General features: G+C 36.7%; 5 protein-coding genes and 2 non-coding genes across 9 annotated transcripts in view; 3 read left to right on the forward strand and 4 right to left on the reverse strand.

The window, feature by feature from the left end:
* The first annotated feature begins 2,713 nt into the window (after positions 1-2,713).
* On the forward strand, positions 2,714-36,970 carry LOC136810512 (uncharacterized). The gene is made up of 15 exons (XM_067067089.1): positions 2,714-2,853; positions 3,200-5,427; positions 5,658-5,888; positions 6,919-7,230; positions 9,046-10,887; positions 11,933-12,052; positions 12,486-12,578; positions 28,687-28,833; positions 29,282-29,395; positions 29,806-30,042; positions 32,267-32,392; positions 34,207-34,373; positions 34,744-35,161; positions 35,800-35,843; positions 36,352-36,970. Exons 2-15 carry the CDS (start codon positions 3,213-3,215, stop codon positions 36,379-36,381), a joined length of 6,096 nt encoding a protein of 2,031 aa, XP_066923190.1. The 5' UTR covers positions 2,714-2,853; positions 3,200-3,212; the 3' UTR covers positions 36,382-36,970.
* LOC136810511 (uncharacterized) lies at positions 18,412-20,599 on the reverse strand. Its single transcript, XM_067067088.1, has 3 exons — positions 20,501-20,599; positions 19,865-20,222; positions 18,412-19,576 (listed from the first exon to the last, which is right to left on the reverse strand). The coding sequence occupies exons 2-3, from the start codon at positions 20,151-20,153 to the stop codon at positions 18,576-18,578; spliced, it is 1,290 nt and encodes a 429-aa protein (XP_066923189.1). The 5' UTR covers positions 20,154-20,222; positions 20,501-20,599; the 3' UTR covers positions 18,412-18,575.
* LOC136810540 (uncharacterized) lies at positions 22,691-25,719 on the reverse strand. The gene is made up of 4 exons (XM_067067106.1): positions 25,467-25,719; positions 24,125-24,211; positions 23,494-23,883; positions 22,691-23,088 (listed from the first exon to the last, which is right to left on the reverse strand). Exons 1-4 carry the CDS (start codon positions 25,717-25,719, stop codon positions 22,691-22,693), a joined length of 1,128 nt encoding a protein of 375 aa, XP_066923207.1.
* On the reverse strand, positions 27,617-27,688 carry Trnad-guc (transfer RNA aspartic acid (anticodon GUC)). Its single transcript has one exon. It is a non-coding gene; the product is annotated as a tRNA-Asp (tRNA).
* Positions 32,516-32,587, reverse strand: Trnad-guc (transfer RNA aspartic acid (anticodon GUC)). The gene has a single exon. It is a non-coding gene; the product is annotated as a tRNA-Asp (tRNA).
* Positions 36,971-43,408: 6,438 nt separating the features above from the next.
* On the forward strand, positions 43,409-53,728 carry LOC136810513 (L-threonine dehydratase catabolic TdcB-like). Of its 2 annotated transcripts, none has more exons than XM_067067090.1 (2): positions 43,409-43,884; positions 50,871-53,728. In XM_067067090.1, exons 1-2 carry the CDS (start codon positions 43,760-43,762, stop codon positions 51,874-51,876), a joined length of 1,131 nt encoding a protein of 376 aa, XP_066923191.1. In that variant the 5' UTR covers positions 43,409-43,759; the 3' UTR covers positions 51,877-53,728. The 2 variants fall into 2 exon arrangements, with proteins under 2 accessions (XP_066923191.1, XP_066923193.1); XM_067067092.1 differs by having other exon boundaries at positions 43,835-43,889.
* Positions 53,729-56,411: 2,683 nt separating this feature from the next.
* LOC136810515 (leucine-zipper-like transcriptional regulator 1) overlaps positions 56,412-71,357 on the forward strand; it is a gene marked incomplete at its 3' end in the record, with an annotated part of 25,406 nt that continues 10,460 nt past the window's right edge. Inside the window, 15 exon segments of one of the 2 annotated variants that reach the window (XM_067067093.1) lie at positions 56,412-56,544; positions 57,266-57,420; positions 57,942-58,004; positions 58,500-58,648; positions 59,778-59,874; positions 60,887-61,025; positions 62,118-62,257; positions 62,842-62,988; positions 63,193-63,241; positions 64,069-64,272; positions 65,420-65,521; positions 66,930-67,107; positions 68,425-68,489; positions 69,574-69,690; positions 69,870-69,992. In XM_067067093.1, coding sequence (XP_066923194.1) covers positions 57,287-57,420; positions 57,942-58,004; positions 58,500-58,648; positions 59,778-59,874; positions 60,887-61,025; positions 62,118-62,257; positions 62,842-62,988; positions 63,193-63,241; positions 64,069-64,272; positions 65,420-65,521; positions 66,930-67,107; positions 68,425-68,489; positions 69,574-69,690; positions 69,870-69,992 — 1,707 coding nt within the window. 2 annotated transcript variants of the gene reach the window in all.

The following is a 71,357-nucleotide window of genomic DNA, read 5'->3' on the forward strand; positions in this document are numbered from 1 at the left end:
CCGAAATAAAAAGGGCGCAAAAAGACGCCTCTGTTTACTAATTCTAGCGCCCCTTTGCTTTTTTACACCTTAGATTTGGCAGTTTTCGGCCAAAAAGAGAGACAAAAACCCAAAATTTCGTGCTCGTTTCGCTCGCGTAATTTTTAAAAAGATATAAATTACTTTTTATAGGGGGTGTCAAAAACCAAAATTGCCTCCTCAATTTGGCCCCCCAGTTTGCGTGAATTTTAGTCGACCCACCACACTACTGCATAGATATAGATGTATACATCAACTATCGACTTCACTTACCGTAGTCGTCACACATGAACTCACTAATTATCCGGAGAAACAGCCTACAGAACCGGAGAAAGATGACTAACACAAGAAGTTGATATTAAAAACCAGACGTTAATCAAAATTCCGAACTTTCTTTTCTCTTTAAAATTAGATGATGCATCGAACCAAACAAAGAAACATTCCTTTATTGACGTCAGAATTTGTTTGCTGATCCAAATTTAGCATGATTCCAAGGAGAAATTCCATATTTCATTGCTATTCATTTCTATATGACTACCACCTCCGCGTCCTAATCAAAGCTAAGTGACAAGGTATGTTCATTATCATTAATTTTCACTTTTTAATCCAGACCATGGACAGCATTCCTGGTTTCACTGCGAGCTTCCTGCTGAAAGTCTTTTATAGAAAAAGGTAACGGTCCTATTTTGTAGGTTTTCCCTTACGAATCCACCTGTTTGTTCAGTACCTAGAGCAATTATTCCCCGGGAGAGGGCACTCAGGGTAAGCGACCTACCGTTGATGCAGCCCTCACAGGTGCGTTTTTAAGCTTCCTAAAGTAGGTCGTAATGAGAGAAAATGCATTCTAAAAAGTGAGAAAAAAGTTTTTTGGGCGAATCTTAGAAAATCTGACCATTTTTTGCTTTAAAGTGGATAAATATTTTCAAAAATAATGCACCTATAAAGGGTTGACTAAATTTTCTTTGCACTGTCAGGTCTGATTTTGTGCCGCACATACGGTCGTTTTTATTCCAGGGTAATCATTTTCGTTTCAAATAATTAGGTAATAATACAAGAGCTTTATATAATTATACTCATTCAAATGTCAAATTATTTCAAAATAATCTTTCCTGTGTAACCTGGGGCGCTCTATTAAAAACCCATCGCTATTTTCTGCCCACCTAAACAACTGCAAACGTTTTATTACGTAATCAAAATGGCGGAAACGGATATCATGTCCCTTAAGTAGACCTCTAAAGAAAAATCTGTGGAAATCAAAAATCTACATCCGACCTTTTGAGGTCTTTAATAGGTTGCAAATCATAAAGTAGGCGTACCCCTTGTCACTGGCTACAGATTTTTCTCTGATTCTCTTAATTGGTCGAAAATTGACAATCACTAGTTTTGATTTTTGACCGAGATGCTTTCTTCCATACATGTTTTTTATAAGAACAAACTATATAAGAACATAAGGTTTCGATGGAAAAAATCAAGTTAAGAACATTTTAAGGCTTTGCGGACTCTTAAACACCCGATTTCTTATGAAAATAGGCAAAAATACTCACAAAATGGTGAAAATAAGAACATGCTAAGAACATTTTTAGGCTTCAAATCCAAAAAGTTAGGAACATCCGAAGGCTTCAAAAATGTTGGATGTTCTTATAAAGAAAAAACGTCTAATGAAATTTTTTTAGGACACGATTTTGTTGACACAAAGTCGAAATAGGGGTATCTCTGCCTTTAAAGCTCTACATAGCTGGGTGAATCTGTAAGCCTGTTACTAAAAGAATTGACAGAATTAGAAACCTTTACTTCAATTTTCCTCTGTTTTGGTGCAGGGGTATGATGATAAATAAAGCATTTACCCGGAAACACTTCCAAATTTGCATTTCCTCTTACATTTGCGTTTCCATTTTCGAATTCACAAACCACCCCTCATTTAATTCACCATAACGGTTCCTGAGATCAAAGCCACAAACTTCCCTTCCAAAAGAGCTAATTACTCCCTTCTAATACTTCCAAATAAACTCAATATTCAGTTCTTCTTGATTGATTCATTCAGGAAACTCAGTTGATTTTAACTTTAAGATATTGTTTTATGATTAGTAATTGGTGTGTGGGGGTGGTATTCATTGCAACTACTTCCCATTACTCTTAAATTGAGGATGTGAGAGTTGAACCACAGCCAATCACTTCATTCCGCCCTGAAATTGTATTTCATTCCACCCTGAAATTGTATTTCATTCCGCCCTGAAATTGTATTTCGTTTATATATACGAATATACAGTTAACTCTCTCTAATTCGAACTTCAGTAATTCGAATCTTTCTGTTATTCGATCTAAACCATTGGTCCCCTTAGCTGAAAAATTGTATGGAATACTCTCTGTAATTCGAATCTTTCTGCTTTCACTGCCTATATAGGATAATGCTGTCACAGTCACAAGGTGCTAACAGAGTAGGAATATGGAGAGTCTTGAAGAAGATTTACGGTAGTTACGTGCTAACTCAAAAAACTAAAAAATGTTTCATAGAAAGAAAATTCTCATTATATTATGCACGGAATTGTGGATCGTTTATAATTTTCACTAGTTTGTACATTTTCAAGAAGAATCCGACATTCAAGAAAAAGCGACTTTCAAAAAATAAAAAATTAAGACGCATCTTGAGCATTTCAATACAACCTTTACGCTTCATTGCACAAAATTAATGACTTTTTGCAAAAATAGAGACCTGGCGGTTTCTTGCTGCAAAATGTTATTAATGTAATTTTATATTTAATTTGAATTTTTTACTTCATATTATAATGCTTGATTGGAATTACTTTGCTGACGTCATCATTCGGAGATAGCCAAAAGGTAAATTTTAATTATTCTTTTATTGTGACCTCGCTATCACAAAATAGTTATCCGAACAAAATTCATAGCAATCGAAAAACAAAACGGTATAATGCTATGATCTATAATTCCGCAACCATCTGTTTACCGTATTTTGAGGAGAGCAAATTTCGCAAATTTTAAACCGAGAAATCTCACAATCTTTGAAATTTTACATTTATTCTTCATGAAAACACTGAAAAGCCCTGACCTGGATTACTTTGTTAATCTAAATTAAGTTGGCTAAAAGGGAATGTACTGATTATCCGAAAATTATCGCTGAATTTCTTTTGAAGTTGTGATTTTATTTTTCCTTCTCTTTTGTCAGGCACGATGCAAAAATGTTCATCATGAAGACATACCCTTATCTTCTACCCATACTAACACTCTGTTTACACGTCACGACAACGCTAGCCCATCAACAGAAATCAGAGACCTTCAAATACTTTGTTGCTCAGAATGATGGCAAAAAAGACACTTCACCTTTAGAGAAATTGCCAGAGATCTTAGATAACAAGGATATTGATGTAGATGTTTTGAAACGTAGGGACCAAATACGCCGACATCGGCAACATATCGGCCGTCCGGTGCCAACAAAAGGGTCATTTCAAGATATCGGGGATGGAGTGTATTTTGTGAATGATAACCAGAAAGCAAAACAAAAATCAGAGCTTGGTAAAAATGGTGTCACTGGAAAAAATAATAAAGTGTTTTCAGCTCTTTCAAGTACAACCACCAGCAATCACCGAGATTTAAAACAAGAGGATTTAACATCCAAGATACATAGTATAGACCTTGATGACCGTAACATTGGATTAGATGCAGTTGGATTTAGCTCAAAGTTGGAACAGTATCCAAATGAGGATGAATATTCAAAGATTCGAGATACATCAGCTCATGAGAGTATTCAGGATAACGCAGTTGGATTTGTTGGGAATGATAATCTAGAGGGAATGTCCAATAATGAAGAATCAATGTTAAAGAAAATTGAGAAAAATTTGGGCCTTGATGATAGACTAACTGGGCTTAACATGGCTCATGAAGCAGAGATGGACCATAAAATAGAAGAGGCGAGGAAAAATACAAAAGTATTGAGTGAATTTCAAAAAGTGATGGCTGAAGGACGACAAGAACTTGACTTAGCGTCTTCAGACCCGAACGGTAAAGAGATGTATAAGAAAGATTTGATTGGTGGACAATTAGTCAATAATACTTTGAATCATGCATGGAAAAACATTTCGGACGTTGTAGAGCAACATTTGAAAAATGGCGATGTAGACATTGACAGACGATCTACTGTTAGCCCCTTGGCTAAACGTAATACTGGTGGAGATACTGTAAACTCTGAGAAAAGTGTTTTATATTCGACGAAAAGGGGTGATGTTGAATCTGCAAATAATGAGATTTTGACAGATGTGATATCTGAGGAGAAGAGGTCACGAATACATAGGCACCGATTGGTTGATTCATTGAGGAATGAAACTGGTGATGAGAATTTACGTTATGAAGATGTTGATTTTATTGATGGTGAGGGGAATGAGGACGAAACTGAATTCGTTGCCAAGGGAAACGACCCTGCTGTTGCTAAGGGTGAGACTGGATCCAGAAGACATATCAAGGAAACTATGGCTGATCGAAATCGAATTGCTAACGAATTGGAATCAGTTGAATCTGGAATATTTGATGATTCAGAAGTTGGTTACCGACGAGATATTAAGGAATCGCATAAGAAAAAACCGAGAAAAGACAGAAAGAAAAATAAGAAAAACCCTTCTAGAGTGACGCACGAGAAGGAAGATCATGATGAAAATCAGAACCAGCCTGGTGAAGCTACCAAAGAGGACGATGAGCAGTCAAATCCAACCAAAGTGACCAAAGCTGGCAGCGACGAAGAGCAAAATCAGCCTTCAAAAGCAACTCATCCTAAGGAGAAAAAGAAAAATCCTAAAAAGACCAATAAATCGAAACCGAAATTTAAGAATGAAGCAAAAGAATTAGCTGGGTTGATCAAAGTTTTGAATAAAACAGAAGGGTCAAATCCTAAATTACGTTTGAAAGCAAAACAACATAGTTTGAAAATCAGTGATTCGAAAAAGAAGAAATTTATGCAAACGCACGGCGAAGGTAGTAGCTCGACACAAATCGACGCATACATGGATAAAAACAGTGCAAAACTACAAGCAAATTTAAAAAATCATCATGAAATGCTTGAAAAACGAAAAACCAAATCTGAAGTTGAGCAAATTGTTGGGGAAAGTCAGTATATAGCTTCTCCAGCATTGCCAGCAGATAGTAGTGAGGAATACATCAATACAATGCAAACGCCCACTGAAGAAGTTGACCCAATCACCGTTGAGAATGGTCAACAAAGATCTTATTTTGCTCAACAGCCACAAGAGGAGGGCTCGAATCAAGCTCAAGAGAAATCATCATTGGAAGGTGGGCGTTCAGACCAACCGGAATTCCTTCAAGCAACGCCACCGGAAGTGCCACCTCAACAGACTTCTGAATTTGTTCAATCCTCATTCTTATCATCCTCGAAAAACCAGAAAGAGGGTAAAGCTAAAGATATTATTTGATATTTTTCCGTTTCCCACTGAAGTTGAAAACAAAAGAATTTAAATCCCCAGCCATAAAAAATATATCCCCATCGAGTTTTAGCCCGTTATTTTTACCCCCACTGACTAAAAAAATCCTACCGGGTCTTTGAGAAGGGCGTGTTTCTTTAAGAGTTTATTTTTAAGGGAATTTCCACAATACAATGTCAAATATTTATCTATTTTTAGGGTCAAATAATGATAAATTGAAGGAGGCAGATCTTGAGGATGCTATTTCAGATTTCAATAGTGCAGAAATTAAAACAGCAATGGCTGATTCAGATTTGAAAGGACTTGGTCAAATAAAGAACGCCCTTGATAACCAGAATACGAAAAATGCAGTTGAATTCTTTCATCAACCAAAGACCAACAATTTCGTTCATAAGTTTGTTGGTAACAATGTCTCCGAAATTTCTCTAGGTAAGAAAGGTTTTTTTGTGGACCGCAAATGTAAAATAATCAGTAAGTGGTCTGGTGGCTGTCGGTGGAGCCGAGATTGAGGGAGTGTATCCCCTTTTCTATTTATGCTAGACCTGGGAGGTCGAATACTGAAGTGGAGCGCCACACCTACTCTCAACTCCCAGTAACTTACCACCTAGATCAGATTACCCAATCTAAGCAACTCATTCACTGAGTTAGATATGTCAGGGGATCAAAGCCACGTCCCTTGGATTTTAAGAAGAATGCTCTACCTACTGAGCAGTCCGGTCACAAAGTATGAACTATAAGTCATAATAAATTATCTGTTCATCAGCTGTTGGGCCATGATTGGCTAGATTTCTGGTATTATGAACAGGCCTTGGAAAATCTCTTTTTTTTAATGGAAGATAGCAGCTCAGAGACAACTTTGCAAACTTTTTTCACATACAAGTTTCTCGATGTTTTTCAGTTTGAAAAGGCTTTTTTGATGCAGATTTATTGAATTCACACTGTTTCTAGTCTATTATTAGTTAGATCACTACAATAACCTTAATGTACACCAGACCAGAGTCTATTTCTAACTGAACTATGCTTTCTGATGACTTTGATGACGCTGATCAGCGCCATCTAGTCTATCAAAAAGCTATAAGTGGCCCCGGGCTACACCAGCCAATGAAGTATAAGCCCGAAGGGCTAGAATCGAATCTCTAGTTTCTCTCGGGCAAGAAAAAGTGAAGCCTTAAAGTATTTTTGACGACGGATCGAATCTAGCAATTCCTTTGTTTTCGAGTGATATTTTTTTCGAAATTCAGCGGTAAGTTTTAGTTTCAATCTGTCATTTATGTAAAGATCAGGCGGGTCGCGCTAGGTCGCGCAACTTTGGTAGGATTTGTTGGCTTCAAAGGAGATTCGACTCTAGCCCTTCGGGCTCATACTTCATTGACACCCGCTGTTTAATCTTTGATGAATAATAACGTTTTGCTGACTAAGCATTTTTGTGAACCGTATGATGTTCATCTTTTCTATCAAGGTGAACTCTCTGAAGAATTCAAAGAAGCTGAGAAAGGATATGACGAAGACCTCATCTCTAAACGCAAAACCGAAAGTGCCGACGTCCGCTCAAAATCACCGTCAGCGTCCGAAAAATTGAAAATTGTGCTCCATTTATCGGACGATTCAAGCAAGTTAAAAGATGCTGAGACAACGATGGAGACAATTAAACAAATCACTGACCATGCCGATCAGTTATTTGGTGGTTCTTCATCAACCAAAGAAATAGTTAAAGAGAAGAAAATGGAAGAAGCAGCGAAGAAAAATAAAACTGAGGCCTCCCCTCCAAACGGTAAAACATGTTCTATAGTTCTTCTTTGGGCTACTTGTTAACACATACAATTGACTCTCACTTATTCGATCTTCATAGGAAAAAATTTGTCGAATTAGAGATAATTTCGGATTATAGAGAGTAATTTAAAAACCATTTTCTTAGCTGAGGATACCAATATTTTAGTTCGTATTACAGAAAGATTCGAGTAATAGAGGTTCGAATTAGAGTGAGTTGATTGTATATGATTTAACAACTCTTCAGATAGTGATAAAAGGCTGAAATATCGCCATTTGAAGTATCCGTTTTAGCTCCGAGTTGTATGCAGTGAGGCACTTTATGAAATTATGTTTTCTTCCACTCTTTACCTTCCTTAGATCAGTTGTTGTAAAAGAGGAAATACACGTTTTTGGACCTACCCCGGTGGGGTGGAGGTCCTATAAATTAACCTCTGTCCGTTCGTCCGTCTGCCCGTCCGTTCGTTACCAACTTTTCTCGAGATTGAATCATAGGAATCTTTTGATTTTTGATACAAAGGTGTAAAATGGTGGTGGCCAAAATGTGACGGAGCCCGATTTTTGAAAAAAAAAATTGGGGGGCAAATTTGGGCCAAAAACGGCTAAAAAACGAGTTTTTTGGACTTTGTGAAAAATTGGACCATTAATTTTTTCTGATTTTTTGCATGAAAGTAGGGTACCATCATAGGTAAAAGATGGCTCAAGCAGATTTTTGCAAAAAACGCATGTTTATCTATAAGAATCACTATTAATTAGCATACATCAATGTTCTTAGTCAAATTACTCAATCTTTTAATGAGATAGATGTTTTTTTTTTGCTCATGAGGGCTTACTTTTGAAGAATATGCGTATTTAGACATGAAATTTTGGTTGCTTGGCGTGTTTTCGTAGAAAAACTGGCCAAATTTGATATTTTTTTATAAGCACATTATCAATTACTTAGGTATTAGCTTTTCTCGATATTGGCTCTTTCATTCTTTATGATTTTTTGCACAAAGATGCATAACTATAAACCCTCGAATGTGACGGAGCCCGATTATCGAAAAAAAATGTTTTTGCCCAAAAAAAACGGCTAAAAAATGGGTTTTTTGGACTTTGTGAAATATTGGATCATTGTTTTTTTCTGATTTTTTGCATGGAAGTAGGTAAAGATGGCTCAAGCAGATTTTTGTAAAAAAATAATATTTCAGCTCAAAAAACGCTCTTTATCTATAAGAATCACTGTTAATAAGCAAACATCAATGTTCTTAGCCAAATTACTCACTTTTTTGATGAGATAGATGTTTTTTTTTGCTCACGAAGTCTTGAATATAAAATAATATTTCAAGAGCATGAAATTTTGGTTTCTAAACGTTTTTTATATAAAAAACAAACGACTAATTTTAATAGATCGTCAGTATTTGTGTTCTGAATGATTGTTTAACGGTCATGCTCGCATAGATATCAATTATATATGTGTTAAATGCATAACCAGGTAGGTCCATAAAAATATCACTTGTTATAAGAACAAACTATTAAAAAACATAATGCTTCAATGGCCGAAATGTTAAGAACAAGTTAAGAATATTTTAAAGCTTTATATACTCTAAAACACCCGATTTCTTAGGAAAATAGACAAAAAATGGTATTGTTAAGCGCTATTCAATTGGTTAGAAATGAGGCGGTGTTCTAAGGACAAACAGATTGAGTCACCGCGTTTGGCTTGCTAGGCAAGCTACAAAACGGACCAATGGAACAGCTTTATTTCACTGCCTCATGTGAAGATCTCCTAATGAAGAAGATTTATTTTAACACTGATGGTCTCATTTTCTTTTTATAGATTTTGGTTTGAAATCAGAAGATGAAGTTATGCGAGCAGCTTCTATTATTCAAAGTCTAATCAAACATGACGATGTCCTTGTCAACGATGTCAGTCCTTCAAGAACCTCTGATGTCTCATCTTCAGAAAGTCACCAGGAAGAAAGATTCTTTGCTAAACCAAAGGAAAACAGCGATAATGAAGTCAAACACCCGTTGAATGATAACATGATTGAAGATATTTTGAAATCTAAAGCGTTCCAAAAATATTTTGCTAAACCAACTGAATCTCAGACAGGAACAACTAGATCATGGATGGAGGTAGGATCCTCTTTTCTAACTCCTGATATCAAACCAAATGTTGAAGATAAGAAACCTCATGAACAGGAAGGGACGTACAAAGCCTTCGTGAAAACAGTACATGAGCAAGCTTTGAATGGTGAGAAATTCCAGGGTGCTGAAGGAACTTTAGAGAGCTTTACTAATGGAAAGAATAATAAGCTACGGATTAATGGCGGGAAGGTTTTGGGCGGTAGTGTTCGTGGTGGAAATATTCTTGGTGGTGAGATATCCGGAGGCGATGTTTCAGGTGGTGAAGTCAAAGGAGGGAAGATTTACGGTGGTACCTTCAAAGGTGGCCAGTTGGTGGGCGGAGATATACGGAATGGTATCATTGAAGGTGGGAAGATTAGAGGAGGTCATATAGAAGGTGGATTGCTCAAGTCTGGCTTGGTAGACGGTGGTGTGGTCCGTGGAGGCATCGTGGAGGGAGGGCATCTGGTTAATGGAACTATAGAAGGAGGTGACTTCAAAGGTGGAGAGATGCTTGGAGGGAAGCTGGAAGCAGGTGAAATTGATGGTGGAGTCTTGAAAGGAGGTGTCATTGCGGGAGGTACTTTAAAAGGTGGTGTTATTGAGAGTGGGCGGTTGGAGGGCGGTACCATGTTGTCTGGTCTGTTACGTGGTGGTGTAGTCAAGTCTGGTATCATTAAAGGTGGGATCATAGATGAAGGGGTAGTGGTCCAAGATAATGCGGAGATTGGGCCAGGTGTAGAGATACATGAGGGTATAGTAAAAGGAGGGAGGATAACTGTTTCCCGTACGGATGCATCAGCTGATAATGACCATAAAGAAGGGAAGCGTACCCAGACACCTACCCTGAATAACCACACACCAATCTTGAATCGGTCCACTATCTACCAGATCGAATTAGATGATTCTGACGATCCGGCAACGGTAGTCAAAGCTGACAAAAAAGACGTCACCATAAAGCCAGTTGAGAAAATTCACCAAGAGAAACCAGTCATTACTGCATTATCCAAGACAGACAAAGTCCAATATTTTCATCCAACAAAATCGCCTTCAGCAGCTCTGGCGAAGCACAACATTCCTATTCAGAAGCAGCCTTTACAAGCACCAGTCAGACATAATCTTCCAAAAGAACGAGCATCGAAAATCCATGCAAAACCCATTATACAATATCCTCCAATATCCAGGAATACTGTTCAAAAGCAACTACTTGCACGAACAAAGCCTCAACAGTTAAGAATCAAGCAACACTTACCAATAGATAGACATAATATTCAACTCCATAAGAATCAATTGACACAAAGATTCCATATAGGTCTAATTCCCCTTCCAAGACATTTCCCAGAACACATCATGGCTGGAATCAAAAGTATTCACAAAATGCCGCCAAAACACTTGGTCGGTGTTCGAAGGCAGTTACCAGGAAACCAACCTCATCCTCAATTCACAGGGAACCGTGTGGCTCCACAAGTTCAGTCTCAACAGTTCGCAGGGAATCCTGTGGCTCCGCAACAGCAAATGGTACAACAGTATGCACAGCCGAATGAGGAGTACGGTATGATAATTTTGTTTTTATAATTGACTCTCTCTAATTCGATCTTCAAGGGACCAAAAATTTTCTTCGAAATAGAGAAAGATTTGAATTACCTTAAGGGCAGAAATTTTCGCGAGAAGAAATTTCCGCGGAATTGAATTTCGCGAATCAGAGTTTCAAAATGGCAAATTTCGCGGAATTTATTTCGCGAATGAGCCGATTTTAAAAGTTTCACGGAATTTAATTTCGCGATTGAGAAGAATTTATCAACTTAGATTAACTTTTAAGCAACACGGAGTTTATATTCGTTTATATTTGATAAAAAATACACGTTATAATGCTTAAACATCAATTGTGTCCATCTTTTTTGGTAATACCTGGTCAAAAACAACAAAATAAAAGAAGAAGAAAAAAAATCGAATTTGGTGGAATTTAATTTCGCGATTTAACAATTTTGGTTTGTTTCGCGGAATTTAATTTCGCGAATTACGCCCAAATTCGCGAAATTAAATTCCGCGAAAATTTCTTCCCTTAAGAGTAATTTACAGCACTTCCCTGTTAAGGAGACCAATGTTTTGGTTCGAATTTCAGAAAAATTCCAATAAAGAAAGTTCGAATTAGAGAACTAGCATTTTGAATTGGACAGCGATACTTTACTTTACTAAGTTTAATAAACCTATACTTTGGTATTTAAGTAATCGTCCTAACCTACCACTACCTACCACTGCCTTTACTGGAGGTCTTTTCAAATAGTAAAAATAATTAGACAATGAATATAATTTGATTATTTTCATTTGGGCGAAACCGTGAAAATTAGAACCCGCGAAACTTACAAATTTGGCCATTTTTCATCAAGAAAATTGAAAAATTCCAGATAAATGAAAGAAATTTGGCTAGAATAGGCCAAAACTGCGAAAATTAATTCCCTCAATATGCTAGTTTTTCGAATTTTTTTTTCGACCTTGAAAATTAGTTCCCGCTAAGATTAGTTCTCTTTAGTATCCCCTTTCCCCAACTTGATACAGTTATAAGCCTATTGAATATGTTTTCTTTTGGTAAATCATAGGAGGAACAGGAACGACAGTTTCACCATTCAAAGGCCATCCTATACACTGGGCATTAACCGAAGCTAATAGAGGTGTTATTGCAGCTGATAATGGAAAACTACCAAAGCTTCATCTATCAGGTTTGATTTGGTTTGTTTATATTGATGTTTAAGTCCGGAGTGCAAAAGTTTGGCAATAGATTATGGCTTGCTTTTTCGAGCTGTATGTTTTTCAATATCAGGCGTTGAGTTTCACTTTGTTTTGCGTCAAAACGCGGAATACCGTCTAGGCTGCATGCATCCCCTCTGATATGTTTCGATTAAGGGGATGCTCATCGTGTATAAAATTCCCGCAATGTTGACATGTCACCAAAATCGCCGTCCACTTTGCCCGACGACGGTAAAAACACCAAAATACCGTCGTCAGTTTAGATGAGCAAAGGCGATATAAAGCCATACATCAACTATCAACTTTGTTTTGCATCGACTTCGCTTACCGTCGCCTTCGGTATCCTCCCATACGTAGATTCGCTAGCTCTAGACCTGGTGTATTTTTATAGTGTTTTTCTTCCAGGTGACGGGGTGACGTTTCGTAACGGACACGCCATTTTGGATGGTGAAAGTGGATTCTTAGATGCTGGTGATTATCGCGGAGAATGCTTCAGTGGTGAGTTGTTATCACATATTCTTATACACACTAGATAGGCTACTACTAGACGATGTTATCGCCCGTTACAATGATAGTAAAGGCGGGAAAATATGGCGGTATGGCGTTATGGCGGTATACGGGAAAAAATCGGCGGGAGAGTTTCGAAGACTGACAACTCTACCGACTGTAAACTCTTTTCGCCAAAAAAAAACCCGTTTACGAATTCTCTTCGGCTTTGGGCCTTTTTCTTAGATAGTGATTCGTCTTAGACTAAAACATAGTCTAGGCTACTACTCGTTGGTTTTCCGTGAAAGATTGTCTAGTTTTGAAGTCGACTTGTCCGCAATGTTGTTTTTAAAATTAACTTAGATTTTCGAACGCTCGAATTTCGAAACATTTGAATCGAGTAGTTAAGGAGCAGAATTGAAAATAAGATGGCAGGCAAGTCACAGAGCTCTAAATTTGGACACGGTTCTTTTTATACCTTTATATGGGAAGCCAAATCCAGTCAAGTAGTTAGAGATCAATGCAACGGGGCAACAACGATTTTTCAAGGAAGATAACTTCCGGTTAATGTCGGCGGTTGGAGGTGGAATAATTTTTAAAATCTTACCATTTGAAATATTAGCATATGATGTTTAAGGACAAAAAGCTTCGCGAAATTTCGTTGTTTCGTAACATTTAAGTTTCACAAATTTCTCTTTTGAGAAGAATCTTGCGGACAAGAATAAAATTATTTGACAGACCACGGTTTAGGGAGTTGTCAGAAAGTATCTACTAGGGGGAGTGGGGGATATTTCAAAAAAAAAAAAGATTTTGCACCCATATCCCTAACATTGAAAATTTGTTCGAACCCCCTCCTCAAATGGGTTAAAAATATTTCGCACCCTTCCTCCCACATTTTCGAACCCCCCCGAAATCCTCTACCCCACCCTAGTAGATACTTTCTGACCACTCCCTTATAAGGTAGACACCAGCAAAGTATTGTGAATAAATGAAATAAAATGACATACCTTGTCCAAGGCTTTCGACCAGAGAGGTTAAAAGCTAACTGCTAATTCTTCGAAAATTCCATAATTTACTCAAACAAATCACAAAAAAATCACAAACTATACAAAATGCATTTTTCGATTCTAACTTTCTACTTTAATGGGATAAAATTTCAAATTTTGGTGTCATCTGCATAATTAAGTCCCAATGGAAATTTGGAAAGGCCTTATCCGCGAAATATAGTCAAACATCGTAAAATTTCGCGGATGAGCCCGACCGCGAAGTTTCATACCCGCGAAGATTCCCATCCCAAAATTCCTATCCCATTAAAGTATGCTTGGAAATCAATGATAACATGCTCAAATGTAATCTACACCGAAACTGAATGAAAGCTCCCCGTTTTATAATAATCTCACAATTACTTTCATAATGATTCCACAAGTTGTAAAATAAACATCTTAGGGGTCCGTTTCTCTTTTTAGTTTTTTTGATTATTTAATTATAGTTTTCTTCTTCATTCTTCATTAATTTTCACCTCATTCTTTTTCAAATATTTTCACCAATTTCTATTTTCCTTCCCTTTTTAATCCTTTTACGTAGGACTTCTTTATTCAAAGAACATCAGGACACATCCCATCTTATCTCACCTTGCTAATATATCCAGGGATCTGAAAATATTATATTCAGAACTATAAAAGTAAGATATTTCCTAAAATTCATAGCTTCTCCCTAAAATTATATTATGTCGAGCCACAGATTAACACCGTAAGTTGATCTAATGTCGACATCCCTTTTCTAATTTCGACATCCTCCTTTAGAGATAGGAATAATCGGAAAGTCGGAATCACTGATGGACTCCTCAAGTGATTGCTAAGCAAAGAAAATTAGTTTCAATCAGCGATTCCGACCTTCCTATCACTCCCATCTCTAAAGAAGGGTGACGACAATTAGAAGACATTAGACTAACTTACGGTACTATGATCAATAAGCGACTATGGACACTCCTTTCTCACAACCCCAGTCGAACTTTTTTCCTCAGTGAGGATAAAAAACTCCTATGGAAATCCGTATAGGGATAAGTCAATCTCCCAGTGGGGCTGAAATTCCAGAGTATTTTCCACCGGGAACAAAATTTTTGTCTAACTTTTCATTGGGGCTGGGGTCCCGGCGGGTCTGTGACGAAGGCGTGCCTGAGGTCTTAAAAACCTCGAGAACCTTAGTTTTTATTTGTGCAGCTCTTCAGAAATGGTTGAAATTTATTAAAATCAAAAACATCAAAATCATGAACGAAAATACCGACAAAAAGCAACAAAAACAACCATTTCAAGAAGCCAAACAAAACCAAACATGCACTCTCACCTCCTGCTAACCGTCTAAAATGCCGAAACTGCCACCGCATGGTACACTACGAGTGCACACAATTACCGCTTTACCAGCTGCAAATTTTTGCCAACACTTATAACGAACAATATCTATGTCAGAATTGCGTGCGGATAACACGATCTCTAATGAGTAAAATAGGTGAGAGCTTGTATCATATGATGCAGAGGGAGATTGAGAAGAAGAACGACGTCATTAAAAAGCTCAAAAACCAGCTAGCCAAGAACCGCAAACTTAAGAACGATATCGAAAGCATCTTAACCAATAAGATGGCTGATTTTGAAATAAAAACCAAAAAGATTATAAAAGAAGAAATAAAGCAAACGACGAAATACATAGAAAAAAACATCAGAAAGAAGAAAAAACATACGCTGAAGTAACGAAGAAACACAAGGATAATTTCAAATGAGCAGTGAGAGAACACCAACAAGAAAATAAGAATGAAGAAAGAGACATCGAATCAAGAAAACGAAAAATTATTATACATGGAATGGCGGAATAGAGGTAGATACAAAAGAGGAACAACAGGAACAAGAAAGTATACTTAAGTAACATTGGCGTCCAAGATATCAAACCGTCCCACCATCGCCCGGGGGGGCACTGGGTTTGCGGACTGATGGTATGTGCGGGCCAAAATTTGGTTTTTAAAATTGCACCCTTACAGTGCAGCAAAAATCAGTGAAAATCATACCCTTACAGTGCATTTTCCCCCAAATTTTCGATCCATTTCGTGCAAAAAAGGGTCAAAATTTTAGCATTTTTGGTCAAAATATCTAGATTTTTCTAGAATTTTCTGAAATTTCTACTCTTAAAGTGCATTTCTAGTTTTTCTGACCCTTACAGTGCATTTTAAACATATTGGAAAGGGTACCCTTAGGACCCGCACATACCCGTCGGTCCTTTTGCCCAGCTGCCCCCCCCCCCCGGGCACCATCGCATCGGACAAAACAGAAAAGGGCTACGATGGCGCCGCCCAATCAAGTTGATCTTAAAAAGTATGAAGCAAAAAGAACGGATAATGCAAAATCTGCATAAGCTGAAAACGATTCAACGAATTTGGCCTTAGCATTACAGACGACTTCACCATCAACGAAAGGAAAATTATTAAAGATATGTGCCAAAAGACGAAGAAAATGAATTTAGAAAATGGTGATTTCGTTTGTCATGTAAGAGGAAACCCTAGAACAAACCTTCACCTAGTTCGAAAACCTAGGATAAAGACCAAAACAACGTCTAGTCTGTCCATATCTTATGATGACTGGACGACAGATGAAGATTAGAAACTATTTTATAAATCTAAAATTATTTCGTAGAGGTCAATAGACCTGTGAATTATAATTCTATGAATAAAAAGAAAAGAAAAGTTGAGTCAACCATAACATCGTAAATATTGCCTCTCAAATGTTTGCAAAGATTCTCTGGAAGATGCAGTTGACTCTCCCTAATTCGAACTCAAACGGGTGAGGTTATTTGTTCGAATTAAAGAAATTACTTTAAGAGAGCTTTATCTTGGCAGGGACTGTAAACAAGTTCAGATTATAGAAAAGTAAAAAACTAAAGTACGATTTAGATTGTATATTTTTAATAATCACCCCAGAAACTATGAGTAACACGAGTTGATGTATAATGTCTGTCTTAAAGTGTCTCCTTTATTTTTAAGTATAATTATCTGTCTTAAATGTCAGTGCCCTCCCTCCCAGTGGAGTCCTTGATCACACTGCCATTTTACGACCTTTACCGGGACAAATTTGACCAAATTTCGATAATTCCGGTGTAACAAATGAGATTTTCTTATTTCTCCGACCATTTGGTGGGACTGAAATTAGACGATGCTAGCTATCGTCCGTTTAAAGGTCAGTAAACGCGGGAAAAAGTTTGGGCGTCAGGGCGGTTTACGGGAAAAAAGTGGCGGTAGAGTTTTGGAAAAAAACTGTAAACACCTCCGCAACTGTTTACTCCGCCCCGAATTAAACTCGTTTTCAAATTTATCCCGTTTCCTGAATTCTTTCCTTTTTCAGTGATAATGTGTAGACGATAGGATCGTCTAGACTGAAATTTGATTTTCTGATTTCTCCGACCCTTAGCGGGACTTTGGAAATCCAAAAAGGTACCCTCCATTTGCCTAAGTACCCCTAGGCTGCTGGCATCCACTAACGGATTCGTGCTCCTTATAGAGGATGCTTAATAAGCTATATTTCCTTTGTCCAGAGATTTGCCGCCTTTAGCCGATATACGGCTAAAGACATTTTTAGCTGGCGAGTGTCTACAGATATAACATTACGTAAAGTTTAAATTTTCTGTGAGGCACCAAATCATAGATTGGAAAATATATTTGGATTTTGAAAAAAAAGTAGGCGGAAGGAAGTTTGCTTGTTTTTCTTCCTCCTTTCTTGTTTAATGTGGAGATTTTGTAAAAAGATGAGAAATTAGATTTATTGAATTTAAGTGCCCTGATGTATCTTCTGTGTGCACCAACAAAATTTTGCTTCACAAAACTACATTTTGATGCTTTAATTTGGACTTGCATGAGTGTATAATTTTTTACCACACTGGATTCGTTGATCACTTTGGCTCCAGATAATTGTTTTGTCAGTTCTACAGATATGTTGCAGATTATTTCAAGGTATTCTAGTTATGTGTATACAGTACATTTTGGGAGTCATATTGAATATTTCTGACGTTACTTCTTTATGATTCTACAAAACTAAAAGGGAGTGTTGTTGTTCCTTCAACAAGTAAAAAGTAAAGGGCCTTTAAATGTTAAAACAAACAAAGAACTTTTCTTCAGCTTTGGCATTTCACTTTTTAATACTGTGTGGCCTTTGTCTTTGTCTTTCCAGGCACTTAGCTTCAATTCTTTGAAGAGATTGGAGTGTTTCTGGTTGTTTTCTTTCACTTTTGTGTTCATATTTGTATTTTTTGAGCTTCGACCGAAGAGCTGATGGAAAAGTTTTGATAAATTTACAGACCAGATATCTTATAAAAGCAAAAGTCAAAAATAAATCTACAGACTGTACATAATGCCCAGTTTGCAGAGTATGGCATGGCTGCACTCGAGATTTTTTCGATGCCTATTGGACAGTGCACCTGAGTAAAATTGGCCTGATTTCCAAAAATTTTTCGTGCACTTGAGGAAAAAGCGCCGTAGGCGCTTTGTTCACGCCTACGGCGTGATCCGCAAAAGCTGGGGGTTTGGGGGGCGCTTTAAGCCCCCCAACAGGTCCAGGGCTGGCCCTGGTGGGGGCTCAGGGGGCGAAGCCCCCGAAAGTTTTGAAAATTTGCTATTTTAGACCTGCGAAACACCAGAATTTCGAAATAGATTTAAAGTTTGAGCAAGTATCTGTTACTACTGTTACTAACATCACTTACAATATAAATACAATCGAATGCAGAATGTACGGGATCTTACATTGCTTTACTAAATATAAATCATAAAAGGGAGCGTAGTTATATAACTATGATTTATAAAAAAGACCTTTAGTGACCTTTATGGCCAGTGTTATTTCCAAAAGGCAATTGCAAATCTGCAATTAGAGAAAAAAAACTCTTGAAATAAATTTACCTACAAACACAAAAGACGTGGAGTGAACAAAACAAGAATGTCTCGTAAAATTGTTTAAATAAAGAATGGAAGCATAAGTTTCATTAGAGCACGTGAGGACATCTGCCCTGATCGTATGTCAAGCGGTCAACGACCTTGCTTACGTCTCTTTGAGCTCTTTGACGTGGGTCAAAAAATCCTACTTGTCGATGATGTTTCAAACCAGCTTTCTCATCACCTTCCAAGTATAATGCTGCAATTTTCTTCACTGCTTCACGACAGGCTACGGGTTGGGGTAAACACCAGTCAACGATGGCACGCTTTACTAAGTTGTCGTTGAGTTGACCACCATTTTTAAAGTGTAACCCAACAACACTATAAAAGCCCTCTACAATGGCCTCACATCCGCTGGCACCAAGGGCCACATCAATGGCGATGCAAACCTCTTGGCCAAAGCGTTTGTACGTTGCTTCGTCATTGTAGAGGGCTTCAACAAAAAGACTTTCTGAGAGCATTGCCTTTTCAAATGATCCATCCTCGAAGGACAATACGAAAATTTGGTCGAGAGAACCTTCTTCGACTGCCGTTACATTTACCAGTTTTTGCCTCCCAACATACTTTAGGGTCTCTTTCTTGTCAATTGATTTGAACAACCGTTCGGGTGATTCAAAGACAAATTTAAGTAATGCTGAGCGGTAGCGTTTGAAAACGACAGAGTGTTGATGTGGTAAAAGATTAAGTTCCTGGTTTGAGTCAAACAGAGACTTAACGTGAGGCAAATCACAAACGGCTTTAAAAAACTTCTCAAACTCTTCTGCCCCGTACGTTTCCCATTTAGTTCTCGCTGAACGAGAAGCCATTATTTTAAGACCGGAAACTTTAAAGTTCGATAAGAGAGAGATTGTCTTCTCTAAATCAAAAATTTGAACCAAGTCATGAACTTCTTTACAAACAGACTTATTGAAGCGATCTTCCAGTAATTTCTTTGCATCGCCGATGAGAACCTTTAGATCATCGATACACATATCTGAATCTCGGCTTTTCCATGTATATTTCTTGTCTTTCTTCTTTTTCTTCTTTCCTTTTGTCTTGTTTGTCGGTTGATCTAATAAAATAATGAAAAGGCCTCATCATAAAGATTTAGATTGTAATATTCTACTTTCAGGCTACAAATAGCCCCTTAGCTTCAAATTATGAAATAAAATTTTCCAATGAATGATATTGTTTTCCTATACAATTTACAGTTTAAAAAATGTTACTTCAGTATGTAAATTAAAATTTTTCAGTGGTTTTCTTCGCCATATAAAAGGTTTCGCTTTTTTTCCCACCGTCTGAAAGTTAGAGGAATGAATGGTAAGTACGGTAAGAACACAAGTTGAAAACTGGTAATTACCTGGCTCGTTTCCTTCAGGACTTATCTCTTTCTCTTCAACAATTGTTCCACCGAGTAGAAGATCCATCTGCTTGAATGTTCCTTCCTTTTCCTCTTCATCATCATCTTGTTCGTAACATGTGATATCACCCCAATGCTCTGACAAGTTTGGGAAGTTTGAGCCAAAAACGAAATCTTCTATCGCAATATTTTCCAGCTTGTTTTCCATTGATGTTAAGATTGAGATCAGCCTTTCAAACCAAACAGCGGTCTTCCAAGGAGGAAGGTCAACGGCTTGACTTCGAATCATCACCAGTATGATAGGTTTAAATATATCGATGGCACCACAAAGATCGATTATAAAGTCTTGGCCCCTCAGCTGGAATAAAACAATAGCATACATACAAATAAATTGCAGGTCTGGAGGAACAAACCTAAAAGTGGAGGGCCTGAAGGCTTAAAATGATAAATTTTCTGTAAGTGTAAAAGTATAATTTGTTAAGTGGGGAGGCTAAGTGGTATGGGGTTAAAGCCTCCCCATTTTCCTCGTTCTTTTGGGGCTGAATTGATGCAGAAAAAACAATCGATATAGAGTTGAATCAGCTTTTCTCTGAGACAATCACTGTCAAGTAAATGAATTTGCTTCCTCAAAATTACCTGGAATGTGATTTGCTCAGAATCATCATCACTGGCACGGAATCGATTGTACGTTTCAATGAGAGCTGGATAAGAAATGAAGATTTTTTCCCATTGTTCAAAGGCTGACGAAAAAAGCGTGTTGTCGAAAAGCTTACAACTTCCAATGACTTTAATCCAAGTGATTCTGATAGTCCTTGGTACTCCTCGTGTCCTTTGCCACTCCGAAAAAAAGTGTTGAAGCGATTGGATCTGCTGATGAGCCTCTTGAGAAATTCAGATGACTTTGACGACTCTCTCAAGCTTTCCATCGCCAAATCCATCCAATGAGACGTGTCCCATGGAAGGAGAACGTATTCATCTGAATCTACATTAGATTTGAACTTCCTTTGAAATGTATTTGACTGGTACTGACCATCAGCATGAAAAGCTATAAAATATAGAAAAATACAGATAAACCTTTTGTTCGGACTAATCAAACATAATTTAGCATTGAATAAAACTCCTTGTAATGAGGTTCTGTTATGATCAGGGATTAGTCTTAGCGGCCTAAACGGACATTGAGATACAGTTTTCATTGATCAAGGTTGGACAAATCTGTGTTGTCTTGAAAAGTTATCTATCAATCCATCAAACAAACTAAAATGAATACCTAATTTAGAGTTTCATGTTTCTATATTTGTCGAATGTACAATAAGAATTTCATTAATTTATTTTACAGATAATGAATGTATTCACCTCTAACATAATGAAGTTGTTTCGAATCAAAACCAAGGCGGCCTTTCAGACAGTCTACAACTTGATCTGCTAAGTCTTCTCCAGTACCTCCTTTCAATGTTTTGTTCTCATCCATTTCGTAGACAAGTGGAGCATCCAGAGGCATAGCAATCCGCTTTCCATGGAAAGGTAAAATAATCATAACTGCATGATTCGTTTTTCTGCCAGGAGTTGATTTATCTGAGGTAACAGATACATGCGGAAACAAACCAGTTGAAGGGAGAGGAGTTGTAAGATAAACTTTTGTTTTTTCCATAAGGTAGTGATAGGCTGCATTTATTATCTCAGGAAATTGATTTCTGTAGATAGAAGAAATGTAAAGTCAGTAAATCAATTAACAGTTACAAATTTATACTTTTATACAAAAATGGATTTACTTATTTACTTAATACAAAAACCAATTCCTTTGAACTACATTGGAGTCTTCATTACTCAAAAGTGCACGGGGAATGCAAATTCGTTCAAAATAAGGAGAGTTCGAGTAATCGAGACTTGTTTATAACAGCTTGTTAAATGGAGGGGCTAGGAAGCGTCCTGTACCATAAAATTTTCTTTAAGAGCTACTATAGAATATAGACATAAGACTATTGTTTATGAAAATAAGCAAGTGATCTCCTACTAGCAATAAATTGGTATGGTCTATTTTCCAATAATTGTATTAGTATTCTCCAAACCTGAATTTTCAGGCTAAAGAAATAGAAAAATCTTGATACAAAAATTTGATTTTCTACCTCCCGTGACCAATGTTTCCAATGTCTCCCCCACACATTGAAACGAGTCCTAGAAGGGCTTCGAAGGACAATGCTGCAGATTTTATTTTGCAGACAGCGATGGCAGTACTGACGATATTTTCCATGGCGTTCATTTGAATAGTTTTCTGCTTTTGATTCTTGAGGTGGAACCTCTTTGCTTTGAAGTGAAAACTTCCATCATCTTTCCCCGACGTGCATGAGAAATGTGAAATGAGATTGCTTTTAAAACTGTACCATTGTTGGCACTTTCCGGCTAGAAGCAATTTCGTCTGTTCTTGGTCATAGATTAAACCATTTCCCAAATTTGTTGAAAGAGCTGACCTATAGAGAAGAGCATAAAGTAGCTTTTAGAGTATACAGTGCTGACGAGTCCTAATAAGGACGAAATGCATACATCTGTTCTGCCACCCAAATCTCCTGATAGAAGATAGTTGGACAGAAATTCTTTGAATTTCTTCACATATATTTGGTGTTCCAGATTTGTAAATAAAACTGTAAGACGATACAAAATCAAATAAGGTAACAGTTTGGAAGTTCCTATTACAACAAAAGTCGGTTTCAGGGCAATTTTTGAAAACATAGGTAACGATTTGAAACGATGTACATCCGTGGACATTGTGAAACTCTCTTCCTCTCTCCCTCGCTGATTAACAATCATTTCAATGTCGAGTATAAAAAGTACTTACGTGACTTTTTTTAAGTAACTTGACTGTTGCAAGGCGTTACACACAAGACACTGTACCATGCAGCCATTTTCGTTGATTTCGACTTTTATATCAGGCTCCACTGACAGCTCTAAGAGGTTATTTGCTTCTTTTATTTTTGAGTCACTCGACGTAATCAATGTTTTTGTTTTGGTACTTGTGACATACATGTCTGCTAACATTTTCTTGATTTCATCTATATCAGCTTGCATTTTTGTTTGCATTGATGTTGGATCATTAGGCTGTGTCTGCTCCGATCTTTTATTAATTGTTGTATCCAGGCAAGATTGTATCAGTCGTTTCTCTGAATCATTAGATAGGTTTTGCTGTTTTGTTGAGTCAGCCAGCGTAGAGGTCCCAGCTTCTCCTTCATCTTCTTCAACATAGAAAGGAAGTACACAATTTTTGGTTACTACTATTACTCAGAAAATAGAATATAACTACATGTATGTTACTTATAAAGAAAGGAAGGATAATGTAATTTTATATAAAACAAACACAGGTTCTCGATTTCATAGAACTGAACGCAAGCAACTCGATCAAGGAGAACCAGTAATACCAAAATGAAAACAATGAATGGCTAAGTTAGGTATGCCCTTTACTAGTAAAGCATTAACGTCAATCCAGCTTTTAAATGGCAACTTTCTATTGTGAATTTTCAACTAATGGGCTGTTCAAATATTCTCAAACATAACTCAAAGTTTCTATGTCTAATACGATGGATAGATATCCAATTTTTATCCAACTTTAAAGTGTTATCGAGATTGAAATATGCACTCACCTGCTGTTCGGTCTGTCTTTTCCAAGCTGCTTATTTCCAAAATTTCTTCTACCTCTTGCTCTTTATTGTTATCAGATATCTTCTGTTTGTCAACTTTCTGTTTTGTCCTAGCAATAGCAAGCTGATGATTTGATTCAACAATGAATTCCAATGCTTCAGATTCTTTCAGATCAGGATGACTTTGGCTAAAATGTCTTTTCTTGTATGATTCACCTCCCCGCGCTAAAGTCACTCCACATTTTAGACATGTAAACTGCTTCTTAGGTTTTGATGATGTTGAGTTCTGTTTTGACGACGCAGATGTTGGTTTTGACGACGTAGAAGTCGGTAAAGAGGCTCCAGAGGCTCCTTTTCTCTCATTCTTCTTTCCATTCATGAGTTTATTCCATTCTAGAAGAAAATTTTTTTAACTTCTTGCAAAAAAGAATACATGCATTGGACATGCAGAAGAAGGAATGAATACTCCTATCAATCCTAAAAGCGCCATGAAAGGGATTGGATCAAGTTTACCTATACAGAATGGCGTCAGATATTTGTATCTCTAAAACAAGAAACAGCACTTCTTCTCGTCAATATTAAAGTTGTTCGGAGCAAGGAACTTGAATAGCAATGTTTTGATAAATTTAATTACCTTCAACTTTAACAGAATTTGATCGTCTTGCTTTCTTTTTCACGGGTTCAGTTTTTTCTTCAGCCTGTGAAGAAATGAAGTCTACGCCTTGAAGCGTAGAAAAGTCGTATAATATCTATCTAACATTTCTCATGGGGCACTTTAAGACGCATCTCAGAATTCAAAATATTGTCCTAAATGCTAGCCGAGTACTGTATAAAGTGTTAGGAATCAGGTAAATTAAGTTTTGAACCTTTTTTATTTTTTTACTTTTTGAATATTATTTATTAAAGGGTTTTGAGTATCCAATTTATTTCAAGAATTATTTTTTATGAGAAACACAAGACCAAAATCGAGATACCCAGCCTAAAGTTGTGACTGATGTGACGATAAAGTCAAAAACTGCCAAATTCCTCAATACTCTGTGCTTAATTGTAGCGGGTCATTTTCCGTTTTTGGGGAAAATTGCCAAAGTTTGACCATTTTTTGACCGAAAAAGTGCTCTATTTCAAAAAATAATTGAAATAATTTGAAAGCTCAACAGTTTTAAAATACCTTCATTAAGAGCAACACTATAAGCCATTGATCCAACTACCCTAGAAAAAAAATTTTGTTCGACCCCCCCTACAATTAAGCACAGAAGAGTATTGATGATTTTGCTAGAAATTAATGGTCTGTTTTACCCCCCAGGGGGGTACTCGATCTGAGAACGACCATACGTTCAGCCCAAAATTTGCCTTCCAAAATCGGACCTTTACAGTACAGAGAATTTCCATGAAAAATCTTAAATGAAAATGAAAAAATCTTACTTTTTATACGTTTAAAAATCAGCGAAAAAATGAAATGACAAACTATGTACTTGAGTTCCCCTTTAGTAAACCCCCTCCCCTATTAAAGTTCAAATTTGTAAAAAAAAATCAAGAATCGCAAGGGTGAATGATCATGCTCATCTCGATTTATACAATTTACATGTATTTATTAAAACTGTGTAGATTTTGCAGAAATCTTTTAAGAAAATGAAAGTTTTGGCACTCACAGGAAAATTTCATTATAATCATATAATGGGGGGGATGAAAAGCAGTGAAATGAAATGCTACTCCAAAATAATTGCAAATAATGTAAAACCTTATAATCGAGGTAAAAAAAATAGCCAAGTGTTCAATTATTTTTTTGAGAAAAAGGGTGTAAAATATAACAAGCGGATCTACATATAATGAGCTTTTATTCCCTGTTTATTCCACTCACTTTCATGTTTACTCTAAAAGTGTACAGAAGTGCTATTCAGAACTCTTTTCTAAGAGTTGAAAATTGTTGAGAAGGATGCAAAAAAAGTGTTAAGAGTACAAAATGTAAGTAGACTTACCATGTTTTTCTTGTGTTTGTACTAAGTTTTCTTGGGTTTCTTCTGGTTCTGGTTCTGTGTCAAGACACAAAAAACAAATATGCTGCACTCTCTCTTCTTCATCGTGGTCAAGTGTCTCTCGAGCTGTCTCACAACAATCAAAATGAAAGAGATTTCGGCATTTTTCACATCGTTGCACCTCATCAATTAGTCCTTTAAAGCAAACTTTACATACATTTTCATCGCTTGTTTCCTTGACTTGGCTTTCCGCCATTTTAAAAATTTTTTTTTTATTTTGGTACCGAGATTGAGTTGTTTTGATGCGATTTTAGTCTGATAGAGGTGCAATGAAAGCTGGCGCCATCCAGATAGTGGGCGGTGTAGTGGAAGGGCGGCACTGATGAAATTTGGGCGGGAATGCGCGTTCAATAATATGTGATGTGTGTGTTCAGCGTCTCCATGCGCGCGCTGCGCTAGCGCTAGCGCTAGCCTGGAACTAATCTGATCATCTGTTTTCAAGTGCAGCACCCAGCAATTTTTTGAAGTCAGTGTTTCACCCGACGAAGTGCACCTGCACTTGAAGTGTCTAGTATTTCGGAATGTTGTGCACTTGACCGTTAAAAACTTGCTGCACCTGGCACTTGGTGAAGGGACTTTTTGCACTTGCACTTGACTTTCGACGGGTGCTGCACTCGAGATCTCGAGCAAAAGTGCCATGAAGTGCAAACTGGCATAATGCGCGCATCAGATTGTTTTTTATCTTTTTTCTGTTTTGTTTTTCTGGTCTGGGATTCGAATTTCAAATGTCAACATTCCATTGAAAACGTTCGAAACGATCGTTTTTGCGCGCACATCAATGTCAATCAAATTACTCGCCAAGATTTCCTTTGCGAACCGGAAAGCGGTTGGTAGATCATTAAGCAGACCTATACTACCTGGTTTTGTAGAGGTCTGCGATTCAGACTAAAGTACCCCGGGAACATAAGCCATATAAAAAACTCTGGTCTGGAAGCTTATTGTTTTAACTTTTTGTTAGCTTTTTTCCTTTGTTAATATCAAAAGATAAAAATCTATTTGCTCAGTTTTTGATCACGTTACCAAGCAAGTATTCCTCTTGGGGTTGGTTTAAGACCCGTTTAAGATTTAATCACATGATCAAAAAGCGAACAAAACAAACTAATTCCTCAAACGCAATTTCAAGTAAGAAACAATGGAAAGAAACAAAAGGCAACCAGACTGGGGTTTGCTACACGGACTATGGTGTCATTTCATAACTTTTGAACAAGATTTTATTCTTCCTTTAAAATCGAAAACATGAAAAATGGAGAAGAAAAATGAAGTTGAAAAAAATGAAAAATGAAATTGAAAAAAAAAATTTTTCAACTTCATTTTTCATTTTTCTTCTCCATTTTTCATGTTTTCGATCTTCAAACTTTTCATCACTCATCTCATCCAAAAAAAACCCCTCTTACGGTCTCCTATTAGGGGGGGGGGATGGTGTGAGGTAATGGGTATGTCAAGTCAAAAATCGACCCTTTGAGAGATCGAGTGAGAGATAAGTGTGTAATAAAGGTTCAGAATCTTGTTCTCTTTTCGTCGTTTGATTCCCCGGTAGTATAGTGGTCAGTATCCCCGCCTATCTATAGCGGGAGACCGGTGGTTCAAATCCCCGCCGGGGAAGACTTTAATTTTTTGTTTTTCGCATTATCAATCTGATGTTATGTATGTTATAAAGTTACACTACAGTGCAATGACTTCAAAATCAAAAAACAAATGAAATCTGACGTTTTGTTTTTGAATTCCGTAATCTTATACGTTCGAAAAACAGACAATGTCAGGGTGTTATCTTGCGCTATCAGGAAGCATCAAGAGCATCGAAAAGCTAACAATACGCAGAAAATTAACAAGGTTGCCAGGCTGGAGCTTTTGCGCCCAGAGCAAGGGGAGTAACGGAGATGATGACAAAGCCTACATGGTTAGGACAAAAACCCGAAAAACTAGGACACCTCTCTAGAAAATGTTTGAGGGGGCAGCATTAGAACTTCGCTCCTTTGGTTTTGGCCTTGGTCTGGACTTCTCTGTCTAGACTTCATACACCATAACCAAATTAGTTTTAGCAGTATAGAGGTAAAGAGTGCCAGATTTCCTAAAATATATTACGGAAAACTATCCTCCCCGGCGGGGAATCGAACCCCGGTCTCCCGCGTGACAGGCGGGGATACTTACCACTATACTACCGAGGATGTCGTGACCCTGTGCTTATCAAAATGGAAGGTGATAGAAATTGACCGTCAACCGAACATCCTCCCTCTGTTTTTCTACTTCCTATCTCTCTATCTCCTTTTCTATTTTCTGACTTTCTGAGACTTGTTTTCTGATTTTCTACTAACTTTTCTATGATTTCTATGAATTTCAAACTTTCTCCAAATATCGACCCGACCGGGATTCGAACCACCAAATGAAAGAGTCTATGATCAGAAACTCACCGCGCTATCCATTGAGCCACACTCGCACAGCAGAACGTAAAATTTGTAAATACTTATAGAATGACAAAAAAGACGGGGGTAATGTCATTATAATATGGGTAAAAGTACCCCTTTTTTAACCTGACTGAAATTCGAGCCGTTACTAGCAACCCTGCGGGGCCCAAGGCGCCGAGTATGCACCCGGCACAGTGACAAGCCGTTACTAGCAACCCTGACCCTACCTAACTGTTAGTTAATCAATTCTAAACAACAAAACCCCCGGAAACACAAAATCGTAGATAATAAAAAAAACCATGTTCGACTGACGGTCAATTTTTATCACCTTCCTATCAAAATATGAATAGTTATAAACTCTTTAAAAAGCAAATTAGTGGTTATTGAGACTGTCAATCAAAACCATTTTGTATTTTTTCATAAGAACATTCATAATTCTTGATAATTCAAAAGTAAAGAATATAAGATAGATTTTCGTGAATGGATTTAGTAAAAACATTAATTAAAAGACAACAATTAATCGTCCGTCGTAAAAAGCGATTTTTGTCACTTATTGCCGACAAATTTGCTACCGATTATCTCTCTATTTCGAACCTCTATTATTTCTGTAATTCGAACTAAAGCATTGATCCACTCAGCTGGAAGGTCTTATAAAAACACTCTCCTGTAATTCGAATCTTTCTCTTATTCGAAGAAAATTCTTGGTCTCTTGAAGATCGAATTAGAGAGAGACGAATTTAATTTTTTTCGTTTTCATTTAGATCCTGAAGCATGTTCAGATGGATTCACATTTCATTTCACGTTGAAGATTTATGGGAACAGTGTAAATAGTGCCAAAAAATTATACATTGTTGATTCTGGAGCTGTGTCCAAAGATTCGCGTGGTGTTAGCATCTGGGTCACTGAAGGTGATGAAATAAATATGAGTAGTTGATGAGGCTGGAATCCTTTTTAGCAGTAGCCAGTAGTTTGGTGGCAGGAACTCCCCCGCTGCCAACACAAGGACAACCTGACCACAAGGCTCCTCGGTTTGATTACATGATTTCGGCATTGTATTTTCTCAAATTTTTCAGAGCAAAATCAGAGCATATACCCGCCGCTCAATTTGCCTGACTGCCCCTCCCTGGGTACTCGCCTGGGTACATGCCAAAAACAAACAGAAGTTTAAAGTTCAAAGGGAAAAATTATGAAAAAAGTTGTTAATGCTAGGTTCCTACTTTACATTCTGACTCTCAATGAAATTACTAAATACTTAAAGAACCCGAAATTGTCGTTTGTAAGTAGAATTCAAACCAGGGTTACTTAAAAACATTTATTTGTTTAATTTTCTTCAACAAAGTAGATTTTTTTTTCCAGGAAACATCAAAGCGTTGGTATCAACGAGAAAACAAACATATTGTATCTCCAAAGATTTCCAACAATACGCTGATCATTGGCTGGTCGTCACTTTAACTTGGCGCAAAGATAAAGGTGAGTTTACATTAGGACAATGATGATAAGGGTAAGTTTACATTCCATTTTTGAAATTAAGCTTTTGTTTAGACGGTCCACTTTTTACCCTGTCTTTTCAAATATTGAATAACCATGGGCAGAAAATTGGTTTTCTAAAGTCCATACATTGGTCTCTTTGAAGTCAATGCAATGACTTCTATCGATCCTTTTCATGAAAAAGATTTTGTAAAACTGCCAACTTTCTACCCACTTTGTCTACTCCCCCCCAAAAAAAATCCCTTTATATTAGATACTTTATAACCGTTCACTTTTAATTATAGGTAGGGAGAGAGTCGGTCGTCTAAAACTAGGACCTTAAATTGACACGTCTTTTCCGAGAAGTCACGTTTTAGGTTATGGTTAGCAATTTTATCAAATTTACTTTCTAGGTGCTTCATTGTATCTTGACTGTGATCGTTTTGATGATAGTTCAAGTCATTTTACCATCGAATGTGAACCGCAGTGTCCGGATTGTCATCAAATGGATGTAGCAACACGTTTAATGATCGGACGGCCTAACAAGGGACCTCATTTCTCAGTGATTCATATGGCGGTCGGTGATATTTCACTCTACGAGAAATATCATGAACCGAACGATGTGAAAGCGTTGTGTGATAATGCTTCAGGTATTTTTCTAATTTATAACCTGTTAATATTATCGTACAACTTATTCCGAGATTCGACACAAACGAGAAATTATCTATGCAACTGACATGTAGCTATATTTTCTAAAGTTCTGTGGACGGCGGGCGTTTTTTTTTTTGAAATGCCTCGTTCACGCCTTCAATAATAATTTAATATCTTTCTTATCTACCTGGTCAAGAAATGCACGCAAAAAAGGTTGACTTTTTACTATACTATGGTCAATATGGACAATCTGCAGTCTTTGAGCAGACTTAAGCTGGGCGACGTCAAAATTATCATTTCACTGCAATGACTTCCACATTTTTATTAACCACTCTCTAACGCGGATTTTGATCATGTGATCAATGTCGAAATTTTGAAATTCACCAAAGCAGCTCGACTTCAAGGCTTTAGATCATCTATATATTAATAGCCGTAGTCTGTATGTCAGTTTGTTTTTTGTTGGTTTGTTTTTTGTTTGTTTTTTGTGTGTCACTTTCGTTTTCGCAAGCAATGTTCTTTTAAAAGATGACTTTTGCTTCTTGCTCCACAAATGTGTTAAATCAGATTCGCGCCGTTTTATGAAAACTTTGTTTTGATTGATAGATTAGACTTTTTTCTTTTTTTTTTCTTTCTTTTCTTTTGTTTTATGTTTTCGAATGTAATTAACGACCTTATTTGATTTGAGACATTCGAATTCTTTTCAAAACAAAAGAAATCTTTTAAACAGAATCTGTTAAAGAAAAGAGCAAATGTAAAATAAAACACAAGAATCACAAGGCAAGTTTGTTAGAACAACAGCAACATTAAAAATACATTCGAAAGGCGGTAAAAACTAGAATTCTTACTTCGTAAAAAGGGATCTTTAAACATGTATGTCGATTATTATTTTGCTGTAAATCCAAGTCATTGTTGAATTTGAAAAATTATTGAAGTTATGACGAAGTTATTTTATAAAAAGCAACATAAAATTGCGCTATCACGCTTTTTTCTCTGCCTGTCCTAGCTGCCTTCCGGGGAGACTATGGTTGCGAGCTGACTTTCGGCCCTGCCCCTCGGACCCTTAGCAGAATAAAGAGAAGAAAGAAGGGAAATTGTGTGAATTTTAATTCACTTTTTGGAACTAATTTGTATCTTTCTGGGGGTAAAAAGTTGAAATGTTCCTATTTTTCCAATTCTTAGTGGGACTGAAGTTTGATCTTCCGATTTTTCAAACTGCCATGTTTCAAAAAAAGCACCCTTAAGGCCGGCACATACCCATACCCATACCCTTCTCCCCCAGGCTGCCTTTTTTCGACGAATCTCGTACCATGTCTATTATTTCACTCCGCTTATCTTGACATCAAAGTTTTCCTAAACATCAAGAACTACGGCAAATGTAACGCGAGCGAAGCGAGAAAAAAAATCTAACTAATTGCAGAGCCGTCTCGGACGTCGCTGGTCGCTGGTATGGTGTAATTTGGGAATGACGCCCTTTTTCTGCTTTCTGATCATTTTTGCCACAAAAATCTTTTTCAAAATATGGCTAAAAGATACGTCACCCGGGAGGGATAGAGTCAAACTTTGAAGAGAATTTTTCTCTTTAATTTTGATTTCATCGTGTTTAAGCCACCTTCCCAACATCCAAAGGACTTTAAATGCGTTCAGCAAACAGCTAAACCGGCGTGCGACGCCGGGCACCGGCTAGTACTCTTTAATCTTTTCACTACACCTTTTTTTCTCAGACGTTTTTTATAAGAAAAAACTATATAAGAACATAAGGTTTCGATGGCAAAAATGTTAAGACTCTAAAACCGACAATTCCTTAGGAAAATAGACAAAAATATATAAAAACTCTATAAGAGCATAAGGTTTCGATGGCAAAAATGTTAAGACTCTAAAACAGACAATTCCTTAGGAAAATGGACAAAAGTATATAAAAATGGGAAATAAGAACATGTTAAGAACATTTTTAGGCTTGAAACTTAAAAAGTCTTCAAAAATTTTGGATGTTGTTATAAAAAAACGTATACGAGAACAATGAGACAAACATTGATAATTTAAGAACGCTAAGCCTGGATTACTCAATTTACGGGTCAAAATCAGAACAGGTGAGGATAAAAACAATTTGAGGTTCAAAGTGCCAAAAGAATAAGAACAGCGGAGCCTCAACAAAAATTTATTGGTGTATATGATCCCTGTATGGTTCTTTCTGATAGTCTAATCTGTGCATTGACTAATTTATAGAGAAGCCAAATGCATCGCCGCAACAAGGAGGAGAACAACAACAAGGACAACAACCAACACCCCTTCCTCAGATACAACAACCACCCAACAGCGCACAACAACAACAACAACAACAACAACAACAAGGTTTGAAATAATCCTACATCTTATACCTTTTATCAACATCCCTTAATTTGTTCGCGTAACTTTGCTCGGGCTCTGAGACATTGTAGTCTATCGTTCGGAGGCCAAATATTACGGAAAACTATCCTCCCCGGCGGGGAATCGAACCCCGGTCTCCCGCGTGACAGGCGGGGATACTTACCACTATACTACCGAGGATATTGAAACATTTTGCTTATTAAAATATCAACCGTTATAATCTCTTTTAAAAGTAAATTTGTGGTTATTAAAACTCTTAACTGTCAATCAAAATCAGTCTTTCTAGAATTATAACTAAAGGTCGGTTTCCACTGTGTGCTAACGTGTGATAGTGTGTGATAAAAAGCCTGTCACATGCTATCACGAACTATTTTTTATTATCACTGGGGAAACGTCAAAATGAAAAGTCTGAAAAGAGTTTGGGGGGGGCACTCGATTTTGAAAACGACCGTACGTTCGCCCAAAAATCAGTTCTCTAAAATCGGACCCTACAGGGCAGGAAAAATTTGGCTGAAAATTGACCCTAATAGTGCAATTTTTCGAATTTTTTTGCCCTCTTCAGGGCAAAATCTTTTAAAATTTCTCAAATTTTACCTCAAAATTTGGTATTTTCTCAAATTTTACACCCTTGTATTTTCCAAAGTCGAGATATTTAAGTTACAAGTTTTTGACTTTTAGGATGAAAACAGTAGAATTTCAACGTAAGAACCGTGTAAGAACCCATTTTCAAAAATTTTCAAATTTTGATATCTCATCGGTTTTGTAAAATTGTTACTTAAAAATACTTTGAGCTTTAACTAGGTCCACAGAGGTTTCTGTAATATAAATACTATCTCAAACCATCTGGTTATCCTTTTAATTTCAAGACGAAACAACAAGCATCGTTGTACAAAACTGGTACATATGTAACCCGGGAGTGAGTACTTAGGCAAAATGGGCGCCGGGTATGTGCGAGCCCTAGAATAAGGGTCCCTTTTTCAAATCCTGAGCAATCTGATTGGCTAAAAACGCGTACATAAATGCTGTATTTCATATTGTACTGTACAAATACAATACCGCGTTTAAAAAAGGGCTCTGGTAAGTGAGAGATCGTATTTTGAACTTTCTTGTTGTGTCTTTTACCAAAATTTATTCCCATATATTTTTCTGTTGAACAACGGGGAATTGAAAAAAAGCCTAGTTAACCAATTAAGAAAAAAACAACATAGTTGTATAGTTGCTGGGATTTCGTGGAAAGAAAAAAATTAGGAAAATTTCTTTTGAACTTTTTGAAAGTTAATTCATCCATGTCTGAAATAAGTGAAGTGCTCCAAAAAAGTTGCTAGTCCGTACCTTTCAAAACATCGTTATTAAGGGAAAAATTTAATTAAAATACAATGGAGTTTCTTTAACTCGAACCTATAAAAGTTTTCAGGTCCCTTCATTTAACAATGCCTTCTAAACCTTACTCCATAACTCGAAATTTCCTTAACTCGAACAGATATGTGTTCCACGTGAGTGTTCGAGTTATGGAGACTCCACTGTAATGCCTTTTGGGTCTCATCTTAAGTACATTGATGTAAGCTTCGAGGAATCTTCTGAAAATTTGAAAATGAAGATGAAAAAGTGATAGTGAAATTTTTACTTCGAAAAAAAGAATGAAAAGTATGTAACTTTCCAGAAAATTTATAAAAGAGGCATTTCTCAAAAAACTACTAAGGGTCGCCCTCCCCCCGCGATGGCAACGACACTGTAATAAGTTATTATTTCAAGGGTTATGTAGTCTTTAGATTTCATCAGAATTTTTTCAACTTTTACAGACTCATCATCACAAGCAGTACAACCCCAACAACAAGAAAACACAAGCAACCAACAACAACAAGATGCGCAACAGCAGGCGCCACCACAATACACCACTTCCACCACTACCACCCAACAACCGCCCTTGATCGATCCACAACTACTTAACAGGCAACAATCTCAGCAAGTGAGTAGCTTCCCCCGGGGAATTGCTGTTAGCTCAAAGGAGAGGGTTTGTAATAGGTTACCTTAGTGAGAATTTTGTCAATGACAAATATAAAGGAGGATTGGTGCAACAATTTTCCGAGTGAAAATCTTAAAAGATTGTTAGGTTACGGGGATAACACCTTTTTTTATAAAAACCTCAAAAAATTTTAAAAGCCTCCTTCTTAACTTTTTGAGTTTTAAACGTATTTTAAACGTAAATATTATTTTTTCACTATTTTTTGAGTATTTTTGTCAATTTTCCTAACTCGAGAGATGTTATGCTCTTATATAGTTTGTTCTTATAAAGAAAAACATGTACATAAAAAATCCTATCTTCAACCTCTTTTTAGGTGGCTCAACTAATACGACACGCCCAACAGCAATTCGACGCCCAAAACCTATATCCAAAACCACGCCTTGTTTCGAACCAAGCACAAGCGAACACCATACATCAACAAACACGTGCGGCAGAGAACCCTTATGACCGTAGTATTCTGCAAGCAAAACCGGCGATCGCGCAACACCGAACACGGTCGCAATACCCGTCGCCGCCGGTCACCAAATATTTCAAACCGGTTGTGCGGTTATTGAGAAATGACACTGTAGATAGTAAAAACAATAATAAGAAATATTTTACTGAAGAGAAATTGTTGTACCCAACACCTCCTGGTATTAGTGAAAGAGTTCGTATATACGCGACTGAATCGCCGCAACCATTAGTCGATTACAAGACGGATCGGAGATCAAGTTTATTTGAGATGCGTAGAAGTAAGTACGGCTAACTCTCGCTAATTCGAACTCGTTTGGGAAGTCTAATTTGTTCGAATTATAGAGAGAATCGAATTATAGAGAGTATTTACATGGGTTTTTCATCAGGGGGGAATGAATAGACGATATCGGATTTAGATAAATGCAATGCATTCTGGTTTCTAGGGACTCTCAAAGGAATTATAATAGGTCAATTATAATAGATTATAATTCCTTTGAGAGTCCCTAGAAACCAGAATGCATTGCATTTATTTAAATCCGATATCGTCTATTGGTGAGAGCCCACTTTAACATATATTTTGGATAGGAGACCCGTCCTGTATTTTTTATAACCTGATCTATACAAGACGTATGATGTATACATTTCGGATTCAGCGCTGTCTGTATACAAAAGATAGAAGAAATCACGACATGAATCTCAAGGCTACATACAGTGTGTCCCGAAAAAAAGTGGACATATTTTTATTTATTTAACATTTATTTTTAGGACACACTGTATATTCATGACTTTAAGATTCCTGCAAATTTATCTTGTATGATGCAAGTGCCTCTGCTAAATTCATTACCACTAGCTGATTTCCTATAAAGGGAAACGCAGGTTAATTGAGCTTAAACATTTTATATTTTATATTTTTTAGGAAAGACAAAGAAATCGAACTTAAAAAGCCCTGATAAGCTTCTGGTAAGTTCCTGATTTTTGCCAAACATTTACAAATCGTTTTCAGATTCTCGGGGAGGGGCACTTAAAATAGAATAGAAGTCTCGGTAATAATAGCGGTAAATTTAGTCTGAGATTTTTATTTTTTTGAAGGGGGGTCTTTCTAAGGATCCCCAAAAATATCTTTCGAACATTCTATTTAACAGGTAATTTTCGATTTTTAACCCCTTCATATCCGTCACCTCGCAAACCTAGAAACTCCCCTTTCCATATGTGGTACCCATCTTTCCATATCGGGTACCCATCTGTTAATCTTCTGAATTAATTCTCTATGTACATTTCATCTCATCACAATTCATGATATGCGCCATTGCCTCTTCTGACATTACGTCACGGACCCAACAGCTCATTGGTTGTAAGTGACGTAAAAACAGTCAATACGTCACTTTCAACCAATCAGCTGTTGAATCCGCGGAAGACACTGCAATGGTGCATATCATGAATTAAAGTAAAACTACTTTTCGTCATTTAGAAAACCGAACTGGACAGCCTAAAGCGGTGATAGCGTTCATTAACGAAGTAAAAGTGATATCAATGGAATGTTATATCCGATAACGTTGGTAGCAGAACTAGAAGTAGTCTTTCTCATTCCTACGTTGGCTACGATGTTGAATTTTGTGGTACTGTTTCCTGTACAGACTTATCTTCCAAAGAATCAGCTTTCAGTGATTCTAAAGTCGCTATATTTTACCCAGATGGCACACAGCGTTTTTTCAACGTTCATCTAACGTTATATGGACATTGTGAACGTTAGATAAACGTTGAAACAACGTTGTGTGCCATCTGGGTAAGGGAAAAAACTGTCCAAAGATCATTTTAGGTTTTGTCTTAAGCACTGATTTGTATTTTTCTTGAGGTATAGAGGTAAAGATCATTCGTCTCAATATTGAACAAAATCCTGTATCAAGCTAAAATTTGTTCTGTAAATTAATTTATCCAAAAAAATCCCGATTTTACAAAAGTTCCAATGAAAGATCACTGTTATTGGCAATTTAGTGTTAAACAAAGAATTTCGCTATGTTCATTGAGGCAGGGGTCTTACTACCCCCTGGACATAATATTCAATATATCCACCCTGGGGGGGGGGCATGTACAAGAAATATTTTATCCTTGTTTTCAGTGATATTCTGACATGTAGAAATCTCAATCAATAATCATTGCTTTCCGTTGAAAAGGGGTTTAAAATCAGGAAAAGGGGACCACTTGGAATTTGATGATATTTTTTGTAACCTTTTTATATTCAAAGATGAACAAATAAATTTTTATGTAGATAGTAATTTTAACGTATAAAGTATCATGGGGCTCCCCCAGGGGCTGGCGTGACGCGTGAATGACTCTTTTTTCTGTCGTGAATACGTGAATTGGACTTTTTCAACGCGTGAATACGTGAATTGAGATATCCGCGTGAACGTGAAAATAAGATTTTACCAGCGTGAATTCGTGAATCGAGATTTTGAGCGTGAACGTGAAAAGCAAATTATTGTCTAAAACAAAACTGAATAAACCTAAATATGTGAAATTTTCTTGCTCGCTTCGCTCGCATAATCCTTGCTATCATATTGACCTATTGCCATTGTAAAGTTATCCAAAATAATCAAAAATTGAAACAGAAACAAATATTTTTCCTAATTTTTCTAAGGGCGCATTTTGTGCGCATTTTGTGATGCAAATATTGCATCCAGCGAGAGTGTTTTGAGCCAAAACAAAAAAGTCTAAATGAGAAAATTTTCTTCGTCGGCGCTAATGATGGTCGTCTTTCTGTAATCGCTCATATTGTTACTAAATGCAGTATACACAAAATGATACCGCATGAACTCTGAGACAGTGAAGGGTATTCGATTCTTCGATAATCTACAAAAGTAGGTAGATAGTTCTAAAAAATTTTATATGATTGCATCATCGAACATTCAGAAAAAAACTCTTGTGACGCCGCACCGTGTAAGGCAGGTACGTCACTGGCCGTACCAGATTTGTACCAGTAAATGGTCAGTGCCGAAAATAATCAAAGATTCTGAATGAATTGTTTGACCAAACAAGGCATATTAGGGTACCAATAGTGTGTTAAGGCCGTTTTCTCAGCAATGAAAGAGTGAAAGTTGTCAAAAAATTTTCGCGCTCGCTTCCCTCGCTTTTTCCTTTCCACAGCATTTCTTCAGTGAGACAGGGGGTCAAACTTTGGAATTTGCGTCCTCTAGTTGTACCACCTTTTTGAAGTTCGTGACTTTCCAGACCATGAATTTGAGCCAAACCTCGATTTAAATATATTCTCAAAATAAAATAGATTTAGGGCCTGCGACGAAGAAAATTCGGGGGGAAACCTTAAAGCTAAGGCTTAACTTTGCACTTACCTCCCTTAAAAAGCAAATTCAGACAGGGTTTATACCACCATACGCCAGAGAGGTTAGTTTTTTGTAACTTTGGCGTGATAGACGTGATAGACAGACCTTAAACATTGCCCTATGAAAGCTCCAATAATTGTAAGAGGTCTTAAAAATGCGACGCTGTCGAGAATAAGGTCAAAAAACTGCAGTAAACTTTATGTTGGCCATAAAAAGGTCAAATTTAGCCCAATAAGGTCACAATCGTTTAACAAAAGAATTAAAAGCAAAATCAGCGCGTGAACATGAAAATGGTTTTTTTCGCGTGTGAATACGTGAATTGGCAAAAAAATTTGCGTGAATACGTGAATTGAGGGTCGACTGGGGGGGGCCTCTATCATGGTAACAACAGTTTAAAAAGGACAAAGTTTGTAAATAAATCAAAATTTAAAACTATTTGTTGAAGAAATGAAAAAGTAAATATGAGCTGGAACAATTTCTTTTTCATTTTTCACTTCTTGCTGCTTCTACCCCATAAAACGCCATTTAATTGGATAAATCAGGTTTTTGGACTTTCATTGGAATTATCTTCATCAATCGCAGGAATCTTTTTTGCTTCGCGTAAGTTACGTTATTATTTCTAATGAATTTATACAAATAAATTTATAGACAGGAAACCCTCAGCCCTTGCGAGCCAGAGGATTTCATAAGAAGTTGACTCTATTTATAAAACTGTCACCTGAAGAATCAAGGGATTTAATCACCTTGGCAATGATATCAAAATGAGCAGTCGTTGCACTCAAAATAATTTATGAAAAGGCTTATCCTCGCTCGCTTGCTGTATGTACTGCGAGGAGTCTGTCTTTAAGTGGATAAATTTTGGCGTGGATTTAATTTGGCGAATGACCAAAATGTGACTTTGGGTGGGGATTTAATTTGGCAAATGACCAAAATGTGATTTTGGGTGTGGATTTAATTTGGCGAAAGGGAAATTTCGAAAAATTTGGCGAGGATTTAATTTTAATTTTAAATTCGTCAAATTTATCCACTTAAGGTACTCGAACCTGGAGGACGGAATTAGGTAAGTAGATTCTCGTAAGGTCGTAAAAACACATGATCTCACATTCTGTCATCAAACTTTGGGTCGAACATATCCGTCATCTCGCACCAAGACGTTGAAGTCCAACGTTTATAACAATATGCAGGCTCAGTTTTTGGTACCTAAAGAATGCCAAACATAATGCGAGGAATGACTTTGACGGCCGACGGGGACGTGCCGCTGGAGTTTGAAAAGTGGACCCTGTCAGATAGGAATTTTCAGAAAATTCGGACTCTGTCAGAACGAAAATCAAAACTTTTCTTATTTCATTTCACCATGAAAAGTGGCAAAAATCACTGAAAAATGACTGCAAGTAGACGAAAAATTGAAAAATGTTCTTATTTCCACCCTGACCTGAAAATTGTCTAAAATAACCGCCAGAAGTCGATCCTATCAGATTCACATCTTGAAACTTAGTAAATTTGGGACCCTATCAGATATCTTCAGAGCCTAAAAAGTGGCCCTGACCAGTGGCACGTCTCCGTACGTACCTACCCAATTTCGCCTAGGTGCTCCCCCCCCCCCCGGATGCGAGAGCCAGAGAGGGGTAGACACTTGCTTATAAAAACCATGTAATGTATATAGAGCCCTACATTTCAAGTCGGGTTTAACCGTAGATAACTAAAAGAATTCACCTATTTTGTCAAGAAAAATACCTGTTGTATCGTACAGTTAGATCCGACTAGCAGTATTTCTATAATTCGATGATAGACAAAGATAGACAACGGAAAGGAGCTGTGGAGCTGTGAGATTCGGCTAATGCTTCAGATGCATCCGGCCACGCGGGACGCGCGCATATACCACGCGGAGCGCGTAGCGCGTAGCGCGTAGCATAGGGTTACGTGTGGTGGCTTCTTCGGAGTAATGGCGATCATAACAGTTAGCCTAACTCGTCAGTCAAACCTATTTATATATAGTACTAGGACTTTTGTATAAGTAACCCCAAATAACAGATTTTCGGCAGCCGGTTTGGCCTAGTGGATAGGGCATTGGTTTCGGAACCTATAGGTTCCCGGTTCGAGACCCCCTTTGGTCACTATTCAACTTGAAAAAAATTCTAAGTCCAGCCGGATGCATCTGAAGCTTTAGCCAAATGTAGCTTGTGCACAATGCACGCTGTCTAAGATTTTCTGCACTTTTCTCCTCTTTTCGGGGCAAATTGTTTCGCTGCTATTTTCCACATCTTTGCCCCAAGTGCCACCAGGTTCCAAATTGTTTCTACAAAATGTGTCTAAAAGTGGCAAAAGTGCTTACATTTTTTGCCACCTAATTCCAAATGATCGTTTATGTCCTTTGTGTTAAGGTGGTCGTTAACACTTCTGAGATAGGATCATCTTTTTCGGGTCGATTTTTCAATTTTGGGTTTAAATTAAAGTTTGAACCTTGCTAAACAATATCCCGAAGTTTTATTTCATATAAAGAAGAGGAAAGTAGAAAACTTTAGGTCTTTAGACACGTACCTGAGCAGATTTTGTGGTCCGCCCCAAACGCCCACCCCGCCGCCCGTCACGAAAATCGCAATATTAGCCCTATGATTTGTTTATTCCTGCCATCACAGAAGGACATCGTTGTAGTGAGTTGGAGAGAGAACTGCTCGCCTTACCAGTAAAAATGGGAGGTCTAGGTATTCCAATACTATCAGAAATTGCAAAACTAGAACACCAAAACTCTGAACGTTTAAGTGAAACCCTGAAAAACAATATTATTGATCAAAGAAGAGATTTGAACCAAAGTAATGAACAAAATATGAAATACAAACTTTCAAAAGAGAGAGAGGTCCGGAATAAACAGAAAAAAACTCAGATCTGAGTAAAAGGGAATTTTTTGACGCCATTTCTGTTCGTTACCGCTGGCCACTTAAGCACCTTCCAACACACTGCGCTTGTGGAAAACCATACTCAGTAGATCATGCCCTATCGTGTGCCAAAGGAGGATTCGTCTACCAGAGACACAACGAGTTACGTGATACTATTGCCAATATAGTCAGCACCGTAAAGAAAAATGTCATGATCGAACCCCCTCTCGAAGCCATCACAGGAGAGGAACTACCATCCGGAACGATCCAAGAACCAGGAGCAAGGGCTGATATAAGTGCAATGGGGTTCTGGACTAGAGGCCAACGAGCATTTTTTGACATACGGGTTTTCAACGCCTATGCTCAACGGTACTCTAGGAAGAGCCTCAGAAGCGCTTTCGAAGCCAACGAGAGAGAGAAGAAACACCATTACAACAGAAGGATCATCGAGGTTGACCAGGGATCGTTCACCCCTCTAATATTCACCATTAACGGAGGTTATGGAAGGGAAGCCAGTCATCTCATAAAAGCTCTTGCAATCCTATTATCCGACAAACGTGATGAATTACTGTCTGTCACCCTCAACTGGTTGCGGACAAAGCTAGGACTTGCCCTTATAAGATCCACCGTTCTCTGCCTGAGAGGAAGTAGAACTTTGAAAAACAAAATCACAACAAAAGACTTTGAGGATATCACAATCAGTGAGTCGATTGGGTATTTGTCATAAAGTATATTTTATAAATTTACTAATTGAATTCATTCATAGTTATGTGGAAGATTTGGATATCTCTGTAAATTTTGTTGGTTTTATAGTTTATTCGAAATAAAATTTCTTATTGTCAAATTTAAAAAAAAAATATATATTTAGTTTGAAAAAAAAAAAAAAAAAAAAAAAAATATTAGCCCTTCTGGTTCTTGGAGCGACTCCAAATTTTTACTGTCGCTACTTAGAGCCACAAAGAACATTCCCGGAAAATTTTACACCGGTACTGTTGATAGTTCCGGATTTATGACAATCAAAACAAACCCGCCATCTTGAATCTAGTCAAATTTCAAGTGTGGTTTTTTGGTAAAGGGAATGGCTGTGAAAATGGCTGTTTCATGGCTTATTTTCTTGTAGTAAGTGATGGTTTGATGCTTCCTTTTTATATAAAGAGCTTCTCAAAACTCCAAGGAACATTTTTACTTGATAAACTTTCTAAATTCCTTCCCATTGGGATCAAATTTCAGCGCCACACAATTGTGACAGGTACATGTAATGTTTCTTCTGTTTTCTCTCTCTTTTTAGTTATTTAATTGATAATTTATTGTTTAAAACGTCCATAACTTCATCTTGAAGCTATCCATACACATTTAGTTGGATTTTGATAGTGATATAGTTGATTTTGGTGTATTTCGGGGTTTTCGCAAAAGTGAAAGTGAAAGTGCTCTTTATTAGACTTGAGCGCAGCTTTTATTTCAAGTAATAGGGATAAAAATTTGCTTTATTACAGTGAAATGTTTTACTTTAGCCAATGAAAGGGTTAGGGAATACTTTTCAATCACTTTTCACCAAATTTAAGCTTTTTCGCAAGCAAAAGTAAGGTTTACGCAACTTTTTTGTATGTTTGCGGTATTTAATCTCAGGGTTCTGCGCGACACCATAAATTTGCTGAGACATGCAAAAGAAAATGGCTTTACTTTCTTTCTTAAGGTGAAAATTGGATCAGTGCATCAAGTTCAACTGAAATCTGTCAAAAATCCCATATTGAAAGCTTTTTTTCCTCTTTCTACAGCAAAAAATAGTTTTAAGGCCAGTTTGCGCAAAACAGCAAAACCGGGGGTTTTCAATCTTGTGGCGGAAGAATCTTAGGATTGGCTGGTCCGATTTACTTGGAATTTTGTACACAGCTTTCTTATAGTGCAAGGGGTGTTTTGAGTGAAACAGATTTTTCAAAAAATGTTTTGTTGATTTCAAAATTAAAAAAAACAGTTTTTTGCGTTTTTACCCCCGGTTTTTGATTTTTTTAAAAAAAATTTTCACTCAAAACACAGTAGGTCAATATTGTAACATAACTGCCAAATATCAAAATCTAACTCCATCTGGTTGTTGAGATTCTTCTGCCACAAGATTTTGATATCTATTTTTAGAAATGACATCATGACCCCCGTCTTTGAAATTTCTAACTTTTTTTTCTATTTCTAGATCAAGATAATAATGAAGTATCATCATACAAAATTTCAACAATATATCATTTATACATTTTGAGATATTTCAATTTGAATATTTTTTGACATTTTCAAAAAGTTTGTTAACGACCACCTTAAAAGTGGTAAATTCTCAATCTCCACCAAGCAAAAAACAGATTTGTTTTGTTTCGCGCAGTTTGTGTGAAAAGTGGTAAACAAAATGGCAGCTTTCGAATGCATAAATTTGATTTTAATTTTGCATTAATTATCCGTCGCTATGTAACTAGAGAATAAATTTATTCAAAGATGGCAGAAGGCATAATTTATGTTGTACCGATTGAAAATGTAATATAAAGACCTAGAATAAGGCTCTGTTGCCGTCGGAATTTTACCTAGAAGGACCACTGTTTCGGGCCCGTATTAGAAGGAACGTGGTCTCGTTTTTACACATTGCCTGACACAAGTTAGCTGAAGGAGCCACTTTTCACACTTTTTAAAAATGTTTCAACATGATGGTGGCAGAAGTTGGAACAAGGGCAAAAGTGGCAAAAGTGTAAGCGAAACAATTTGCCCCTTCTTCTGTCAACAAATCGTCAAGTTTTCGTTTTCTTCGACAACAAAAATGTAAGGTAAATCTATTGACATCTATTGGGCTAATCCATTTTTAAACCTAAACCATACAGGCAGGCAGATACTGCACTGTAGACTACTGATCATATCTTTATTTCGTTTGTGACTTAGAGTCCCCTGCCCAGTTGGCGACCGGTCCAGTTGGCGACCGAACGTCTTTGAACCCAGAAAAGTCATACAAAAACAAACCTCTGGAGAATTTCTTTTGGTAGTAATCTGCCTTGACCTATTTCCCTCCCGTACTGTGTAAAAAAAGTTCTAGAAAAGAACGAGTAGAATCCGAAAGATCCAACTTTGCACGGAAGCACATGAAAAACCCGGATTTTTCGAAAAAAATAAAAAATGGCTACCTGTGGACAAAAAAGCCTCGTAAGAAAAAACACTTCAACTCCCACTCCAAAAAATACTTGTCCAAAACGATGAATATGTTAGAAAGCATTTCTGTAAAAATCAGCTCGATACAGTTTTTTTCGTTTGAAATATTGATAAAAAAGTTGACGCAATCAGCTTCGAAATTTGACGTCCAGTCTGCGACCGACCAAACTCAAAAAATGAAAAAGAAGACTCTACATTGCGATTAAAAAATTCCAGACACGAAGAGAAAAAAACAGACATAAAAAATTCCCGCGTTTTTATCAAATGAAGACTCTCCATAGACCGCCACTTTCAAAACAAAACAAAAACAAACTTTAGAAAAAAATGGCGACTTGACGAAAAATTCTGAAAAAACATGCCGAAGGGAAATGTAAGTGAGCTATTTTAAAACAAAAGAACGAGTGTAAATAAATGTAATACGGGAAAGCTTATGAGTTTTTTTATCATCCTGATCAATTAATACGACCTTACCAGCAAGTAGAGCACTGATTTTTTCTTTCTCGCGATCGGTCGCAGACTGGTACGTCGGTCGGGAACTGGGCACTAGTACCGCTCGCTTCGAAAGTTTTTTATTCTAAGAAGATCGCCTCAAATAAAAAATCAAAACAAACACGAAGAGCATGTTAAAAGTTGTCTAACCGTTGGTCGAAAAGGATTTTCAAAAAAGTAAAAAGTAAGTGAAAAATTTGAATCAAAAAATTTCGGTCGCCAACTGGGCAGGGTACTCTATTTGTCGCAAAAATTTTAATGTTTGATTTGACAGTGTCAAATTAATTTTAGTCTTATTCCTTAACCTAGTCTTGCAAATCTGAAAAAAAACGAACTATCCATTTCCTGTCACATTATTTTGTTAATTTTTTAAGGACTAGACTAGCTAATAGACCTTTTCACCTTTCCATCCGCCATCTTGTGAATTGTATGCAAAAATACAGGAACGAAAACTAGGAACGAAAAAGCCATGGTTGGATTTAGTTGGAAAGTATGCAAAACATATATGCAAGTTTACACAAACAGTCAGGCACATCCTGGCAAATGAACGGGGTGAGCATTTGCATGGGGTATTCGTCACCCAGTGTAATTGAGATAGGACGTCTCAGGCTAGAAGCGTGAAAATGAATAAAAATGAACTTCAAACTGAAAAAGGGAAAAAAGGAAGAAAACTGGGAACTTTCAACTTTATTTTTTCATTAAAAGTTTCTTCAATCTTCGAAGACAAAATTGACCCATGGAAAAAAAATTTCATCTATGCAGTTCTTTGAAATGAAGCAAAATATTTCAAACCCGGTTCAATTAAACTGGGTATTTAGCGCTATTACGTCACTTTCGTTTTCGACCCCGTTCATTTGCCAATGGTCGCAAGTGAAAAATACCCCGTTCATTTGCCAGGATGTGCCTGACTGACAAAGATTAAAAGGTGGGTTCGGCTCAATGTTTTGATTTGATCGTTTGGCGGTTCTATTCCCAGGAGAATAATTAACTGTCAGCCGAATAAGGATCATTTTTGTACCTTCGTGGGTGATTTTTCAGCTTGAGTTTATGTCTAATGTTATGGTTTTTTGAAGTGCTTGTTTATAAGAGATGAGCAAATTTGTTACGATTTTACCAATTTTTTAGCAATTTTTGCCTCGCTAACCCAAATCTCGCAACCTCTTTATCTTAAAAGGAAGATTGAAATTAGAGTTTTTCAGCGTTCCGAAAAAAATGCATAGCAGAAACTTTTTCATCTTCACAGCAGATCGATTCTCAACAAAAAATACACCTTTTCGTCTTTGGGTTTGTTTCTGACGTTTTTCCTTCAAAGAATATCGATCACTTTCCTTTTCCCCTTTAGCGCGCGAGAAAAAAATGATTAGCTTGCGTATTCGCATCGGCGAATTATAAAGATGAGGCGGCAATCTTGCCATGAGGGTGCTACTTAGCTTCCGCCCTATTTTGCGCCCACGATAGAATGGTCCAAACACGGGGGTATTCCAAATGATAAACTATGTTGTTCTGTAAGTGTTTATTTTCTGAGATATACAAATACCGTAAGTTGTTCTAATATTGACATCCCTCGTCTAATTCCGACACCCTTCTTTAGAGAATAATATATAAGCTTGAATCACTGATTGAAAAAGGATTATTCCTCTCTGACCACTAAGCAAAAAAGAAAACAGTTTCAACCTTTCTATGAATTTCAGCTGATAAAAGGGTGTCGGAATTAGAGATTAGATTAGATTTCCTACCTGTCAACCTATATAACTCTGTAAATAGTATTAGACTAGCCGTCACCCGGCGTCACACCCGCCGAGTAGAGTGTTGTTGAACACATCAAAAGTCCTTTGGATGGTGGGGGTGGTGAGGAGCTTAATAAGCTTGAATTCTAACCTGAAGAACGAAATATTTCCACTGATCACTAATGGAAGCTCGAGAAATCGTATATTAATTGTTTGGTGACGTCATTTGGGTCCTAAATGACGTCATCGAAAGGGTAATAAATTGTTCACACTTCACTGAAATGAATTGATCATTTACCCAAAAGATTCCCTCGACGATTTCTGATGCAATGAGGGGTCATCCATTGCTTAAATCCTTCTCAAACTCCAGATATTGTATTTTTCGGGTTTTGGATGACGTCATCAGACCATAAATGCCCCAATTTGAATATATTCTTTTTCGAAAGTCTGATTAAACCCACTATTAAACCTCCCAACTTATTCGCAATTAATTTTCCGATCTAATGAGGGGTCAACCATCTCCTAACTCCTTTCCAATCTCGAGATATCGTATTTTTCCTGTTTTGATGACGTCATCAACTGAAAACGTCTGAAAATTCAGCCAAATTTAAAAGTCACTCTCAAGCCTCATAACCTCTCCCATCTTATTCTCCATAAAATTCTCGATCGAATGAGAGGTCACCGACCTCCCAACTCCTTTTCAAACTCGAGATAACGCATTTTGAAGTTTCTCCCAAATCTGTGACGTCATTGGGTCCCTTTACCCCTAATTTTGTCAACGGTCAATTCGCGAATTTTGAAATTTTTACGGTCAACAGGTAGCTTATGCCCCAAGGGTCCCAGAAAAACAAAAAACGTCAATTATTTCCATGGGAAAGTGGGTTTTTAAATTTGCGAAAGATTTGCACTGCAACGACTTCTTCAAAAAACGCTAATTTTCACACTCTTCCCTTGAACACTTTCGCTTTCAACCACCCACCCAACCATCCAACCCAAAAATCGGTCACGTAACTCTCGAACCCCCATCTCAAAAATCCATAATGGCTCCCCCACGGCTCATAGAGAATTAGACTTTTAGTATATAGAAATCAAAGAGAAAAAATTTACAATAAGCGTTAGGATTCTGAACTTAGCTGTTAGGCGCAAGCCAGTCACAGAAAGGTAAAATTTCTTTTACTATCCAGGGGATTTCTACATATTTTCAAGAATTTTTCTGGCTTGAAAAGGCTCTTCCACTCCTGTATGGATATTTAATGGAACAGTCTAGTTTGGGAAATTGCATAGATCCGCAACGTTGCCAAATTTCGCGTTTTTTGCGTTGTCATATTCTGCAGCGCTGCGAAATTCTGCAGCTTTATCGCTGCATAATTTCACAGCCCTGGCCTATGGACCAAAACCTGCATCGCAAGGCCTGGACCGGGGTCCCAAAATAATGTGCATTTTGCAGAGCAGATCAAAATTGAACTTTTCACCCTAGCATTTTAATTTCCTACCTAGCAATTATTCACAATCATTCTTGGAAGAAATGCTACATTGTTCAAATATGCCAGATTAATTGCCTAATGTATGTATGTATGTATGTATGTATGTATGTAATAGTTTATTTCAAGTTGGCGAACAGGTAGCAACAAAGGCTAATAAAAGTCAACGCTACTTTACAATTTGTAAGGTGATTACAAAAAGCCGAAACTGTCAATATAGGTCCGGCAGTTTCTACACGGGCATGATGTAGGCCTCCACTGCTTAATCTTTTCCTTAAAAATACTAAGATCGACTATATATCTCTATACTCATCCGGAATTAATTCCCAAACTTTTGGCCCTAAAAATGAAAGTGACTCTGAACCGTGAAAAACAGAGTTTATTTCTCTTGATCTGAAGTAAGGCGTTTTGCGATTTACTTTGATATTTTCATCAAGTTTGAAAATTTCTTTAGTTAGATCTGATATGTTATTTTTACATTTGAAAATGCTAACAACTGAAGATTTTTATGGTGGAATTTGATGGCACCCTCTTTCTCTAAAAGCTGCTCAAAAGTAGATGTATGATCAGAATACACTATCCTCAAACATCTTTCATGGAGGTGATTTGTTTTTTGATCTAGCCTGCGAACACGAAACATCCAGACAAGCGAACAATAATTGAATTGACTTCGAAAGAAGGCATTCATGAGCCTTTGCTTTTTCTTTTGATTCATGTACCGTGCTACCCTCGCAAGTGCACTGATTTTCTGGCTAGCTTTCTTATAAATCGTGTTAATATGTGGCTCAAAAGTCAGACAGTTGTCAAAAGTTAATCCTAGGATCTTGCCTGAGTTGCTGTTAAAGATGCGTTCATTCTGTATAGTAATGAAGATTTCTTTGCTGGTATTGTTAGCTATCAACTCAGACTTGTCTGCATTTCCTTGCATTTGATTTTGGGTTATCCTTTCAAAGATGATAGCAGCTTAATTTGAGAGCTCCTCGCCAACCCATAGTGTCCTCCCCCCCCTTTATAAAGGGGGGGAAACCAATTTTCCAATTTAGAATGGGCGAGGGGGGAAAATGAAAATTTGAATAGTAAAGGGGGGAAAAAAAAGAGGGGGGAAAACATCGATAGTTGGCAAATTTGGTGGGGGGAAGTGTGAAATCACTTCAACTTTATCTCAGCAACCAAGGTCATTCCACATGATATCATGTGATTAGATCATGATTGAAAAACTAACCAATTTTCGTTCTATTCTGTCTAGTATTCCTTTTGCAGCAAGATTTTACGTTTGTGCCAGGTTGAAATTTGAGAAATTTATATCGGTATATGGGGGGAACTGATATTTTCAGAATTTTCTGGGGGGAAAGCAAAAAAGAGGGGGGAAACTAAAAAACCGAAAGGTCATAGGGGGAAAAAAAAGAGGGGGAGATTTAAAAAAATCAAGAATTTGGTGGGGGGAACAAACCCTGGAGGACACTATGCCAACCTGTTCCCAAGAATCAGCTATCACAAAAGGTGTTGTATCATCTGCATAATTCAGTACATTTCTATTTTCAAAAAGTAGAACAAATCTCTCAAGTAGATGTTAAATAGTAGCGACCCTAGAATGGATCCTTGGGGAACACCTACTTTAACATTATGCCAGGTACTATAATGGTCGCCAATTTTCGTTCTTTGCTTTCTATCTGATAGATAGGCTGCTATGAGACCTAAGGCACTCCTTGAAAATCTGTATGCTTCAAGTTTAGCAATCAATAGTTCGTGCGAGATGCAGTCGAAAGCTTTTGATAAGTCAATGAGTAGCGCTGCAAACTTTTTCTTTTCATCTGTAGCTTCTTCCAAATTTCAGTCATAAATTTCAGACTAAAAGTGGAGTTTGTGTACTCATTCCTTTTCTATATCCAAATTGTCTATTGCTCAAAATGTTGTTAAAGTAGGTTTAGACTTGGGTATGTATGACTTTTTCATAAATTTTTGACAGTTGAAAATTTGTGTCTGTATTCCATATTCCATATTGTGGTGCTGAAACAGAGGTTGTTGTTTTTTTTGTAAAAGCTTAATAAGGTTACTAATGTTTCTGTAAGTCTAAGTGTTTCTTTTTTGGATCATGAAGTTATCTTTAAAAGTTCTAAATAAGTATAATATTTCTTCATTAGATGCTTTATTGGCTTTTCAATCTTTGTGTAAACTTCAAAAAAAATAATTTTGCCTATTTTCCAAGAATCAAAACTTCAAATCTCAAATTTTGACCTGTACACTTTATTGCAACACCGTTTGTTACTTTAACTTCTTATAATGCAGACATACCTTTTTCTAATTTCGTTGTAGCAACTATCTGGTCTTTAAAGTCTAACTACTTTGCAGACCAGATATTTGCTATGGCAAGATTAGACAAGACGTATGTCGGCATTACACAAAGTTACAGTAGTTTTAAGAAAAAGAGAAGTCACAAGAAAGAAATGGAAAATTAAAGAGAAAACCTAAGAGACTGAACTACATTGTACAGAGATATTGATGTAAACAAATCAGGCTACATAAGGATAACCAAAAGAATTTTCTTTGATTTTCTATGAAATTATATGTGCTGATTTTTCTGGATGCATTTAACACAAATTATTGTATAACGTGATATAATTCTAATTGCTGTATGTTTGAAAGAATGTCTTGTTGTAGTATACTTTTATTCCCTAGCTGATGAAAATTATAAAACCTTGTTTCAATAGTATTTACTTTACAGTTTTGACCAAAATGTCACTCTTTGGCCCATATAAGTCTTTTGCTAGGCCTCAGCAGCGTATCCCCTCAACAAAATGCTTACAACATACATTAATAAACCTTTATATTCATGTGGTTAGGTCCTAAAAAAATTTCACAGATCCTAAGGATTGGCCCCCTTTAATAAAAAGGCTTTTTTGATTATTAGTAAAATACATATGATCAAGATGTCTACATCACCAGAAGATTTCATCAAAGGAACAGCTAAAGCATATGACCGTGTTTCAAAAATAGCCTTGAAGACACCACTTTTGAAATCATTATGGCTTTCAAATTTAACAGGTTGCAATGTCTACATGAAAATGGAGTCTGAGCAAATTACAAGATCTTTCAAAATTCGAGGTGCAGTCAACAAAATGTCAAGTGTCATTGAAAGTGGGGCTGATAATGTAGTCACTGCTTCAAGTGGTAATCACGGCTTAGCGTGTGCTTATGCTGGCTCCAAGTTAGGTGTTTGTGTCACAATTTATTGCCCCTTGACAGCTTCACCTGCAAAATTGACAGCTATCCAATCTTATTCTAATGCTACTGTCACCAAACATGGAGATGAATGTGCTGAAACTGAATCTTACGCAAGATCTCAAGCAAACAATAAAAACATTCCCTACATGTCACCTTACAATGATGTTGATAACATCTTTGGTCAAGCTACGATAGCTTACGAAATCCTTGAAGATCTACCTGATGTAAATGCGGTTTTTATTCCTGTTGGTGGGGGTGGTTTAGCTTCAGGGATCAGTGGATACCTTAAAGCAACAAATAAAGATATTGTCACTATTGGGTGCCAACCTGAGGGGAACGCAGCAATGTATCATTGCATTCAAGCAGACCGTATTCTTGAAGATAATTCTTTCCTCAAAGATACTCTTGCAGATGGTGTTGCTGGCGGAGTGGAACCCGGCGCTGTTACTTTTGACTTATGTAAACAAAACATAGATAAATGGTCACTAGTGGGTGAAGATGAAATTGAAAAAGCTGTTTTTGATATGATAGATAAGGAGAAGAAATTAGTAGAAGGTGCAGCATGTCTCGCAATTGCAGCATTACTTCGAATGAAAGCAGAGTTTCAAGGGAAGAACGTTGTTTTGATTATGTGTGGGGGAAACATCAATACTTCTGTTGTAGCTTCAGTTTGTAGTAAATTTTTGTCTTAAAGTTATCTTTTACATCATTTTTGGACCAACCATGGAGGTCCTTTAAATTAACCTACGTTTGTCTGTTCGTTCGTTTGTCTGTTACCAGCTTTTCTTGAGATTGGCTCATTCAGGCTCATTAGCTTTTTTCTGATATTTTGAATAGTGGTGCAAATTGACAGTATCCAAAAAAGTTACTGCCTAAAAAAAGTGTTTTTGGACTTTGTGCAAAAATGCTCCATTGTTTTTTTTTGTATAAAGCTAGAGAAAATCATTTTTTTTGAAGTAATTTTTTTACACAGTCCGTCGTTTTAAGGCTTGGGGATACAAGAAGCTTTTTTTGCATTGGTGCAATGCAACATGCTCCATTCCATCAAAAGGCTGATTTTGGCCCTAGGACAATGGAGCAAAATTAATTCGAATCAAGTTTGTTCTATTGTCCCAGGGACAAAAATGAGAAAAACATACATAAATGTTATTAAAAGTGTTGTCGATTTCATTTTTATTGGTAGAAAGAAAAATGGGGTGTAGACATGAGAAAGCGTTTCAGGTTGGTGGGATGGAGCTTGTTGCATTGCGAAAAAAACTTCTAGTGTCCCCAAGCCTTTAGAAATAGAAACATTTTTTTATATTTCATTGAAGATAATCCATTACCAAATAATCATTGTTTTTCATTCTGCAATTGTAAATAAATAGAGGCTCAATCTCACTCAATCTTCCCTTTTTGCTATGAAGTTTCTTTTATCAAATGACTGTCTTATATCCATTCCTTGTCTCTTTATTTAGTTTGAAGAAAGAAATTTCAACATTGATCTAAACACGACAAATCGTTCATATTTAGTAGTGGTAGCTTTATTAGCCTTCTTAAGCGTCACAATGTCAAGACAACCCACTAAAGAAGAACATAAGGAATTTATTTACATTACAAAAATGCACAAATACTTAGTCAAATATCTCGGTAAAATGTTCAATGATGCAGACTATACTACTCATGATGACAGCAAGTTTGAAGAACCTGAACTAACACCGTATATCTTGAGATTTGTTGGAAAAGTATCGAAAAGTGAAAACCCTAACTGGACTTCTGCGAAAAATCATCATTTCTCTATTAATGATCATCATATTGAGTATTGGAAACACTGGAACAAAGAAATGCCTCTGGATCGTTTATCAGAAGCTGTTATTGACATGATGGCAGCAAACTTTCAATACACAATCTGTAAAGAAGTTGTGGAGTTTGCACGCATGGCAGACAACAAACATGAATTTGATGTCAACAAATTAATTGAAAAATTACATGAGTTTTTAAAGAAACCGGAAATGTATTTTTTTGAAGATCGATTTCTATCTGAGTATAATGAAGACCAAAAGAAGATTATTAATAAACAACTGCAAGCTCACAAAGCAAAATTTGATGCTATGAGTCATAACGAATTGTGAAAACCTGATATTGACTTACAATAAACTTTTTACTGATGATGGTACTGTGTTGATGCCGAAACGTTTAGAATAAAAATAAATTTCAAAATGAACCATGGAAGCAGCTTATGTTATTAAATCTTTTACTCAAGATGTATGGTAGGATTAATTTATTTAATGATATTGACTATGAATTCACTTTCTTTTTCTAAAGGTTACGTTCTTCTTTTGGGGTTTTAATTTGCTTTTTTAATTTTAGATGTTACTATCGAATAACAATCCTTAGCAGCGAGATCAGCTTTTGAGAGAACTACAAAACTAGTTGCATGGAAAATTGACATTTTATACAATATTCTCATTTTTCTTCAAGTTGATTTGTAAATTATGATTTTATATTTTTGTAAAAATTATTTTGTAGTTAATTTATAATCCATTCACAAATTTCAAAATGAAATTGATAATATCTTTGCAAGCTTTATTTGACTGTTACAACACTTATTCAAAGAGCATTTAATGGTTCTAGAAACTAAGGTATGTGTTCACCTTCCTTGACACATTCTCTTTAATTGATCATATCTTTAGAACAACAAATTTTTATACATCAAAAGTATATATTTTCTGAAAGCCAATAATATTCTCTTTCTAATGGTAAAAGTTTCAGCTGAATTTAAAAAATTGGGCAGGATATAATTAAAATCTTAAGAATTTTAACCTTACCTACTTCAAAGAAGTTAAAGTCACCCATAGCTTTTGAAATTTGAAAAAATAATTTCGATACTATGTTCCCAATAGATCGAACCAAAAAAATGTCTTAGGATTTTTTTTTGGATCGACTTTAACTCGAGAAAACTTAAAAATTGTTAAAATTTGGAAAAAAATCATTCATTTCTCGATTTTTTTCCACTTAACCTGAAATTGTGAAGCTTTTACTCGATTAGAAAAAAAATCCTAAGACATCTTTTTAGTTCAATTCTTTGCCGAAAATATAAAAAAAAAATTAAGTTCATAGCTAAATGCTATGGGTGACTTTAACCTCGTTAAAAGTAGTATGGTATGGTAAAATTTCATTTTTTTCTACATCAATTTGAAATTTTTGAGGAGATAATTACTGTTTAATTAAGTAATCAGAGTAATGTGTCAAAAATGTTACTATTCAATAGATGTGAGAATAAACATCAGCTGAATTCTCTCTTTTCTCTTTGTTGTTTCCGAAAGAGACAATTATTTGAGTAAATAATCCATCATAAGACGAACTTTGTTTTAAAATTTAAATGGTCATAACTCTGGATCAAAAAAAGATTTTAAGATCGCGATTTTACCAAAATGAAATCCAGTAACTTTGACTGAAAAAAAATTTTTTGACAAAAAATCGGAAAAAAGGTGTACACATACCTTAAGAAAAAAATTATCTATGAAAATTATCTTTGCTTCTCTAGTAAATCAATAAAAAAATAAACAAGAATACTATGAATAGAATATTTGCAAGTGTTAAACAGGTTACAAGAATAATTTCTTCATCAGTTGGCCAACAAAGTGGAGGTATTCTAAACAATCTTTTCAACAATGGCAGTGCTGTTGGTCGCCAAGGAATTCTAGGCGGATTTGAGATTCTTCAGGTAAGAATGATTTTTAACTTTTTCCAAAGTCTACATAATGATGTAATATTTTTATCTATTCATGGTATTCACCACTGGAGTCTCTTCTGAGAACTTTTAAAATTTTCCACCGAAAACGTCACTTTTTCTATTGTTTAAGTGACGTATTGGGTGGTAGATTTTAAAAGTTCTCAGAAGACTATCCAGTGGTGCATATCATGAATACCTTAAATAGTAAAAGGCTTACACGACAAAACAACAGTAACAGCAGCAACAATGAACAAACAACAATAACTACTCTCTCTAACATAATAAAAATTTTCTTGAATTAGAGAAAGATTTGGATTAGAGAGAGCAATTTTCAAACCATGCTGAGGGGACTAAGCTCTAGTTTAGACGGCCCACTTTTTGCCCTGCCTATTCTAATTGTGAATTAAAGAGGGCATAAAGTGGGCTGTCTAAAGTCGATGCATAGCCCTCTTTTGACGTCAATGCAATGTCTTCTTTCAAACCTTTCCAACTTTGTGCCCTCTTTCTGCCTACTCTAACAATTAGAATAGGCAGGGCAGAAAGTCGGCCGTCTAAACTAGAGCTAATACTTGTGTTCGAATCACAGAAAGATTCAAATAATGAGGTTCGAATTAGAGAGGGTACGGTACCACTAAAAATGTCTTCAAGGAGAGATTTAGACCACGTTCACACGCTACGGTCTTGTTTCGCTCCGAAACGAAATGAAGCCATTCTATTGGTTAATTCAAGATTTGCGTCAATTCTAACCAATAGAATGGCTTCATTTCGTTTCTTTCCTTCGTTTCATGGTCTTAATCTTTTTAGATCCGGGGTGCAAAATTTGGTAGAGAATATCAACCAAATAACTACCAGAGAAAAAAGAAGCATGGTTATTTGAAACGAAAGAAAACTGCTGCTGGTCGAGAGGTTCTTGCAAGACGTGCTGCCAAAGGAAGAAAGTGGTTGTCTCATTAAGTCTGGGAGTTGGACTGGCCTTATTATGGACTTGGAACTATTTTATATTTCAAAAAACCTTTCATTTGCTAAAACTCTTGCTTATGTGAAGTTTCAGAGCTAGAAAGTCCTCATCAACAGGCTAGTCCTCTCAAGATTTAAATAATAATAAACAATTTGAAACACTTTAGTCAGTTATACTAACAAACAGGAAAGGGATTACTACCATTTTTTCTCAGCATAGTGACTGCTATTGGAGTGAATATTATATTAACATCTTGCGACCAATGACCATACATTTTTATATTTGGTGCTTTGCTTTTGCCATCAATAAGTTTGTAAATAATATTTTTATACAACATAAATTACAGAAAATATGACTAAAGACAATTTGTGAAGCTATACAAGCTCGTGTTTTTCATTGATCAAGGTCCTATGTTGTATGGAGTTTAGTCAAGGATCTGTCTTCGACTTCAAATTTGAGTTTTCTCTATGTCTTTGTATTTTCTCTGTATAGGGTTCACTCAAAGATCTGAGAGAGAATTAGCTGTAATTTTAATGTCGTATTCGTTTCGTTTCAGATAATAAAGCAATATATTTGAATTTGAAAAATTAAAAGCATGTGAACGACTTGATGGAATGACCAATCTTACAAGGTTGTCATTTCAATTGTTGAATTTTCAATTATTGGTATCGTAGCGGATTAGTTCAGGTGAGATAAAAATGATTAAAGGTAGAAGTTGGTTTCTATCCTATAGCTATGCCACACCCCCTTCTCACAGACCCGGTGGAATTTTTTAAGCCAGTTTCCCTTTTCTGACCAATCTTGCTCCACATCCGTGTCAATCTAATGTGAAAAAGCTTTCGAATTTAAATTGATGAGTAAGCAAACGATATCACTCTTAAAAACAAAACCTTTAAACTAAAAGCAAATCTATTTCCATACCAATTTTACAGGGTTGCTATGTCTGCCAGAAATATCTAGAATTAGGTGAAGGCTGGAATTATCTGAAAAGTCTGGAATTGGCATACCTGTCTAGATAAGTCTGAAATTGACATACATGTCTGGAATTTGATTGAAATAGTTCTGAATGAGGTCTAGTTAACTTTCTGGGAAATAAGAAAGTTTTATCCCGGCATTTAAAACCCTCCAAAATTTCTTAACCCAATCTATAAATTATGTTCATTCTGAAATTTCTCATTCCTTTGTATTCATCAATCTGGCTTTTCACATTTGATTTTTTTCCTTTGAGGAAATACTGTAAACTAATAAAATGTCTGGAAAATATTGTGTATTTTGCCGAAATGTCTGGAAAATTTAGTTTGGGGACTTTGGAAAAAATGTTGCTTTTGAGACTTAACGTCTGGAATTTTCAATTTGACAAACCTGTAGCAACCCTGATTGATGATTCTTTATTTTTTCACTCCACCAGTAGGTTTTTCATTCAATCATAATGGACGAAGACTCCAGCAAGGTTGGGGATGATCTTGATGAATCCATGGACAATCTGACCATCGAGTTTGGTCCAACTGAAACTGTCCATCAATGGTGTAAAATGCCAGAGTGTGATGAAGTCGTTGGATCAAAGTAAGTGTGAAAGAAATATTCGAATTTCTTCATTCTGAGACGGAAGTTAAAAAAAGATGAATTTCCGTTTCAATTTTTGGCAAAAAAATTTATTATTTATTCAAAAACTTTGGAATTTTAATCTTGATCAATTTGCCGCAATTTGCTGTTTTAAGTACAGTTCTCACATCAGAAATCACTTTGTTTTGATCATTGAGGCCTAAATCTAAAACTACCATAAACAATATATTACCAGGGGATACTAGCAGGAAGTTTCGATCAGTAAGTTGCATGAGATTGAAAGATAACCGTTCAGTATCATGATTAAATCAAGTACTGAAGAAAGTCTCAATTCTTTTGAGAGTTTAACGTGTAAAAGCCGTTAAAGAACCTACCGTATTACTTCGAATAAAACGCTCCCTTCTTTTGGACGCCTCCTTTACTTTTATTGAATATTACCCCCCCCCCTTTTTTTTTTAACGCCCGGGGCCTTTTTTCGAAGTCTGGTTATTTTTTAAAGACATCGCACCTTTTTACCTCAGGCGAAGTAAACACACATTGGTGGCTTGGAGTGACCTCTTGTATGTTTTCGGTGGAGATAACGGGTGAGTCTGTGAGAAATATCTATCGCGTGAGATTCAAGTATAATCGTTCTCGTATTTATTGTTGTAGCAAACACGTACATTTTGCATCATTGAACAGATTTATATGATGCTGCTCTGGTCTGTCCATCGATTAACAGAGTGCTCCTAACACCCTGGCTCCCTGAAAGTTCTAACAAATTGGCATTCGGACAAAATTTTAACAAAGCTCACTTCCTTTTGTTTGAAAGATTAGAAAGAAGGCCCTTTCATGCTCCAGGTTCCAACTCGTAATCAAAACTTAAAATGAAAATATCTTCACCCAAAGCACAAGGTCAAACTTTGAAAATTATTTTGTCTCATTATCAGTAAAAGTTTGACTTATAAAAATAATATTTGTTCGTGTCGAAATATCTTCGCTTTGCGAAAACGGAACGGTCGTTCCGCAACCCCTTTTATGTTGATTCTTTTTTTTTTTGAAACACTGAGAATATATTTTGTCGAATTTCTCATCCCTAGAAAACGTATGTTGAATGACCTGTTACGTTTTGATATCAAGGAGAACACTTGGGGGCGTGTCGTCACAACGGGAACGCCTCCCGCCCCAAGGTACCACCATTCAGCAGTGGTGTACGCCAACAGCATGTTTGTCTTTGGTGGATATACAGGTATATGATAAAATGTTTGAAATATTCCTTTCAAATAGGGTAGCCCAACATTGCTCAAAACTACTTACGTTTTTCAATTTCCGAACCTTCGAACAAAACGGCAGTTCGCATATATTAATTTCATAATGTTTCCTGAATGATAATTTTAGCTAAAATCTCGGTCAAAATTTGGTTAATTTTGGTTAATTCCTCGTTTTTTTGCAATTTAAAGTTCGGGAGAGAAAGTCGCTTTTGGGCTAATTGATAAATTTATTCGAATATTTCAATTCAGGAGGGGTCTATAGACTTCCAGGCTATATTCTGAGCCCTATTGGACCATTCTTGGACTTTTGGATCCTCAGATCCTAAGATCCTAACTCAGAGTTAAAACTCTACCCTTCCAACCTAATTTAGAGCGCTTCCAAATCATTTGTGGTTGTAAGATTTCGTGGGAACTTCCCTTTTTTCTCAAATATTATGACTTATTATTATGATTGTATATCAGAATAATAATTTACTGATGAAAAAAATGCTAAGAACTGGTAGGAATTGAATCCAGAACTACTAGAACAACTTGTCTACAGAATAAAAGACAAATTTTCATCAATAGTCATTTACCTCAAGGAAGGGGAACACGTAACTTTTTCTTTCAGGATTCCTCCACTTATGCTTAATCCTTCGCTTTGTTGATCATTGAACAGAGAGATATCAAGTACAGTTGGCGCTCTCTAATTCGATTTTCGAGGGGAATTGGATTTTCATCGAATAAGGGGGCGTATCGAATGGTAGAGCGTCTTTTATGAGAGTTTCTTGTTGACGGTGATTTTCAATATTATCGAATAATGGAGCCTATCGAATAGTAAAATGTCGAATTAGAGAGCGTCGGCTGTACCATTTTTTATTAAGTGCAAAGCCCGGAAGGGGATTTAACATACAACCTTGCGCACCGTAGCTGAATGCTGTACCTTTGCACTATAGTCGCCTTTATCAAAATAACCAGACTTAAGTGCTTTAAAAAAGCTTCAAGAATAAATGATAGTGGTGAGTAAGGAAGAAAATACATTTTTTTTATTCTGCTATACTGGCAGTTTCATGCCAATTTGGTGACAATCTTCAGGCATAAAATAAACGATACACATTTTCTTTTTAGGTGATATTTATTCCAATTCAAATCTACGGAATAAGAACGATTTGTTTGAATACCGCTTCAATACTGGCCAATGGATCGAGTGGCAAGTCAACGGAAAGTGAGTTCGGTCATTTTATCAATTCTTTAAGTGCCAATGACGAGTATACTAGACATGGGCTTTATAGCTGTAATGCCCAGTTTGAGTTAGAAATCGTCATTTTTGGTCTAACTCGTAGGAATTGGATTGGGTTTCATGGTCAAGCAAAAAAAAAATCAAAAGTGAGTCTTTCCAGCGAGATTTTAAGCCAAAAAGTTAAAGAAATGCAAAAATTTGACAAAAATCCACTTTTTTTAGATTTTGACCGTTTTTTGACAATTTTTGGTCAACGAGCGATCCAAGAACCTCCAAAGTTGGCCTTGCTTTATTTGATTCTGTCCTCTAGCGAATAAATTTGAAGTTTTACTACAGGGCATCTTTCTATCATTCAGGTAGGTCCGCGCAGCGAGCTTCTAACTCCTTCTAGATCCGGAGATAATAAGCCTTTAAAGTTTGAACTAGCGATTCTCTTAAAAAAAACTAAAAAAAACTTAAAAGAAAAACTCCGATCAGAGAAGGCGGATATAGCTTGATCCTGTGGTATATAAAGGTCAGTGGTAGACTGGAGTCGTTTATAAGCCATGTAATACAAACATCGAAACGGGATATTATCAGTTTGTATAAACCAGTATAGACTAAAATTTGTCTCGTCAATTATTTTTTGCTTAATAAGTCGTCTGAACTCTATAAATATTTCATACGGAACTAGTTAGTATAAATTAATAAAGAAAATTTGAAATGCTGTCTAAAATAATTTACACGTTTTTTCTTCATAAGAACCAGTTATATAAGAACATAAGACTTCGATGGCCAAAAGGTTAGGAACAAGCTAAGAACATTTTAAGGTATTACGGACTTTAAAACATCCCATTTCTTAGGAAAATGGACAAAAATGCTTACAAAATTGTATATAAGAACATGTTAAGAACATTTTCAGGCTTAAAATTCAAAAAGTTAAGAACATTTGAAGACTTGGATGTTCTTATACTATAATCGAGGTTTTAATCATTTAAATGTTATCTTGTTATTTTAGAAAACCGGTGGCCCGTTCAGCACACGGCGCCGTAGTATACAAAAGTTCTGTGTGGATATTCGCCGGTTACGATGGCAACGCACGTCTTAATGATATGTGGATGGTGGGGCTGACCGACCCTGTACCTTTTTGGACAGAAGTAAATCTGTTCTTTCAAGATATTAAGCCTATTCTTTCAAGATATTAAGCCTATTCTTTGAAAAACACATAAGCACGATAAAAAACCTTTTAAGGGCTCTTCCAGAAAATGTTCGTACATGGTGGGTAGAGGATATAGTGTCCGGAGGGTAGTGAAAAATCTACAAAATTTGCCTTGTCCGGGGGGTAAACTTGCTCTGTTTGAGGGTAACTTTGAGTGTCCAGGGGGTCAACTAATGCTTGTCCGGAGGGTTAGACCTGCTGTCCGGGGGAGGGGTCAAAAGTCACAACGTCCGGGGGGGGGGGGATTTCAAAAAAATGTTATATCCTCCAACCCATATTCAGATATTTTCTGAAAAAGCCTAAAGTCTTCTCATTCAAACATCACTATTGCAGAAACTCTGAATAGGTCTTTAGTTTTGTACTAGAACGTCTTGAACTTAACTAATTTTACCCGAACTAAAAACTTCCTCGAACTATCCATAATTTTTATTGAAGATTTCAAAGTTTAGGTAAAGAGATAGTTCGAACTTTAGTTTCTTCGAGTAAAAGACTGACTGAATTATCGATTAGGAAGAATCGAAATAACGTGGCGAGTACCTCACCAAATCACTTTGATGATTTTCGAAAAAGTGATCTGATCATGGCGTTCTAAAGTTACAGGCCTAGCAAGCGCGCATTGACGTCAATAGACCTTATCGGAGTTTTTGATTTTTCTAAAAGACCAATGCATTGTGGGATTGTTTCGAGTGTATTACAATAAAAATCTCTTAGGAATTACTCGAGGGAATTCTATTGTAATACACTCGAAACAATCCCACAGTGCACCGCTTTTTTAGAAAAATCTCCGATAAGGTCTATTTGAAGGGAGTAACTTTGAAACGCCATGGATCTGATACAAATTTATTTTTTTCCTTCTGCAAGAGCATCTAAAGTTTAAAGTTTAAATTGACGACAAAAATGAAAAATCTGGGCTGCAAACATTCGAAAAAGTCGCAAAGTGGAATGGACGTTACTGCGTACTGTAACGTCTGGTATAGGCTTGAAATAACGTGACTCATTAAAAATCTTCTTAAACGAATCTATTCATCAGGTGACACAACTAGGTAAGCGCCCACCAACGTGTTGCAACTTCCCTGTGGCAGTGGCAAGAGACTCGATGTATGTGTTCTCGGGACAGAGTGGAGCTAAAATTACCAACGATCTGTTCCTGTTCAATTTCCCTGAAAGAAAGTAAGATAATTAGCCTAATTTATAGGATTTATGTTTTAGTGTATGATGTTTTTCTACGTCACTACAATAATCACTAAAAAAGTAACGTTTCAGATTTACCTAAGTAAACCATAAAGAAACAGTCTGGAAACTAGCTCTCTAGTTTAGACGACCCACCTTTCGCCCTACCTATTCTAATTGTAAGAGTAGGCACAAAGTGGGCAGTTGAATTCTTTGCTTCAAAAAGGTTGAAAGAAGACATTGCTGACTCGGGTGAAAGTAGATTTTTTGCTATTCAATCCGTACGGGTGAAAATCGTTTATATCGGTTAGAGGGTCAACTTAGAAACATCCTAAACAGAAACTCCAGAAAACTCCAGATCAAGGATAGAAAAAATACAAGATCTACTCTCACCCGTACGAAGAAGCCAAACCCACACATTGCATTGACGTCAAAAGAGGGCAATGCATTTACTTTAGACAGCCCACTTTATTCTCACCTTAATTCACAATTAGATTAGGCAGGACGAAAAGTGGGCCGTTTAAACTAGAGCTTAAGCAGGTTCAGGTTTTTTGGTGAAATCAATATGTCCTCTTTTCTAACAGGTGGACAAGGATAGTCACCGAACACTTATTGAAAGGAACCCACCCTCCACCTTCAAGGCGTTATGGACATACGATGGTTGCACATGACACACATGTTTATGTGTTTGGTGGTGTCGCTGATAACAACCTACCCAATGATTTGTTTTGGTAAGTTTGTTAAATTACTTACTTCTGATGAGTACCATTTATCCCCTCCTTAATAATCACCGTCTAGAGATTAATATTAGCGAGTTTATTTATCGCGATGTCTATTAGCGTCTAATTTTACGGGTCAGAACTGCGGGTTATTCCAAATTGCATCAGTCACTTCGCCGTCCTCAAAAAATGCGAATACATTAACTCTTTTTATAGGTATGATTTAGACACGAAGACTTGGGATGTCATCACTACAACCGGTGATGTATGTGCGATTTTTTTCGAATGTTGATCGCTTGACACCTGACTCAGAATCATCTCACTAATATATTGGTGAGGTTAAGTAAATCGGTAGCGAGTTTATGTATCGTAGGATATCGAGGGCGAGGTTAAATGAAGACGACGTAAAACAAAGTCGATAGTTGATGTACCTAAACAGACCACGGTATTTGGTGTTTTTCCGGCGTCGAACAGTCAACTTTGCTTTATACCGTCTCCTTCGATTTATCTCGATTATATAAACTCACTGGTATAATTTTGATGTTGGACGAAAAATGGAATAGGCTAGTGAGTTTCAACCAATCAAATTTCGTATTTTGACTAGCCTATTGCAATTTTCGTCCGTCGTCGTGATTATCCTGGTATACTTAACCTCAGTATTATCTAGGGGTATTTTCTAGGGTATTTGCATCCAAAGTCCCGCTACAAAATATGAATTTCCCGACCTTACGTACAGTTTTTATCCCATAAGCTTTTTTCAGATGTACTTAGAATTTTAGCTTAAAACCTTTCTGAGGGTCTTAAGTAAAATTTTACGCACATCTGAAAAAAATCTCTACGGTTAGGAGTTTAGGAGGAACGTTACTCGTAAACCTAGTACTTCATTCCAGACTGAAATACAGTTGACTCTCTCTAATTTGATCTTCAAGGAAAAATCTTTTTCGAATAAGAGAAAGATTCCAATTGCAGAGAGTAATTTAAACCACTTTCTAGCTGAGAACACCAATATTTTAGTTCGAATTACAGAAAGATTCGCATATTAGAAGTTCGAATTAGAGAGAAATGTGACTATATGTTTTTTCGCGTCTATAGATCCCTTCAGGGCGATTGTTCCACCATGCGGACATCATCGACAACAAAATGTATATTTTTGGTGGCACAATCGATAATAATGTGAGAAGCGGTGAATTGTACTATTTCACCTTCTCCTCATACCCAAGATGCACCCTGCAAGATGACTTCGGACGCTTTTTGGAGAGTCGCCAGTTCACAAACCTAGAATTCCACCTTGAAGACGTAAGCTTTTTACTTTAAGAGGTTTTTCCACTGACCTTTATTAACCCTGGACCAAGCTATAGTAGTACGTAACTAAGTGACTGCAGTCGGAGGCGACTCGAAGGCTCCTCTTTCGATAGCTATCTACCCAAAGGTGGGAGAGGGCGCCAATCTTTTACCCTGGATTACTCCACTTAACCGTGATCCTTCTCTTAATTGCTGAGCATCAAGCAGAGAGGCATCAAGTACCATTTTGAGAATCTTTGGTATGACCCGATTGAGGGTTCAACCCACATCCTTGCGCAACGTAGCTGGATGCTCTGCCACTGCACTACTGTCGCTAAGCTATATCCGTCATATTTGATCGGAGTTTTTTTGAAATTGGTACCCGTAAAGAAGTCATTGTAGTGTTAAACTTTGCCTAGCGACAAACGGCGCTACATCACTTGTGTGCAAACGAAGTAGATCTAGCACTCTCGACGCGGGCACCACTTTCAAAAAAACACAATATTTTGCTTGACCGGGATTGAGAAACTGCCTCCATGGTCTTTATAAAGGTCAGTGGATTTTTACATGTATGGTTAAGTTACGCAATCTTCGCCATTTTGGAAGCAAACGTTCAACTTTGTAGAGGCGACTCCTTACGCAAATCGAACGTTTTCTTACACAATGGCGGAAATTACGTAACTTTACAAACCATGAAAAAGTCTATACCGATTTAAAACGGTTTCCTTTAAAGTGATTTTTTAGACATTTGCACTTCATTTTCGGACCTTGCCTTAAGGCCGGTCTCCACTTACGCGCGCTGCAATAAAAATGTAGCGCGTGCTCGAAAAAAAACATTTGAACTTTTTTCAACTGTTACGTCAGATCGAGCCAATGGAATTGCTTCATTTTTCTTTTGACCAATAGCGTGTAAGCTTTCCTAGATAAAGTGCGATCGCAGCGCGTGCAAGTGGAAAACGGCCTGGCCTTTACACCTAGAATGCGTGTTGGTCTAATTTTAGATAGGCTTTCAAAAGGTTAACCTCATCCTTAAAATCTAAGGTGCGCATTCAAAAAAATCAGTCTTTCGAACTGTTTACGATTTCTTGTGAAAACATCTTATGATGTTCAATAGCAAAACATCTTTACCAAGCCGACTATTCAATACTAATCTAAATTTCAGGAAATCATTGAAGGCCATAAATCGATCGTAGCTGCTCGCTCCCCGTATTTACGAGATGAAATTGCGAGAGCTATTGATCGCCAAGCCAGGGGCGAACAAACCGTAAGTCTTACGTAATTATTTTTTTAAATTTTTTTCATAAAACACCTTTTCGACCGTAGTCGCGCGGTCATACGCGTGCCACTTTATTATATAATTATCCCCCTAAATTCGATCCAATCCTTTTTTACATCTTTTTCTATTGTCTATAGGTGCGAAAAAAAGACTGGGACGATTTTAGGGTGGTAAAACGGACAAAAAAATGCCCGCGTGGCAATTGGCGGCTACGGTCGAAAAGGTGTATCCAAGGTAGATGCTAGGATAGGAATGTTTGCGTTTTTAAATACCTTAATGTAGGTAAAGGGTAAGTACACAAGTCTAAATTATTTTGGAATTATTTAAGTCTATTATAGGGTGTTTAAAACGCCAGACACCCTTGTATATAATAGCTATTTGTGTAAGGATGTTGAAAAAATAAAGGGCCAAGGGCTTATGAGCCATTTAGCTGGAAAATGACGGGTTGAAGGAAGGGCTTACGGTTTACAGAAAGGGATCAGATACTTTAATATTGAAATCAGGGAAAACGTTCTCTTTAAATAAGTCAATCAAATCGGAATCATATTGTAAACTTATAAAAGAATTTCCGATATAATGATCCGATTTAAAATCGGAAACCATGAAATTGCGAATTATTGTAATACAATCCCATTAACGTGAGTTCAGTTATGAAAATCCCTTAATGACGTCACAATCATCGTCACGTGCGTAGTGAACTGATTTTCATCAACTAACTTATTGGAACTAATTTTCGCGGGAACTAATTTTCGCGGTCGAAAAAAAATATCCGAAAAATTGCATTTCGCGGGTTCTAATTTTCGCGGTTTTTTCCATTCTGGAATTTTCGCGGGTTTTAATTTTCGCGGTTTTGCCCTTTTTTGGACAAATTTCTTTCATTTTCCTAGGGATTTTTCAAATTTTTCGATAAATTTGGAAAAAATTGTATTTCGCGGGAATTAATTTTCGCGGTTTTCAACTCTCAAAATTTTTCGCGGAATCAAATTTTCGCGATTTTGACGAAAAACCGCGAAAAACGCTAAAATTAAAACCCGCGAAAATTAGTTCCAATAAGGTAACTAAATACACTCAGTGGAGTCTCTTTAACTCGAACCCCTATTATTCGAATGTTATTCGAAAGTTTTATAGTCCCTTCTGTGAACAATACCTTATAAACCTACTACTCCATAACTCGAAATTTTCTTAACTTGAACGAATTTTTGTTCCCCTTGCGTGTTCGAGTTACAAAAAATCATTTCAGCCAGTTGTTTCAGACCCTATTATCTCTGAAGTTACAATAAAATTCATCCTACTCAAAAATATTTAGGAATCTATGAAACTTTATAAAGAAAGCCTTTGCTATCATATGTATAACTCAACGCTTGCGACTTTATACTTCAATATTTAATACCGCTAGAATACATGTACAACTACTGTTCCAGAAGAACGCCCATCTGATTACGTACCACCAACGAGAGGGCGCCGCCCGAGTGAAAGTCAAAGGAAGCTAGTCATTCCTCTAGATGTGAACCGATATGCGTTCAAAGTTGCTCTCTGGTTTATTTACACTGATCAAATATTCCCTTATATCAAAGGTAATATACCCAGCTGGCACACAACGTCAAAACAACGTCCATTTAACATTCATAACGTCCAAATAACATTATTTGAACGTTAAAACAACGTTGTGTGCCAGCTGGGTATAAATAACCACTATGAATAACCACTTTTTAGTGTCCAGTATTCATGATATTCATGATGTAATGTTTTCTACGGAAAGACCCCGGTTTTTGCCAGTAGTGGAAAATTTTATACAACTTTTGTCTAGTTTAGATTTGCCACTACTGGCTAAAACAGGGGTATTTCTGTAAAAAACATTACGTCATGAATATCTGAATTCTGTTTTAAAATTCAACAAAATTTCTGAAGGACCTTGTTTTGAAAAATCAATTTTCTATATCTGATGTAGTGTTACGAGTGACTTTAGAACTTTTTTGTTTTGAATTACAAAAAGTATGGATAAGTCCTTAAACCCTTGTGTAACAACTACCGGGTGCGCCACAAAAAAGTTTCTCTCTTTGAAACTAATTTTCTAGAAATCTAAAGATTTTAAATTTTGATGGGTCATTTAATATTAAATTCGATTTATTAGATCAAAAGTTATGCTCAATTGAATAAAAAAGTTACTTTTTGAAAGTGCTCGAAAACGTTGAAAATCGACCTATCAAATTTTTATATAAAGTTGGCAATCGCAATAACCTTTACATGATTAAAAGCATTTTTCATTGATTAAACACATAAAGTTTCGAAACTGAATGGCCAAAAGGGTTTAAAATCTTCATCAAAATCACTTTAATTTACTTTTACCGAAATTTTCCTCCGATTTTCGGTTTTAGATTAGATAAAGTCTATGTAAGGCTGGATCTACCTCGAAACCAATATTTTATGTATTTTCATGAATTTTACCAGATTTTTTTGCCTTTTTCGACGAATTTTCTTCCTTTCATTGAAATTCAATTTTCCTTTACAAAACAAAAGGTCATTTAGACAGCTAATTATCATTTTTAATAACTGAAACGAAGATGATGATGTATCATGTAATTATCTTCTGTTTAACTTGATAGATCGATTTTTAACGTTTTTTAACAATTTCAGAAAGTAACTTTTTTATTCAATTGAGCATAACTTTTGATCTAATGAATCGAATTTAATAAATGACCCATCAAAATTTAAGTTTATCTTTCTTCTTTCCAGTAAAATAGGAATGGTTCTATTAAAATCTTTAGATTTCTAGAAAATTAGTTTTAAAGAGAGAAACTTTTTTGTGGTGCACCCGGTAGAGGAAATTGAATTTTACTTTTTTGCATCTCGTCTTAACAGATTCAAAAATTATCATTTCGTTTCGTTCTTAGATGAGCACGGTGCAACGACAGATATCATGAAACTAATGATGGACGTGTACAGTCTAGCTGTCAAGGTAAGCAAACGTACCAATCCTACCATTCCATAGTCCTTATACACGGACCCAATATCTACGGCGTTAATTTCAAAATTCATTGCCGTAGAGGGTCTGTTGTCAATGTCTTTTCTGATTTGAGATTTTCAAACCAACCGCTGCGATGGATTGCTGGTGAGAGAGGGGAGACGATGAGTGATATAAGTGATATGTTGCTATATATGAATTATACTTCATCACAGAGGTTTCCGTACGGGAATTTTTTTATCAAACAGACAATGCACACAGAATGTACTACTAAACGATAGACATGAGATCCACTCTGGTGCAGAGTAACTATCCCACCACGTGATCTTAATATCACGGTGCTAACAAAAAGACTGGTACAGGAAACCAGCTAACTTCTTACAAAAAGATTCTCTCGTCACTTGAATATGGTTATGCCAACTTGCGTAACTTAATTGAAGTTATCATTTCTTCTTCAAATCTAATAATCTTATCGATCTTTTCGCAAAAAAGGGGACTAGGTCTGAGGTTACAAGGGTTGAATGATGTCTGACTTGAGGCACGCTTGGCTCCTGATCAGAGTCCCATGCAAATCGGCAATCGTAGCATACACATTTTCTTATAAGAACATCCAAAATCCTTCAGATGCTCTTAACAATTCGGGTTTCAAGCCTAAAAATTAAGAAGGCCAAAATTTTTAGATTTGAAACCCGAATTGTTGAGAGCATCTGAAGGATTTTGGATGTTCTTATAAGAAAATGTGTATGCTACGATTGCCGATTTGCATGGGACGGACTCTGATCAGGAGTCAAGCGTGCCTCAAATTTTTGCCTTTTTAACGTGTTCTTATTTTCAGCATTTTTTGAGTATTTTTCTCCATTTTCCTGAGAAAACAGGTGTTTTAGAGCCCACGAAGCCTTAAAATGTTCTTAGCTTGTTCTGAAGATTTTGGCCACCAAAGCCTTGTGTTCTTTTATAGTTTGCTCTTATAAAAAACGTGTAATTGACGGTCCGGGCCACCATTGGAAGTGAATACAGACCCTAAAGTAAAAGTGTTAGAAATATTCCCAATAATGATTTTTGATTTGTTTATATTTAGTTGCGTTTGTTACGCTTGCGGTTCCTATGTCAACAATACATCGAAGCTTCCATCTCAACTAAGAATGTCATCGTAGCTCTAGAGTGTGCCGAAGATTTGGGTTTGGATCTGATCAAGGTATAATCTTATGTTACACAACTGCTCCGTTTTCTTGCTCCGAAACGTTCCGAAACCAATATGAACACACTCGATTCGTAACGAAAATCATACCGGAGCGAAAGGAAGCAGTAACGTGTGAACATGGTCTTATAACTCACCATTTCAAAAGCTTCTTTTGTTTATAAATTGTTTCTTAGGAATTATGTATGCGTTTCATAGTTCGTGAAGTACATTTCAATCAAATCATAATGAGTACCGACTTTGAAAACTTGGATAAAGTTTTGATGATCGAAGTGGTCCGAAGGAAGCAACTCCAACAGGTAAGTTTCACCACTGACCTTTATATATCCCTGGACACAGTTATTTTCTAGGGAAAGTAGATATAGCGCTCTCGATGCATTTACACCGCTATAGTGCCGCCATTAGGGTACCACTTTTCAAAAAAGTCCGATCAAAGATTTTGCTTGGCTGGGATTGAGAAACTTGGTCCAGGGTATATAAAGATCAGTGGTTTCCACAGACCTACCGCAGATATCTTATATAAAACACTACAGAGAGCTTTTCCTACCCAATTTGAAATAATTCGCCATTTTGAATGAAGTGACGTCACAATTTAGCTTACGAGATCCTTGAAATTCTAAAGTCATTACAGTGTCAAAAAGCTTCAACAGTGAAAAACAAGGTTTCTACTGTGACCTACTTTCATCAAAGATGGCCCATTATTTTGCTTCGCCTGTCGCTGCATGAGGAATAAGTAAAGTAAGAAAGTAAGTTTGCGACCGCACCAAGCAGAGAGGCATCAAGTACCATTTTGGGAATCTTTGGTATGACCCGGCTGGGGATCGAACCCATAACCTTGCGCACCGTAGCTGGATGCTCTACCATCATGCAACGGTTGCTGAGGAATTTCGATGACGAATACAGAGTAGCTCTATCTAGTGTTTTATATAAGATATCTGTGGTGCACTTACAGTGGAGTCTCCATAACTCGAACACGCAGGGGGGCACAAATTTGTATGAGGCATTTGGTAACTGAGAGGTTTATTCGTGCTAAGAGGAGATTCGAGTTATAGAAGTTCGAGTTAAAGAGACTCCGATGTACTCTCGTGTACCTAATAGCCGGGGGGTTTGGAATAAGCGGGGGGGGGGGTTGGAAAGATCTCAAAACTTAATAAGCGGGGGGGTTGGTTGGAATAAAAATGTCCTGGGTGGAAAAGGCTAATGAAATATTTTACGTGTTGTCTCAATGACTTTCTTTAGAGGACTGTGATAAACAAAATTAACAAAAGCACTAAATAGGCCTCGATTAGTCTCGATTACCCAAAACAATATATTACAATAAAAATATCACACTCCCACGCACGAGGGGAGGTCACGTTCGTCGATGAATTTGATTTTCACTTCTTGATTGTTCTTGTCATCACTTACTCGTGAGTGATGATACTCAAACGGAAATAGTTTATTGATAGGTCTTCGGAGAATTCCGTTACCGTATTTGTTTACAACGACGAGTTCGGCTCCGCGAACTTTACCATCTCTTCCTCGTAACAATTTACTCACTCTACCTTTCCTCCAATCATTACGTTTAACATTTTCCTCATTGATTAAAACAATATCATTCTCGTTGATCATTTCGCTTGAGTTCTTTCGTGCAAGTTTCTTGTGTGTTTCTCTCAACTCGAGTA

Source organism: Clytia hemisphaerica, unplaced genomic scaffold (assembly GCF_902728285.1).
Source record: "Clytia hemisphaerica strain Z4C2 unplaced genomic scaffold, Clytia hemisphaerica genome assembly, whole genome shotgun sequence".
Lineage (NCBI taxonomy): Eukaryota > Metazoa > Cnidaria > Hydrozoa > Leptothecata > Clytiidae > Clytia > Clytia hemisphaerica.

Excerpts from the sequence above, each read along its gene's own strand:
- LOC136810540 (XM_067067106.1), bottom strand. The coding sequence starts at position 25,719 with ATGGCGGAAAGCCAAGTCAAGGAAACAAGCGATGAAAATGTATGTAAA. Across the intron at positions 24,212-25,466 it reads ACAAACACAAGAAAAACATG|GCGTAGACTTCATTTCTTCA; the intron begins GTAAGTCTACTT and ends CTACGCTTCAAG. Across the intron at positions 23,884-24,124 it reads AAATTCTGTTAAAGTTGAAG|AATGGAATAAACTCATGAAT; the intron begins GTAATTAAATTT and ends ATTTTCTTCTAG.
- LOC136810511 (XM_067067088.1), bottom strand. The coding sequence starts at position 20,153 with ATGATTCGAAGTCAAGCCGTTGACCTTCCTCCTTGGAAGACCGCTGTT. Across the intron at positions 19,577-19,864 it reads TCCTGAAGGAAACGAGCCAG|ATCAACCGACAAACAAGACA; the intron begins GTAATTACCAGT and ends TTATTTTATTAG.
- LOC136810512 (XM_067067089.1), top strand. The coding sequence starts at position 3,213 with ATGTTCATCATGAAGACATACCCTTATCTTCTACCCATACTAACACTC. Across the intron at positions 5,889-6,918 it reads TGTCTCCGAAATTTCTCTAG|GTGAACTCTCTGAAGAATTC; the intron begins GTAAGAAAGGTT and ends TTTTCTATCAAG. Across the intron at positions 29,396-29,805 it reads AACTTGGCGCAAAGATAAAG|GTGCTTCATTGTATCTTGAC; the intron begins GTGAGTTTACAT and ends TTTACTTTCTAG.
- LOC136810513 (XM_067067090.1), top strand. The coding sequence starts at position 43,760 with ATGTTTCAACATGATGGTGGCAGAAGTTGGAACAAGGGCAAAAGTGGC. Across the intron at positions 43,885-50,870 it reads TTTTCTTCGACAACAAAAAT|TAAAATACATATGATCAAGA; the intron begins GTAAGGTAAATC and ends TTTGATTATTAG.